The following is a 60,948-nucleotide window of genomic DNA, read 5'->3' on the forward strand; positions in this document are numbered from 1 at the left end:
TGAATCCAGCACATGTGATTTTACCCTGACAGAAATGTAATAAATTTGAAATTACTGAATTACTTAAAACCACTTAAATGACTCATTTAATAATATCTACACCATCCAAAATTGATGATTTTAAAGTAAGTTTATCTTTATATTTCAACACATACAACTCAAGCTAACCTGCATTTTCCTCTGTTTTTATATATATGTACTGTATATATATATACGTATATATATATATATATATATATTTTTTTTTTTACCTCAGCTGAGCTTAAAATAATTCAGTCACCATTTGTTTTTCATTGGGATTATAATCATTTCTTGTGAAAAGGACAATGCATGTATTATGGAAAAATAACTGCACTTACTGGTGCTTATTTGTTTAGAAAAGCTACGAGACGCATGCAAATCCTCACAACTAAATGTGTTTCTACGACGACAGGCTCCTCCTCCTGCCTGGAATCGTGTATGGTAAATTGAAAATGGATCATTTTGGTCTTAAAATAGACTTACATTAATGTCGTATAAATAATTGTGTTTCCTTGAAACATACTGTGGCCTCTTTGCTTGCAGCTAAAGACGTATTATGTTACGGATATGCGATGCTGAAAGAAGCGTGTCAGGAATATTTAAAGCACTTTGGAAAACTTTGACATTGTTCTCATAGCAAAGTGGCTGTGACCTTAACTTCTTTCCTCCAGGCCACGGTCGTATAAATGTGTCTTTATTCGAAGCATCTCCAGTTTTGTTTTTATTACTGAGAGACATAATTGTTTTAAAATGTCATTGAGTTATTTAAGAGCGTTTTAATCCTCCAATTCTGTTAGTTTCACTCAATGTGGAATCAAATCGTATTTATTCCATGACTGAAGCTGAAATGTAGACGAGTTGCAGATGAAGTATTAATTTAATTTAATCGTTCATGTCGTTGACTTTTTTTAAAAGACTGTAGATTCAGGCATCGTGAGGATTATATACAATCCAGCCATGTTCCACTTCAGTGAGTGGAAGCTCTGGTGAAAAATGTTTGATGGGTTTTGTTTTTGTAGACATTAAATCAGCGTAACCACTCAGACTCTGAGCCCAAAGGAATGAATTACCATGTTTGTCTGCAGAGGCCACTGATGCTCAGCACATGCTGTGTGCGCTAGTGTTTCAAGTTTTATGTTTTTACCCCAAAACTATACTGAAGAACTTTGGCCACGACTGTTTGCAGCAGATCTGATTAAAGCGACACAAACAGGATTTAGTTTCAGCCCCTTTTCTTTTATCACCACAAGATAAGGCTTTGTTTTGACATTTTGTGAATTACTGCGATCATTATGATAAAAGGGAATTAAATTTGGTGTGAATCTGGAAAATAATTGAGATTTTAGTGCTGGGGATGATGTACTGCATGTACTCTGAGAGAACTTTCTAGTTTATAAAATGCCTTTTAATGGCAGCCCTGGTAGTCTTCCATAGATTAAAGTAAGTATTTTTTATGATCATACAAATATTATGCCACTGAAGCTGGTATTAATCTAAAGAAAGTGACATCATGATGCTCTAATGACATCCCAACAAAGTATTTATCAATTTTAAGTTGATATTTTGCGTGGTTTCACTGATCATCAGACACTCATTCACCACACGCTCCATACTGTAGGAAATAAGTGGAAACAGAGGGTTCATACCGTCGTGCCGTTCACATCGTATGCATTGCTCGGATTCCTGTGGATGACGAGAAAGAAAACAAGCGGTTGCAAAGAGTTATGAGGGTATTCTTTATCTGTGTATGCTCAGGGTGTATATGAGGAGAGGTGTTTATAGTGCGACGTACATGCAGGGTTTGATTTATGACTCTTTCTGTGTCTGCCATATGTTTTCTCTTTGTTTTTACAACTTATATTCAGGTCCACTCTCTCTTTATGTATCATATCCAGGGTTCTTAGTCAGGACACTCAAACATAACACTTACCTTAAAAATCACAACTAAATTCAACTAAACCTACGTTTTAACCCTCAAAAAGACTTGCTTAAATATCCTCACAGGGTCATAATGTCCTTACCAAGATAGGTTAGAGTCAAACTTTTCAATAAACAAGTGCACAATAATGTAAATCTCTCAATCAGAATTCTTGCTGAATTTTGAGAATGAAGCTATAGTTTGATTGTAACCTTCCACAGAACTGGATTGATTTGAAAATGGCGCTCACACTGTCCTCAAATGACAGAGCTGCCATTTTAATCTGCTCAGCTGTCAGATTCCACATGAACATTGACGGATCAAGGATGTGCCGTCAATAAAGGGAGGTAAACAGTGCAATAGTCAGAGAGGGAGTGGCACACATCACACTTTTAAGACTCATCTCTGATAATGCTTCGGGCAAAACTGAACCATGTTGTGTGACAAAGAGAATTCTGAATGCGTCCATAGACGGATAAAAAAAAAACAACAATCGTGACAAAATGCCACAATAAAATACATAAATATACAAATAAACAATACAGAATGTCTGTGTTTAAAACTGCCGAGGGACATCATTTAATATCATGGACATATATTCTCATTGTATGTTTATACAGCAAAAATTAAAATGGCCACTCGATGGGACCAATATAAACAATAAAACAGCAGACAATGAATAAAACCTAGAACGTAAAATAAGGTGTGAGGGCGTAGTAGGCCTGAGTGGGTCACACCCTTCTCAAGAGTGGATGTAAATCCACATTCTTGCCACATTCTTGCCACATTCTTGCCACATTCATACATGCTGCCATTGCTGCAGCATGTATATGTACATGTACGCATATGTGTGTGTGTGTCTATGAGTTTCTCATTGGGGACCATCATGTTAATAATTCCTAATCCCCCAAGCCCAGTCCGTGTGACTCTACTTCCTCCTCAAAGAGGCAACACCCTTGATTTAACAAAACACCCATCGAGTCAAACAAGTCTGGTTTCTGTGCCGCTGGAGAGTGATGAATAGGAATTAAATCCTCACCAAACAGGGAAATTCCTATTTTATTAATACTGAGCATAGTTGGCCATAGTTGCCACATACAAACTCCCTTTGAGTGACAGTTTCCAGGAGTTCAAAGGGTCAAAGGAGGCTTGTCTTTTAGAAAACATGACTGAAATATGGTTTCTCGTTTCTCTCACCTGCGACACTGGGCACAGAGGGCGAGGAGAGCCACGCCGAGGATGAAGAAAGCGACGAGTGAGATGATGCCCACCTCCGGGGATGAAAACCAACCCAAAGTGTCAACCATACCTAGTGGAGCCATTGTCCTGGTTTCCTGGTAAACAGTGACAAAAGCTGCAACACACAACACAAACACACTATAAAAGAAACACTCACCAGCTACTAAAGTCAACTGTAAAGTCATAAATATGTCTCATAAATGGATAAAATGAACAAATACAGCTTCTTCCATGATGAAATTCAGCACATTCACACCCCACTGAGCCACGATGGAACACAATATTGCAAGAAATAGATGAAGAGGACGTAAAAACTCACGTAGTTAATGCTCCACTCAGCTGTAGCTCTGCTGCTAACTGCTGTCAGTCATTCCACTGCCTCTGCTTTATGTGGCTCTCACAGCAGGAAGGTGATTTAGGGAGGGACCGTTCACGCTGCTGTCCTCCTGTCTTTTGTGAAGGCAGAGCTGACACAAGCCCATAAACATCCCATTGTGCTTGTTTTTCATGACTGGAAACACATCCGCACCCGAGCGAGTGCCACAGCACCTGACGAGCCCGAGGGAATTCCAAATACTGAATGGTACAGTACCTTCAAGAGATGGAGCAGAGGCAAATGGAGGAGAGGAACAAGGAAGTGTTCACACAGTTTATTTAAGTCTAAGTCTAATATGTTTGTTTTTGATATTTATAGATTCATTTTGCATCATGAATATGTTTTTTTATGGTGAACTCTATCAAAACAAAGGCTTTTATTTTGAAATTCAGTGAAATACACACAGATTATTATTGCAATGTTATGATGGCATATTGTGATATTATTTTAATCTCATATTGCACACCTTGACTGAACAGCTGTTGTTGACAACTTTTTTGACATGACCGGATTAGATGCTCAGTGGCCCTTAGGTAATCCCTAACCTCCTAACCTTAACCAGTTCATGCTTAATCCTAACTATAACCTAACACCAATTCAAATCCTAAACTTACTCTGTTCCTCAGAAATGAAGTTCTGCCTCACATTCATGAAATTATAAATATGCAGTCATCCATGTCATGTGATATTGAATTCCTCCCATTTTACTTTATACTTTCCATAATCTCTCATTTCTTGGAATTAGCAATATTAATTTCTCTTTTTTAACAAAAAGCCTCCACACTCCCAACACCCAAAATTAATAACAATATCCTAAATGAACATCCTTTTTATCCTTTTTATGTGTATAGTATTAATAACAATAACAATCATAAAATCATAAAAAAAAAAGAAATACAAAAAACAGGTGAAAAAATACTGTATTTTTAAATGTTTAAAATATTATTTATTCAATTAAAATTATTTCCATTTAAACAAAAATATTTTCCTGGACTGGTGACATTTGCAATATTGCGGCAACATAGAGGTGTCAGTGAAAAAAGTAATAAGTAATAATACTTTAATAATCTCTTATTGTCATATACTATATATTAATATTTTTAAATGCTTACTTATGATGTATAAATCCGCCTGTATACAGTTTACTAAATACAATAACTACACACTACACTGCTATTTCTCTATAGACAGTCAAATGTTATTTATCTGTGCTGTAACTGTTGTAATGAATTGGAATTGCTTGTTTATCTGATAAACATGAGTGTTGTGCACATAAAGAATCAGTCGGTCATAAATAGTCTCTCCTGAGGTTCAGTTCAGAGAGTTGACAGCACAGTCATTGTTCTCGTGTGGACTGAGGATTTGGCTGCAGGTCAGATCAGTGTTTGGATTGTTGTGCTTCAGAGGTGCACTCCGAGTTCTGCACGTGGCCGTGTGGACGTTTCAGTGGATCACTTTGTCACAGACAGGTGGACAAGTCACGGGACATGATAATGAAATGATAAACATTTGCCTTGTTGACAGAGCTGAGCTCTCAGGTTAGGATGAATGGCTGCACACAACCATGTCTACACAGTATGTGCTGCTGTGTGTATGTAGGAGGGGAACATACCAGTGAGGCCGTGTGCACGCTCCTCACCACTCCTGAAGTCACTCATTCAGCACCCTGTAGATGATTCTAGCACCATTTCTATATTCATACTCTTTATAGTGGATATATTTCTATATTCTATATTGATTACGTTTACGGTCTTTGCTGCTGTGACACCACTATACAGTATAGGACTAATGAAGGACCACCTTATCTTATTTTATCTTATCTTATTTTATCTCATTTTTACTCTTTGGCTTTCGACGTTGGTTTTATCTTTTTTATAGTTTTATTGTATGACTTGTTTATTTGTGTTGGGGTTAACTTTCTACAGTGTTTTATTGTTTGGTCTATTAGGTCTTGTGTTTCTATATTGTATTTGTTTTATTTATCTCTGATGTACAGCACTTTGTTTCAGCTGTTGTTTTTAAAGTGCTTTATATGTATATAAAGTTAGATAAGATTGGATTGGATTATCTAACTGTTTCATCAGTTAACGTCAAATTCAAAGCTTGAACCAACAGTGTTTGGCAAGTAGTGTGAGGGATCACATGTTACACATCAGTATCACAGTACTAGTAATAACATACTCATATTAATATAATATAGTTAAATGTTTATTAAATATAATAAAAGTTGTTTGTTTGAGGATAGATAGATAAATAGATAGATAGATAGATAGATAGATAGATAGATAGATAGATAGATAGATAGATAGATAGATAGATAGATAGATAGATAGATAGATAGAGAAAAGTCTAACATTGTCAAATTCCCTTTTTCTATATTGAATGGATTAGATTAGAAAGAAAACAGAAACAGGTTTTGCCTGATGGAGAAAATGTGTTGACCAAGTATTTAGGGCTTAGAATAATATTGGCCCTGGGCTAAAATGTGAATGATGTTCAGTATGTATGCACAGCAGAAAACTATAAATAAAGTTTTAAATGTTCAGTTAAAAAGTTCAAAAGTTTTAAAAGTTCTTATATCAACTAATTAGATTCAGTTCCAAAAGAAATGTGTTGCTAATCGCTTTTTGATTGACCCCGTCTGAAGGTGGAAGATCCGCCTATGAAGCATTCTAATAAACACAATGTTATTTATTTATTTATTTATTTATTTCATACCGTAGCTGCAGTGAAACACACACACACACACACACACCTCTTTGTTGGCAGTGTTATCAACACCAAATAACGTCCACACCCATCACTTGTTGAACAGCTACAATGTGTCATAATTGTCTTCAGGAGCCCCGCAGAAGAGATAATGAGCGCATCAATAGGTCTCTGCAATTTCCATTTGTTCTCCTCCTGCAAACCGAGTTCTGACTGTTGCCCTTCGGCACAAAGCAAAAATGGAACAGGAAGCCTGCAGGGACGGAAATGATTTCACATATTGCTCCCATAATCGTGAAAGCACAATTTGGTTGGTAATAGGATTGAACCTGTGGAACATTTAGTGTCTGTCTGTTGGCAAATGAAAAAAAAAAAGGGGTGGTCATAATCCAAAATGCTTCCTAACTTAAGATAATAAACTGTTTATTATTTCAAACAAGTGACCATAAACAGATTTTTGTGTACATCGAGCAATTTCATGTGTTCATATCTTCAAGAGTCAAGACAGGAACAAACAAACACAGGGTTACAACGATACAAGCTCAGTTCATTTGGATAAACAAGCCAGGCCCAGGAGTTAATTTAACTTAATATATAATAAATCAATAAACATAGCATTGCTTCCATTAACCACATTCACCAAAAACATTTATTCTTTATTCTAGGAAAAAGCTTTGAATTTAAAGATGTTAAAACATGGTCATTATTGTGTTATTCAGGTTTTAATGATTTAAGTTACGTAGGTCTTCTGTCTCCAGTCTGAGCAGCGAGCTAAGCTAACAGACACATTCCATAATTCTCACTTAAGCGAGCACATTTTTACAAAAGGCCTCCCTTTAATTTCAAAAGGAGGCCTTTAAATCTCAGGGAAGCCTGAACTCTGACTCACACTGAGTGATACTGAGCCATCCTGAGTGTCATCCTCTGGGAATTTAATCATTACACGTTCAAATACGTCAAAAAAAAAAGGGTGTGACCGGCAGCTCAATGTGACTGAAAGAGCATCGCTGAACAAAGAACACTGAAACACCCTGACAACAGCCTAGTTTCCTCTGTGTGGACAAACAGGGTCAGCGAGATGGATCTGTGTTTAACACCAGTGTCTTAACACTCTTGATTTATTTTTACAGCGCGCTCGAAATCTCTTTCCAGTTTATTCCAGATTGTGTGGATGTAAGTAAACATATCATAGATTTCATGTTGACTCCTTATACACAGGAACATGAGATTGATCCGTTCTGTCCATTCAAACCTTCAAAATTATACATAATAAGATCTGAACTCGCTGAGGCACCAGTGAGTGAATCATCTAATCACCACATGTTGATTATTATGAGGTGAAGTCATGCAGTTGTCATTTGCTGCATTTGGCCACTGCAGGGCAGTGTTGTCTTCTGTCACACACACTCACACAGTCTGGTTCCCAGGACGTTACATTCATTTTCTGGAGACTTACTCTAACTGTAGTGGCCACTGTAGCTGTAGGCAGGTTTCATATGGGCTTGACTCGTAGGTACCGTTTCAGTTCCTCTATCACCAAAGAAAGGAAGAAAGAGTCATGCAAAGGGTTTGCACATTTATTTACATGGCGTTTACATTTCCATCCACATTACAGTGTATCCATTATTACTACTGGCTTAACCCTAACCTCATCCAAAACATACAAAATGGCATCCCTTTAAATGTAATCATTTATTATGGGGGCTTTTTGTCCCCATAATGTGACGTAGGTCCCCACATCATGAGTAATACTGGAACAGACACACACACACACACACACCCACTTGGAGGGCTGTAAGCATGTGCTCGATCCCCTGCTTCACAGTTATACTGGCCTCTTTGTTCACCAGCTGTAAATCCCACTGTTGGCTCGTCTGAACGCTGTAATCCAGAGCTGCTGTTTTCTCCTGACACCAGAGACTGTTACTGGAAAACTGCTCAGTTTCTCCATCCAAGGGAGTTGGACTGTCTGTACTTGGAGCAGCATAACTTCAAAAAGTAAAGGAAGAATTTTCAGGGGATGTATGTCATGGTCCATTTAAAATAATAATAATGATAATACTAATAATAATTGTTTTTGCTTTCAGCTTTTCCCTCTCTAGGGGTCGCCCCATTGGTCATCACCCTATTCCCATAGGTCATTGTTAGTAGGACACTCTAGATTGACCCCACCCACCGACTATTGGCTGCCTAGGTCATGGTCCATAGAAGGAATCATTTAATTTCAGTGGTGATTTGTTTTGTACATCATATCTGTAGATCATTTGAAAACGCATCATTTTTAAGACACTGTTCTTCATTATCTTCATGCACATTCTACACTGAATTTAAACGTTTAAATGTCACCACTTCTTCTTTTACTGTCACTTGTCTCTGTCTTGTTTGCCCTGCAGCTTCTTGTTCATGTGCCTCATTGTGACGAGTGCTGTCACGATGCAACACACAAACAGGCCGGGGAAGAGCGCACATGCCCACCACAGCTGCCCCTCTCCGAACACCTCCACCAACGTATCCCTCCGCCTGGCGTAGTCCCGGAAAAAAGCCTCCAGCTGGAAGACTGTGCAGAGAGACAGAAACACGTGGAAGATCTGGTGACCCTGACCCACAAAGTCACACCGGCCTGTGAAGAAGCGCTCAGGGATGGGACAAGAGAAGAAGAGGGCGGACAGCAGGAAGGAGGCAATCTGCAGGGCATGGAAGGGCTGAGAGGGCTCCTGTGTCCAGGAGACAGTAAACAGGCGGTGGACTACGGGGCTGATGGCGAGCACGTATGCCAGGGCCGTGGGGATTAACTGACAGATTTTACGCTGCGGTGGATATGGCCGTCTATACCTGAACTTAGCGTAACAGCAGCCAGCACATGAGAGCCACGCTAAGAATGCAGTCCCGGGGATAAACAACAGCCCAATGTAGCTGTCCCTCCACGATGCCTCTGATGTGTAGAAATAATGTACAAGTGAGCAGCCGTACTGGTACGAGGCCACGCCCACATAGTCCAGGAAGAAGAAGAAGTAGTGCGCGCGTTCAGAGTGAGACTGCAGGAGGTGAGCTGTCACACTCAAGGACAGGTAGGTGAACGAAGACACCAAGAAGAGGGTCAGCGGCAGAGACACTGCATCCAAGGTGTACCCCAGGGTGCCTTTGTTGGCCCACCAGCGGAGCAGCAGCACAGGACCCACAAGCAAATGAGTCCACACGTTCAAGGTTTCGTTGTGTCTCTGGAAGAGGCTGAGGAGGTAGCAGTGCCAATCCTGCTGGACGGGACGGTAGCCCGACAGGATGTAGGGCTCCCGGAACAAGCTGGGGACCTGGGAGGCCGTGACTGTGGGGCTGGGGGACGGCAGTGAGGGAGGGATGAGGTCTGACAGGCGGGGGAGGCGCTGGATGTTCAAGGTCGAGGTGCTGAAACGTTGCAGAATTTCACCAGGCATAGTGACGGGTGTTGGATGTGAGGCAAACACAAACAGGGGGACTGTGGGATTAAGAAGGAAAAGTTAAGACAAACTGAGCAGGACGATCAACACAAGAGGGTTGTTTTTGTGAGTCTGGACACAAACTGCAGCTACAATTCTCCTGTTGTTCTTAAATTTGTCCAGAATGTCAAACATGCACAGAATGTTGCTCCATCCTTACTTTCACTGACACACACACACACACACACACACAAAAGCATGTTTCTCTCTACAGTAATAACACATGTAGACTTGCTGCATTTCCTATCTCCATAGATTAAAGTCCAGTGTTTAACATTTAGTAGAAGGTTTATTTTTGGAGAATCAACTACGATCCATAAGTATGCTTGTTTAAGTGTATACCTGCTTTAAATTTAAAAATCCATTTGTTTTCATCGTAATTTAGACCAGAACCTTGCTTTATATCTAACGTTTGTGTCACTTTGTAAAAAGATCACACCCTGCACCAAAGCCCTCAGAGAAAATCAGAGATTTTACATCACAGCACACAGGGGCATTTGATCCACTGCTGCCCTCCAACATTCAGTTAAAACTGTTATTTTGTGACTTCAATGTTATGTCCTTTGTTCGGATTTATCTAAGTGACATAAACTTATCAAAACAAGGCAGCAGAGGCCAAACAGCTGCTGTGTCTCTGTGAGCTAAAAACGCACATTTTCTCCATGGAGTTTGGTGTGGAAGCACAGGAGGTTTACAAACTTCAGTTTAAAGTCTGTCTAAAGGTCAAAAACATATGCTCAGCAGGTGTGTTTATTATTAGGTGAGCCTTTCATTAAGAGGCTAAAAATCTGTTTTCCTAACTGGCTGTTTTGCGTCAGTGCTGACTATGAGTCAGGATGTCATGAAAACAATCTGCCCTTTAATCCTGAAAGTGTCCTTTAAATTTGAGAGGCCCTGCTACAATACCATCGCAATGTTTTATCATAAAGACACACACACACTATCTCTCACACACACACTCACACACACCAGGAGAGCATGCATTACAAAAGGCAGACATTCCTTTTAGTGGAAAAGCAGGTTACATCGCCTAACCTGTCTTTTCCTTTTCCATCAGAGACAAAGAGAAATGTTGTTCAACTGAGTGGTTTCGTGCCAAGTCTATGTCAAAAGAAAACTGACTAATTAGATACAGTCTTAAGACAAAACTACAAGAAATAGTATTCTTCCATATCGTCTAATAGTCTTCGCCTTTTCTTGTGTATGAGACAGTATCACACAAAGCATGCAGACAACATGTGTCCTTCATATTATTATACACAAAGTCACAAACATCCCGGATGATTGACACAGCACCTGTCAGCTGTGTGATTGAAGAATAAATTAAGTGACATCATCATCATCATCATCATCTCACCTGTTGGTTTCTATCAACAAACCTGTTGCTCCTCTGGAGTCGCTGGTCTCGTCAGCAGAAAGAAAACACTTTGTAGTGTTTTCAGTCTACAAACTCTCCTCCATTACAAAGTGCACATGATGACATTAAATATACAACACAGGCTATACTGAGGTAGAGAGCTTTTTCTGAGGCTGCACTGAGAAGAAATGATAAACACACACACACACACACACACACACACAGCTGACCCGGCAGCCTGGAGAGCTGGAGGTGTGGGCGGGGTTAACAGAAGAGAAACGCCCCTGAGAGCTGTCAAAATCAGAGACTCTCTCTCTGTTGACTTACAACACATACTATGTTTTGTGACAGGTACAGTCAGAGTGGAGTTTGTGTTAATAATTATGATATATACTGTTGAATGACATGATTTGCTGTAAATACGTCATTCACATTTTACTTTACACCAAAAATTGGGAATTAATTGTATTGCAGCAGCAAGTTGTTAGGCACTATGGAAGCCCATTATCACCACTTAAAAATACATGCATACCCACATTATTATGAGATACTAAGTCATTATTGTGAAATGCTAAGTCATTATTATGAGATACTAAGTCATTATTGTGAGATACTAAGTCATTATTATGAGATACTAAGTCATTATTACAAGATACTACGTCATTATTACGAGATACTAAGTCATTATTATGAGATACTAAGTCATTATTATGAGATACTAAGTCATTATTGTGAGATGCTAAGTCATTATTATGAGATACTACGTCATTATTATGAGATACTATGTCATTATTATGAGATACTAAGTCATTATTGTGAAATGCTATGTCATTATTAGGAGATACTAAGTCATTATTGTGAAATGCTATGTCATTATTAGGAGATACTGTCGTTATTATGAGATGCTAAGTCATTATTAAGAGATAATAAGTCATTATTATGAGATACTTAGTCATTATTAGGAGATACTAAGTCATTATTAAGAGATAATAAGTCATTATTATGAGTATATAGTAGTATCTCATTATTATGATATAGCATTTCATAATTATTTGATACTATCTTAAATATGATGACTATGTATCCCATAATAATGATTTAAAATGGGTATGGGTATGCATTCTTTGTTTGCCCCAGGTGGCAGAAACAGAACATACTCCACAGCTGTATAATAAATAAAACTGTATTCATTATTCAAATAGTGTCCTATAAAATATTCAAATATAAGAACTTGCTCCACAGCTAAGTGTTTTTAACATAAAGTAAAAAATATAAGAATGCAACATCCAATCAACAACTTCGCCTGTGTGTGTCTCCATCTGCTGTATCAAAGAATCATTAAAATCAATGTTTTAACGTTGTTTACTTGAATAAATAAAACACATTTACATAAACATACATTATGTGGCGTATGTGTGCTGTTCTTTTTCTTGTATGTGTGTGTCGCCCCCTCCTGGACAAATAGAAAATAAACAAAGCCTCCGCAGATAAATAAAAAAATGAAAAAAAGAAGCTCTTCCTCCTTTTTTCCTCTGTTCTTTCTTCCTGCGCCATTTTCGCGGGAGTTCTTAAAGGGGGCGTTGTCACGTGACGGCACCAAACACTCTATTGGACAGCTGCACGTTCACCCGCCGACTATGCAAATGAGGCGTGCCGAGCTGACCAATCACACGTGACGCTTCACTCGCGGCCGGCACGCAGTGGCGCGAAAACCCTTCAGTCGTGTGGTGAAGACAGCGACTCCGGAGTCTGTGCACTTTTAACTCGACTCTTCGACTTTTATTCAGACTTTTTCAAGTGTAAGTGACTTTCGGACAAAATGGCAACTGACGTGGTCGATGATCGTGAGATGAGGGAGGCTCAGAGGGATTATCTGGACTTCCTGGACGATGACGTGAGTCTGACTTTTCTCTACTTCAGCTCTGCACGCGGTCACAACAAAAGAAGTCGCTTTTATTTAACCACTTTGTTATTGTTCCCTGTTATTTGATGCTGGAGTTTGAACCTGATCGATTGATTGATTGAGTCTGCTTCTTTAGTCTAACCTCAAGGGTCCATTTTCTTTGAGATTGTTGTCATCACAAAAAGGTTTGGGTTTAAAATGTCTGAACACAACTTTCCCTGCCCAACATGCAGCAAGACCAGGGGATTTACCAGAGCAAAGTGCGCGACATGATCGGGGAGAATAAAGCTCGACTCACAGTCAACATCAACGACCTGAGGAGACGCAACGAGGCACGAGCTGCAAAGTAAGGATGCTTCTTATTAGTGTGTGTGAGTGCGTGTGCGCGCGTGCGTGCGTGCATAGGAACCATTTTAGAACTTGTGTTTGTGATTAAAATGAAGAATCTGAGGCACAAATGTGTTGATCTAGACTTTAAATAGTCTCATTAAAGTGACACTGTGACACTGTAGTATAGCTGCAGGGTGAGCTATTGTCTTTTATTGTTTTTAAGGTGATAATCTTTTCAGCCACAACATAAATATAACTGAGGTGATAAATAAACCAGGTTAAATCAAAACAACAGTCTTCCTTAAATATTTCATGTGTGTGTGTGTGTGTGTGTGTGTGTGTACACATGGTGACCCACTTTTTAAAGATGACAAACCACTGTGAGCCAAGTTGTAATATAAATTGTGACACAAGAGCAATTTTATACAATAAAAAGTTTTTGACAACTTTTCCTGTCATTTCTGTAACTGAACATAATTGTGAGCAGATAAACCAGAAATTTTCAGTCGATATGTTTCTTTAATGCATCACAACCAGGGCTTCAACAATAAATTGTTAGTACTTAAAACAAGCACTGGGACTTTTCAGCTTCTTTAAATATGGTTTATTGGTTTAATATGGTTTTGACATTTAAGCGACACAGATTAACTTTAATGAGCCATACTGAGAAAATGAAGTTGATTAATCGCTTATGAAAATAATCCTTAGTTAAGGCCTTAAACACAATGTTGTATACAAGTTATTCAAAACATACATCACAAATCTTAAGTAATAACTCTGGGAAGAAATAGTAAATTTGTCATCTATGGGTCCTTTTGGAAAGAATATGTTGTGTGTATGTGTTTGTGTGTTCTAGTATGTATATACAATATTTGTGCGTATATGACTATACGTAGGAATTCTTTTCATAAATGACTCTTTTACACATTAAAGTGACTCTACATTTCTTGTTAATTCTGTTATGAATTGTGTTATGAATGTACCACTGTGGTTTAGTTTACCATAGACTACAGAATGTAAAGATTATTTAACAGCTTACTGAGGTCTTTTTCATTTTGAGGTATTTTGACAGGTGTAAATAATCAAATGAACTTTAATATTATCATTATCACCTGTGCCTTTTCTGCTTAAACGTCTGAAAACATCTGCGATGCCATTATCATACATTTACTGCACATGTAAATTATCCTCTATGTGGTAACATCCATAATCAAGTCCATGACCTTGAATGTCCTTCATCTCTCTCTCTCAGACTGATGAGTAACGCGTTTGAGGAGCTGCTCGCGTTCCAGCGCGCACTGAAGGACGTGGTGGCCTCGGTGGACGCCACCTACGCAAAGCAGTACGAGGAGTTCTTCATCGCGCTGGAGGGCAGCTTCGGCTCCAAGCACGTCACCCCTCGAACCCTGACCGCCCGTCTGCTGGGCAGCATGGTGTGTGTGGAGGGCATCATCACCAAGTGTAAGTGGATCTGTTTTTTTCATGTGGTGATTCCCTCAGGAAGAACATGGAAATACTTATTTCTATACATTATTATATCTTCCCTTTTGTCGTGTTTCGGAAAGAGCTGAAGGTTTCACGATTACCATTTAGAAATCGGTTGATTATGATCTTTATGATTTATATATTACAGACACATTTTTGCTGTTAGGTGAATGTTAGTTGAGTCTTTACGAAGTTTTTACGATGTAAAATATTAATGTATATGTGGAAGTGTTTGTGCAATGCGTTTAAAAACGCTTTTTGAATATTTGACTGGTATATTAGTTAAATACTTGAATGAGAGCTAGTGAAATGTATCCAGGCTTCAGTGTGTGTTCAGCTAACGAGATGCATTCAAAGACCCTGTGAAATTTCGTAATTTTTGTGTGAACTTCGGTCTTGGGCTGCTTCAAGATGCATTCAAGAAACCTCTGAAATGTTATCCCTTCTGCAAAGTCACATGGAGTCCAACCCTTAAAGTTTACATTTTGTATCGAAATAGTCACCTTAACTTATCACATGTTCATGACCATCCCTCTCAACAATATATCACTATTAAATCTTTGTTATACGGGCATTCCTAAGACTGATTTCCTCCTTTGTTATCGTTCTTCAGGTTCTCTGGTGCGTCCCAAAGTGGTGCGCAGCGTCCACTACTGCCCGGCCACAAAGAAGACGATGGAGAGGAAGTACACAGACATGACCTCTCTGGATGCTTTCCCCTCCAGTGCCGTCTACCCCACCAAGGTAAGGATTTTCCATTTAAGAACCCCGTCCTGTGCTAAGTTACAAGAGCCGTACTCACTCTCATCCTCTCGCCTCCGACAGGACGAGGAGAACAACCCTCTGGAGACAGAGTTCGGTTTGTCCATCTACAAGGACCACCAGACCATCACGGTGCAGGAGATGCCAGAGAAGGCACCGGCTGGCCAGCTTCCTCGCTCTGTGGACATCATCCTGGACAACGACCTGGTGGACGTGGTCAAACCGGGAGACAGGGTGCAGGTTATTGGGACGTACCGCTGTTTACCTGGAAAGAAGGGAGGCTTCACGTCCGGCACGTTCCGGTGAGACTGGGAGCTTGTGTGTTAAACTGTCTGAGATGCTGAATTCATCCTCCTCCTCTGTTCCTGATGTTGTGCCTCTTTCCTCCTCAGCACCATCATGATCGCCTGCCACGTCAAGCAGATGAGCAAGGAGGTGTCCCCCAACTTCTCTGCTGGAGATGTGGCCAAAATCAGGAACTTCAGCCTGTCTCGCTCCATCGTGAGTCTGTGTAATCTGCCGCGTGTTTGCAGAAGTCAGTCGTTTTAAGTGCACGAGAAAATGAAAAGCTTTTTACCGTTTTTTTTTGCACAGGATGTGTTTGATCAGCTGGCTCACTCCCTGGCTCCCAGCATTCACGGACACCAGTACATCAAGAAGGCCATCCTCTGTATGCTGCTCGGCGGTGTGGAGAAGGTGCTGGAAAACGGCTCCCGCATCAGAGGAGACATCAACGTCCTGCTCATCGGTACCCGAGTGTTTCCTGCTCGTTTTATCAGTCTGCCACGGCGACGTGTGTTTTATCTGAGACTGATCACCTCATGTTTTTTTTGTTTTCCAGGTGATCCGTCAGTGGCCAAGTCCCAGTTGCTGCGTTATGTGCTTCACACGGCACCCAGAGCCATCCCCACCACTGGACGAGGCTCCTCTGGAGTGGGTCTGACCGCTGCTGTCACCACTGACCAGGAGACTGGTACGACACACGCAAATAAAAACTCTTATACTTTTGTATGAAAACCCTCACTTTTCTTGCTCTTAATGCAGCTGAAAATGATGGTACAGGCACACATTTGTACTGAAAACATGGCTGTCAACAAAAACAGATGGACTCACCTAATCAGCTTAAGAATGTTGTATCTTCATTTTGCTGTTTGACAATTTCCAAAAGGAAATTTGTAGCTTTGTTAAACACAAATCCCCCTGCACCAAAGTCCATAGAGAAAATCAGCGATTTTACATCAAGTCACACAGGAGCTGTTGATCCACTGCTGCCTCCATCACTAAGTTAACATGTCTCATCTTGTCAGAATCATAATCAGAAGAGCTTTATTGCCAAGTATGTGCACATACAAGTAATTTGTTCTGGTGTCATTGGTGCGTAACAAGCATACAACATTTAAAAAAAAAAGTTAAATGAAACAAGTATACGTGTATATATATACACAGTATATAAATGTTTTTTTTTTAAAGATGAAAAAGAGCACTACAGAAGAGCCGTAAATAGCAGTACAGCTGGGCAGTGATTTCTGTATTTGAAATAATTTATTTAGATTTACCAACATGAGGCAGAAGTAGAAGTTTCTGCAAGTTAAAAATGCTGGTTGTCTCCATGCGCTTTGGTGTGGGAGAGTGAGCAGTGTACACACATCTGTCCCAGTCCAAAAAAAGCTGTATAATGACTAGATAAAACAGCATATATATATATATATATATATAAATAAATAAATAAAACAAAACAGTGGAGAATATGCATAGATTTTATTGGTGCCCCCAATATATATATATATATATATATATATATATATATATATATATATATATATATATATATATATATATATATATATATATATATATATATATATAAAAATAAAAAAAACAAAACAGTGGAGGATATGCATAGATTTTATTAGGTGAACCTTTTTTAAAAAGTTTTTCCTTTTGTCCCAAACTATCAAAATCAACTGCAAAGATTACCGCGGGTAAACACGCGTCCTCTTTTCAGGCGAGCGTCGTCTGGAGGCGGGCGCCATGGTGCTGGCCGACCGCGGCGTGGTGTGCATCGACGAGTTCGACAAGATGTCCGACATGGACCGCACGGCCATCCACGAGGTGATGGAGCAGGGCCGCGTCACCATCGCCAAGGCAGGAATCCACGCCCGCCTCAACGCCCGCTGTTCTGTGCTGGCGGCCGCTAACCCAGTCTACGGCAGAGTGAGTGACCACACGACGCGACACGACACGTGTGCGGCCGACGCGTTTTTACTTCATCTTTTAAACTCTTCCGTCGTCATGTTTGCAGTACGACCAGTACAAGACACCCATGGAAAACATCGGCCTTCAAGACTCCCTGCTGTCACGTTTCGACCTGCTCTTCATCGTGTTGGATCAGATGGACGCCGAGCAGGACCGCGAGATCTCAGACCACGTGCTGAGGATGCATCGCTACCGTGACCCGCGTGAGCAGGAGGGAGCAGGTACTGTGAGCCGGGGCTTCATTAAATAAAAACAACTTGTTTTAATATTTAGATATCTAAAGATTTGTTGTTTTGCTGTCGTAGCCATGGCCTTTGGCGGCACCGTAGACGTCCTGGCTACAGAGGATCCAGACGCAGTAGTGGAGGAGGACGAGGAGCTGCAGATCTATGAGAAGCACAACAACCTGCTGCATGGAAGCAAGAGGAAGAAGTACGCACACACACACTCGTCTGCTTTGACGCGGACGCGGATAGAGGAGAAAAAGACCTGAAAAAAGAACGGTTTAAATGACTGTTTGTTGTTTTTTTTTTTTGGTTTCAGGGATAAGATCGTGAGTAAGGAGTTCATGAGGAAGTACATCCACATCGCCAAGTCTGTGACACCTGTGCTGACGGAGGAGGCGGCCAATCACATCGCAGAGGAATACGCGAGACTGAGGGGTCAGGAGCAGCTGGCTGCTGATATCGCCAGGGTGAGCAGCAACACACACACACACACACACACACACACACACACACACACACACACACACACACACACACACACACAGTCAAACTCAAATGACCTGGGGGCCAATGAGCATCTAGTCTGGTCTCACGGGGGCCGACATGGAGGAAAACAAGTGGATAAAACAACTATTTAGTAGCCGGTGGGCTATATAAGATATTCATTATGATGTTAGACAGAATTGCATTAAAAGTGCTTTTTTTGATATAAAATGATTCACAATAAAAACATTTATGATGCATAAAAACGTATAATTAAATTGAAAATTTAGCAAATAATGACGAGGATAATTGTGATTAAAAAAGCTTAAATATAGGTAATTTCATGTTGAGTGTAATACATTTAATAAAGCAATAATTACAACCGAATGTCTTATTCCTATTATATACATTTATATAAATACATTTAGTCTTATATTCTGTCTCTATTCCATCACCTTGCACAGTGGTGGGTGGGGCCACATGTCATCGATTGGACATGCTCGACATGTTTGACACGCGTGCTAACGACGTAATCTTACTTGCTTGTCTCCTCCTCAGACCTCACCAGTGACGGCCCGGACACTGGAGACAATGATCCGTCTGTCCACAGCTCACGCCAAGGCCCGCATGAGCAAAGCGGTGGAGCTGGAGGACTCGGAGGTGGCCGTGGAGCTGGTCCAGTTCGCCTACTTTAAAAAGGTGAGCGCCGCCGGGCACGTCTTTAATTTACTAATTGGCAGAGCGGGAGAAGAGTTCTGCAGTAACTGTGTTTAACTGAACCTTTATATTCCAGGTTCTGGAGAAGGAGAAGAAGCGCTCACGACCGAAACAGGACTCCGGTTCAGAGGAGGAGGACGAAGAGACGTCCACCCAGCGTCCACAGTCGCAGAGACCTCAGAGGAAGAGGTAAACTGAAAAGTGAAGCTTCACTCGGCTTAATTGTACGTCGTGGCAGTGCATGAGCTCTGCTGACTGTCCCTGCTGTTCACTGCTGTTTACCTTTTGATTGTATCGTCTGTGTCCTGCAGGGGGCGCCAAGGCTCTCAGGGCAGTGAGGCCTACAGCCCGTATGACTTCAGTGAAGAGCAGGAAGTTCCTGAGAGTAAGAATGACTTTTTTATCAACGGGCACTTTTTTCATTTTCTGCTTTTTTTTTTTTTTTTTTTTTTTTTTTTTTTTTTTTTTTAAATAATGAATTTGCATATGATCATGTGACATGCTTTATATGTAAATTTTGAAATGCTACAACGCCCTTGTTTACCCTACAAAGTCGTGGATTTCTATTACAGACTCCGAGACGAACACATTTGTTAACATAAAGCACATTTATTAGGTTTTTAACTCTTATGTAAATATTGTATCTAAAATTTTAGATACTTTAATTCTGAGTTAACAGTATGTTTGATACTTTTGTACTTTTGATCTCTTGTATTCAGATTGTATTTTGTTGTTTTGCTACTTTTGAGTGTTTAACCCATTTAATATTAGCATTTTTAATAATTAATATTAATTATTACTGAGAAATAGTCAACCTTTTAACTTTCTAAGAGCTTTACACTGTGTAAATAATAGTTTTTGTCATTATAGAGTTGCTTTCTTCCCGTATGAAACATTGATTTATTACGCTCTTTAGTTCAAGCAGGAACGCACAAAGCAGCCAAGCAGCCCCGAGAGGAGGAGCCCATGGACGCCACGTCACAGGCGGACGACTCTGAGCTCTCTGCAGAGAGGTACGTCATCTGATGACTTTAAAACTAAACAGTGACAAGAATGTTGTGGTACATTGTGTTTTAAAATGACTGTCTTTTCTGCTTTTGAGGCCATTCCATCTTTTTTTTATCATTCCAACCCTAATATCAATTCCCTGTGCAGACTGAAAGACTTCAAGTCGTCGCTGTTTGCCGTGTTCCAGTCCGCTCACGCTCAGTCCGTGAAGATGAAGACGCTGATGGACGACATCAACAAAGAGAGCAAGGTCGGCTTCACGGAGCCCGAGGTCCGCGCCGCTCTGACGCGCATGCAGGACGACAACCAGGTCATGGTGGCTGATGACATCATCTTCCTCATCTGAGGTGAGGCGGAGGAAGCGGCGACTGTTTCTGAAACGAATACACGGACTTTTAAAAGAAACAGTAATTTCTACAAAGAAATGTACATTGTTCATGATGATGGATTTGTGTCTACATGAGGTCCAGATTAATAATCTACCCAGTCTTATTCCTCTGTTCAGGTTGTGTTACTTTATAATGTCTTTATTTCATTTAAAGGTCATTTTCCTTCAGCGATGACACATGTTATACATTATTATGCCACAATAAGGACATTATTAAGTAGTTTAACCAACATTGCTGTCATCTGGGTTTGTATATAGTTAAAGGTGAGTTTTGAAATTGTTAATTAACTGTATGTGTTAACTGAAAAAAATAAATACAATATTCTTTGGAGCTGGCAATTGTAATGTGTTGGAGAACAGTACTCAGTGAACTGCTTTCACTGCTCATTCTTAACCATCCGTTATGTCATTTAAAGCTTATTTTAAGTTTTAATTTGCTCGTTGATAAACGTGTTCTGTGAACCGAAGCTCGTTTTTTAATTTATCCGGGAACTGATGTTGCCGGGAACGTTTGGTTTCCCCGTAAGAATCCGGTGATTTAAACCCCCCTGCATCAGTAACCGGCGTGTTTACGGGAAACATTTTATTTTAAAGCCGCAATAAATCCGGACGTCGCCGTGTGTGTGTGTGTGTGTGTGTGGGAAGCTCCCGCCACAGTTCCACATTTTGCACCACGTAGAACACTGGTGGATCACCCACATGTTACAGATGCACTCTCCTGAGTCTGAGTTGTGTTGACGTAACGTAACCGTGGCTCCGATCAAACCGGAGATGAGACCCGCGATCAGTCCAGTCATACACCAAAACCACCTGTGTCATCCAGCCTCAGACTCTTCACACCCACGTCTGACTCATATCGACTGTGTCGAAGATGACGGCTCGCACCTTCCTCACAGTTTAGTTCACTTACTTTGTTTTGTTTTTTTAATTGAGTGTTATTTTAAGAATAAAATAAAACTCAGTCTCAAAAGTCTAAAATACATTTGTTTTTAAATTTCTCTTTCATATTTACTTTACAGATACTACTAAAATGAGTTAGTTCTCATTCAGTCTAAGACTTTTTTAACGAGGGCCACATTTGATAATGTGAAGATTCCCAGGGGCCAATGGTCCCTTCACACCTTTTGTTAAACAGTAAAAGTGACATACAAATGCACTGTTTTAAAGCTATTTTATTTTTATTGTCAAATTATCATTTTTACATGGTAATTAAACCAAATCTAAGCCACAAAGGAGTGATAATTCTGCTGGGATGCAAACCCAGGTCTCTGGTTTGAAACCGATTTTCTGTCGCAGTCCATCTCCGGCCGTAAATAATACATTATAAAATAAAAATACAAAATCTGCCCGAGGGCCGTGATTGGCACACGTGTCGGACTTTGGACATTTGTGGTCTGAGGGCTCCGAGTGTGCAGTTGAATCTGTGTTGTGATTTTCCAACACAAGGACACACAAATTGAATTCTCTCACATACACACTGTCTAATACCACAGCCCATAATCAGAAAATATTGACATTTTCAGTATTATTCATAAGTCTCAGGTCATCACCTGCTTTGTTGTTTTAATGTCTGTCAAATTCTGTCATCATTGTCATGTGGATTGAAGTTGGTGTTATATGTTTATATAAGCTGTTAAAGAGTTTAATTTATATAACGTGTGTGTGTGAGACGCTCAGGCATGTGTGGAATAGATCTTTTTCACAGCAGGTATTAAACCACATGAAATAGGGCTCACAATATGGGTCCCAAACTGGTTTATCTGGGCCCATTCCCACTTGGTACCCTTTTCAGGGCGGGGTACTAAGGAAACCATGGACAAACCAGCATGGGACCCAAATATAATCCTTGTGGAACCCCCATGGTCACGCTGGCTGTGGTTAGATCACACTTAATACTTGACATTCACCTTTAGGAGCTTCCATCCATCCATTTTCTTACCGCTTTATCCTCTGCAGGAGGGTCACGGGGGGGGTGCTGTGCCAATCTCAATGGTGGGGTCACACCCTGTAGAAGCATTTTTTTTGTATACATATGTATATGTACATACACATATAACCACAAAAAGTGACAGTGAAATGCAGTTTTACTTCATATTCACAGTTACATGGGGAAATAACATCATACTTTAGAGGAAGGTGACGATGGCTCCACAGTCGAGCGGCGTCACCATCTGCTTTTTGATGAGTCACTGTTTAATTATCAACCATGAGCTGCAGCAGATGTTAACACCGCCACAGAGAAATACTCACAAAGCCTGAAATAGTTTGGGCAGATCATAAAATGATGAAGGGTTTCTGTCACCGAGGAGAGAACCTGATCAGATAAAACGAGGTTATACTTCACTATAGATGATCAGTGGCTGTGGCCGTAAACTCACACTGAACTGCTTTACTCTCACGTCTGCTTTGTTTCCTTCTTCTTTAATTTTAATTTATTTTTTTGCAATATGCAGATTTTAATTTTTAACCTTTGTGTTTTGATTGTGGTTGTGTTGAAAAAAAGTTAAAAAATCCTCAGAGTCATGCGCGTAATGAGAGAATGAATCAATAAATGATACTGAACTACTGGGAAATAAGGATGATGACGGTTATGTAACAGACTGTAAAGCTGATTTGGAGCTGAGGTGTGTTGTTGTTGGAGTGCTTCGCTGGGAATAGATGGAAAGACAGGATGTGCTAGAAAGAAAGAAAGAAAAGTTAATATCTGTGGTTTATAGAATACGTTAAATGCAGTGAAAAAGATCTTTTAAAAGCCTTTTAAAAACTTAATTATACTGCTACTGTTAAAATGTCACTAATAATTTATGATTTAAAACATTTTCAGATACTTTTTAAATGTAAATGACTTGATTTCATTCATGCATGATTTCCTAAAATGCACGGTTTATGCAAAAGTAATTTAAACTGATTCATAATTAACTTTGTAAGTGAAATAATCAGTATGCAGATACCTTCAATTTGGTTGAAGCCTTAAGATATTATTTGCACCGCTCCTCATGAACACATTTTCACACATTTTGATTGTGTGTGTGTGTGTGTGTGTGTGAGAGATATAAATGATTACTGTTTATTTAGTATTTTTGCAGAGATATTAGTGTCACTTTAGGGTTCAAGTCACTCTTCTTTGCTTTAGGCTGCATCCAGCTACAGCTGTGCTCCACTTTCTGAGCTCCTTACTCATATGATGCATGAGGAGACGAGATGTTATCACACGTTTGGTAGTTATGTTGATTCATTACCAGAACCTTCGTCAGCATTTCCTTGACCTACATTGTTTAGAGTGGGTTGGCCGTGTGAAGGCGCACAGTCTGATGTGTTTTATGTGATGGGTTGTGATTATCGGGCAGATCAGTTTTTGACGGGATAATGGTGTGAAATGATGTTTGTTATCACACCAATATACATATATGTCTCTTTGAAAGTGAGATGTGAGACTCATGACTTGCTTCTTGTACCTGGGCTGACAAAAAAAATCCAGCTGATGTTCCACTTTATCTTAATCTCTTATTTTTTGCCCTTAAAAGTAAGACACAGTGCAGTGTTTTCACAGCCACATCAAAAAGGGTCTATAGGTGAAGGATTATTGTCACACTGTTTGACAGGATGCAGCAGTAAAAGTGTTGCCTTCATCATCACACACAGGGGAACTACTATGTTTTCTATACGTTGTGTCACCTCTGAGTCAAGTAAAAAAAAATGCAAGCAAATGTCTATAAACGTACCAAAATGAAATGTTTCTTCACTTCATCAGGGGCGTTTCAAGAGACTTTGGGGGCCCTTGGCAGCAGCTAGTGGTATTGGGCCAAATTAGAAGGTTTTCATCTATGTGACAGTGTATCAATATGTTGTCTGTTGTATGCCTATTATTGAATAAGCCAGTCTGACTTTTTCCATTACAATGTCAACAAAGGATGCAGAGATGTGTCTGCACAAGTTACAGATGATACACAGAGGCTGTTGTCGCCTCACGATGCTGAAATGTAAACACTGTTTTCATTTTACGCCATGTTGAATCCCTCAGAGCTAACAACTAAAAAACTACAAGAACATCATGCAAATGTGTTTTCATTTAAACTAACATTACCTCATAAAGTCCAAGTTCCCTCTTTGGGAGCTGGCTTGTATTGTAGCAGAAGTTGTAAGTGGTGCTCCGTGCACATATCCCATCGCCTTGTTGCAATATCTTATATATATATATATATATATATAACTACTTATACAAACTATCCCGTTAACATGATCCTATGAAGTCTCAGAGTTGTGCACACAAAATGTACATTTAAATAGCGCAGAGAAAAAGTGATTCAGAGGCTAACATTTAAAGGTTTGATGTTCTTAATCTTTTTCCTACTGTACTTAATATTAAAATAGATGCTTCATAATCATATTTTGTTGTGATAATACAGTCAGTAGCTATTTAAAAGTGATCTTGGCCATATAAAAATATCACATAACCTCTTTAATACAATTCACTAATGTAACACCGTGCATCACATTAGGTTCGTTATGTCTTAAAGCTGTAGTGCGTAACTTTGTAAAATCAACAAATGACCCTTTACATTCTAACCACTGTCGAGTGAGTCGTCTTTCAACTGAAAGGTTGGAGGTACAAATCCTGGCTCCATTTTACCTGGTGCTACTTGTCCCCACCCGCCCCTGCACTGCAGGAGTGCACACACACACACACACACACACACACACACACACACACACACACACACACAAACGCTCCCTCAGTCAGGTCCGACTGTAACAATGTAACAATGTTATGCACTGCACCTTTAAATGAACCATATTATAGCTTGACCTGTTGACATTTTACGATTGCTTTAAAATCCAGGACAGTAAGAACGAGGATGGAGATTTTTTTTTTTTTACTGGACAAAAGAACTTAAACCAGACACGAACGCTTGTTTTTGCTCTTGTTCAAAGTTCAACCTGTGCATCTTAAAGGTGGTGACAGTCATAGCGGAAATGCACCACACATCCTGCCCCTCACACAGACATTATAAGGCAGCAACTAGGAGCGCATCGCAGTCAAAGCTGGGCTCCAACAGTGAAACAACACAACCATGCTGCTGGTGAGTTGCTTTACTTCACACTTAATTCACACTTTGGTTTCCAGAGTATCCAGACGTTTACAGATAAAATGATTTGTTTTTCTTAAATAAATAGCTCACCTTCCCCCTTCTTTGTCTCTTGTGTTTAGCTGCTGAGAGCTGTGTTGCTGCTGGGCCTGGTTGCACTGCTGCACGCCGACAGAAATGGCAAGATTGTCTCGGTAAAGTTGGGACAGGGAATCAGACGGAGAAGCAAGACTGTGAGACTGAAGCTGGACGCCTCAGTGCATCCTCAGACCTTCCACTCGCCCATCGCCAGCATGTCTGTGACACCGTGGACGTACAGGTGAGACCTCGCGCTGCAAAACTCTGAGGAAACTTCGTACGTTTTTTGACTTTTTTAACCCTTAGTGCTCCTGCAGGTGCACCCATGGTAAATTGCAGTGGGAATAATACACAACTCCAACTCCTGGGGGTGTGTGTTTATAGCTTTATATATTCAGGCTTTAAATGTAGGCATTTTTTGTCTTCTTATGTGTTGAGTTAAAGTTATGATTCATTTTATATTGCATTTTTAGTGGTGATATAAAGTAGCAATAATTGTGCAAATTTTAAACTCAGGTGTGTTTATATAGTTGGTGAAAATTAATGTTTAATCAGATTACCGATGAAAAAAGGATACGACACTCATTGCACATTCTCATAGCCTCTGTATGTGCTGCACGTTTTAACATTGCAGCCGAAATGCTCTGTGTTCTGAGGGTTAAGGTCTTGAATCTCAATGTTCTCCTTGCTCCCACGCTCCATGTCTCTGCAGAGACTCCTTGATGGAATCCAGGGTGCCACAGAGGATTTCTCACGCTCAGTGTCTGACGTCTGGCTGTCTGAGTCTGCATGGAGAGGGTGAAGATTCTGTCCTGCAGGCGAAACCCATCCAATACCAGACCCTGGTCCTTCACAGGTGAGCCACCGAGGTCCAAAACAGCTACTGTTGACGTTGTTTCAGATTTTGGTTTTAGTGCTACTTTCATTCTCGTGTGCAAGATTAAAAAAAAAATCACTGCAGCTGACCTCAGCTTCTGTATTAATCATTTGCATCAGTTTCATAAAGATGAACTTTGACTCATCTGGTATTTATCACTCATTAAAGCTTGCAAATCGTTTTTATTCTTGCTTGAAGTAACGAAACCAAAAAGTTTATCATCAAAACCACAGACACCGGTGGCAGCGTTCTCATATTAACCTTCGCTGCTGAAATCAAACTGAAACCAGAGGTGGTTTTCATTGCTTTAATCAGCCGTGCGTCGTTTTTATCGTCCCAATGCAGAGTCCCACGGAGGAGGCGAAATATGAGGAAGGGGAGCAAGGCAAAGAGAAAGTATGACTTCAGACTGGGGACGGAGGTGATCACAGTGGGCTGCACCTGTGTGAGGCCCAGCGTCTTATCACAGTAACACACCTGTAAATGTGCTTTTTCACCAAAGTTAGGACAAGAGAGCTGTAGATGGTCAGTGTTGTGATATTATATCAGTCATAAAAAAAAGTGTTTTTTGCAGTTATCACTGTTTCAAATGATTGATGTATTCGTGCTAACATGTTGCCGGTTTTCTGTGTTGAGCCAACTTCTGACCGAGTCATGTGACATTATGTCATGTGACGTAGCTCACGATTAAAGGTCAATTAAAAGTTTCAGTCATGTGACGTCAATGTCATCATCCACCGATGTACCTGTCACTGAACACGATACTTCATGAGAGGCCTGTTAGCGTGTTAGCATTCATAACACATAGACACAGCTGCATGTCTGCCCCCTACTGGTGAAAAATCGCTTAATACAGCAGGGAAAATGATAATATTTGTACAAGTACTTATTTTCTTGTGTGTGTGTGTGTATGTATGTATCTTTTTTATATTTTCATGACTTTGTCAATGCTTGGCAGTTGTTTCAAGTTACATTTTATGATGAGTTCATTTTTATTGTATTAGAAAAATAATAAAATGTCTTATTAAAGTGTTTATCAACCGTAACGAGCCATGTTTCCTCTTTAAGTTCCACTGGAAATGATGCTCTCTGTGTGTGTGTGTGTGTGTGTGTGTGTGTGTGTGTGTGTGTGTGTGTTGTGAGGACTGAAATCTGTTCGCACACTCACATTATGGGGACGTGTCGTCCTTGTGGGGACAAAAGACAAGTCCTCATAATGTAAATGATTATATTTTAATGTTCTATGGTTAGAATGAGGTTATGGTTGAAGTTAGGGTTTGAGTTAGGCCTGTAGTAGTTATGGTGAAGGTTAGAGTAAGACTACAGGAAATGAATGTAAGTCAATTTACTGTCACGGAAACAAGACTGTGTGTGTGTAGATGTATTTGTATCTTTGTGAGGACATTTTGTCTGCTCCCTACAATTTTAAAGGGCTTGGTTTTAGGGTTAAGGGCTAGGGAATGCAAGAATGCATGTGGTGTATAATGTGTTCTCACAAAGATATAAAAACAGGTGTGTGTGTGTGTGTGTGCAAATACATGCAGAATTTGTGAGAAAAGACAACAACAACAACAACAACAACAAGAGCAAAGCGTGGCTTCAGTCAAGCTGCTTTTACTGACCATGCCAAATAGATACAATCGATCCAGCCTCGTGGATATACAGCGACACACAGTTACAGCAAGTACAAACCCCTAATGTCACCACTCCCCCGTTACAGCGCAACAACACTCCACACACTTCAACCAAGTCAGTATGACTCAACAACTCAAGCAAAAATGGAATTTCGTCGTTTACTCTTTTGTGTTTTAAATTTCCCTTTTAAAATCTTTCAAAAGCGACAGTCGGAGCACGGCGACGCATGCCCAAGCAGACTGATACTACAGCTCAGCCGGGAAAACAACTCCTGCCACTTTGTCCTCCTTTCTCTTCTGTCTATGCAAATGTGCTTTGGAGTTGTGCTTAATGAAATAAGAGTGCAATCAGTGCGCTACAATCTAACAGACTCAAATGCAAGTCACTGATCTACATTTACGCTGACGTTTCACAAAGTCCAGAAATGGCAGAATTGGAGAGAAAAGCCTGGTGTTTATGGATATTCATGAGCACACACACACACACACACACTCACACAGAATGAACAAGTCCAGAAATGCTGCAGCAAAGAGTTAGTATGAGAAATGTGGAAACAAGGGAAATCAGTCTTTATTTTTATTTAGAAGTGTGCATGATTTCTGAGTTGTGTTACTCCTTTCTTGTATTTGGCTGATGATACGACTTTTTAACTACATGTGTGTCCAGTGCTACTCTAACACATCACTTAACAAGTTAGATTACAACTCCCTTCTTCTGTTTGCAGTCTCATTGTAAAGAAGTCCATTGTTATTGGGACTTTGGAATGGTATGGGGCCTTTATTGTCACTTATACAGAAGTACAGCGAAATTATAATGTATCTTATTGTTTATCTTTTTTTAGTCTATATTGTCTCTTTTTCTAAGCCCATGAAAAGCTGTTGATTTAGTTGCTTTGAAAGTAAACATGACTTAATCTTCAGAGTCGGCGCCAAATTGGTTTTATTCAGTTCTGAAAAAAAAAACGTCCTGTTTTTTGACTGAATGAAGCTGCATTTTAATGTTGTTTTATTCCCAACCAAACAAGCACAACAGCCCCTCTTTCAAAAAAGTGAAATGTTTGTTTTGATGCCCCCCCCCCCCCCCCCCCCCACACACCCACTTTTCTTTAGAAAACAAAAAGGCGCAAGAATTCTTTGTGAATGTCAACATCAAACGTCGGCTAAACTTTGTACAGCTTGTTAAGAATCATTACAGCATACATCAAATATGAAAATTCTCTCTCTCTTGGAGTTCTTTTTTCTTTCTTTCCTGCACTGTTTTCAATTCCTTTGTTTTCACTGTTTTTTTTTTTGTTTTTTTTTACCCCATAAGTCCCAGCTCTCTGTCGCTCCACTCCCGTGTTCCTCTCATCTACCGGCATGCTTCCTCCTTCATCTCCTTGTTCTTCCTCACTTCTTCAGCGTGTTTGTCCTGCCAGACGAACACAGAGACACAGAGACACAGAGACACTGCAGTGTTAGAGTCATTAGCATTTATGAATATGTTTGCATTTCAAAGCCTATTTGAGCATATTTCATACTCATAATAAAATGAGTATATCTCTGCAACCACAAGGCCTATTTTAATACTTTTTGGTGTCATAGTAAAGGAAAAAATGGTGGGATTTGTTGAGACCAGTGTAAGTATTACTGGTTAAGAGTAAATGAAGATAGAACACCAAAAAAATGTAAATAATTCAGCTTCGCCTGAAAAAAATCCCAAAATAAAGATGAATATCTCTCTGGAATAGTGGAGAATAAGCTCTAAACTCACAAAAATCAAAGTACAGCCTGTGAACATAACCTCTGCAAAATGTGACTTTGATCAAGTGAAGCAGAACCAAATTAGAGTGATTTTAGGGCCAAAATTCCAGACAAGGACTCATTTGTCACATTTTGGAAACATCTGTGCAATTTGGATTTAAACCATGTATTTAACTACCTTCTTCACTTTAATATATCTATTAATGTTCAATAAAACTTTGAAAGCATTGTTTTAAAGTTCCTGCAGACTTTAAAATGTTTTCCATTCAAAAAACAAACACCAGCTGGCTGGATTGAGACTTGTCTCTCTTCTCAGACCCGTATCTCAGCGAGGGAACGGCCCACACGAATGAACGACATCTCATTGGCTTCCTTAAAGCCAATAGAAGGACGCTGTCGTCTCCGAATTTTGATTGACAGCTTCGTTCGCCAATGAGAGGCAACCGAGCGTGCAGATGTGTCGCAGCTAGCTGCTGCCTTAGGATAGGGTAATGCTTCTAAAAACGTGATGACGTCACCTAGAGACGCCAGGGAGCGCTTGATTTTATCACAGGGAGTCATTCATTTAGGTGTTATTTGAGTTGTGTTTGTCACATTTTAAACAGGTTTTTACAGCTTTGTTAGACCAGATTTTTCTGAAAATGTTGATACCAAGTTTAATTTTTTTTTCAAAAATCACTTTTTCTTGATCCTTAACGAAAACTAAGTTGCGTAAACGCTGTCAGAGTCCCCCTATAGGGGGACCTTTGGGGACAAGAGGTTCTGTGGTGTCAGCAGAACAAGGGAACAACACTAAAAACAGTTCTCCACCTCGTGTAATATTCATGATTACAGAAAGATTGTGCACAGTGGTAAAATACCACTCCATAAATAAATGTCAAATTTGTTATAATGCAGCAGTAAATATAGCGTTTACATGCGTCTGACCATGTCAAGCGCACAGTTTTACAGTATTTATCATTCACCTCACTAATACTTCATATACTTACTGTAAATTCACTGTGTATAAAATTATAGGTAGGCTATATAATCTGCTAATGTGCAGTTTAAAATGGTCAACCTTACTTATTTTATCAATTTAACTAGTTTCCATAGAATAACTGAGTCTAAAACCAGAGTTAAATTCCTTGTATTTGCACTTGTATAATATAAATTCTGATTTAGTGACGTGAGAAAATTCTCTTTGGAGAGCGTACCTTCTCCTGCAGCCTCTCCAGCATGGCAGCCAGCAGGGCCTCCCTGTTCTCTTTATTAGCCTCCATCTTCTGCTCCAGCTTCTCCTTTGCGTTCTTGATGAAGTTGTTGTTTTCCTCGAAGGCCTTCTGGATCACCTCGCGCTCGTGCTCCCTCTTCTCCGCCAGATGCTTCAGCAGCTCAGCCTCCTGGATCTACAGAGACAGACAAGTGACAGAAGAGGAATTTTACAGACTTTAACTACTAATGATTGAAAAACAGGCTTGGAGGTTGTAGGTATGACAGTGGGCAGGAGGAGAGAGAAACCTTTGTATCTGCAGCTTCTAACAAATAAGATATAAAGAATAAAAGAGAATCATGTTGTATACATTATGCAATACTCAAAGAGGCCACTAGATGATGCACTATACAGTCTGTTTTGCACAACCATAGATTGTGTAGAAAAGGATGTAGTTCATAAATCTGGAAGCCAAAGTGAAACCTGTATTCTCTTGAATAGCCATCAGGGGGAGACTCTTATTAGATTTATGAAGTCAGTAAATATTAAAAACTATTTTCATGTCTAACTTTAATATAGCATGGTGTTTATTTTGTAAATTATAGTTATATTGAGTGTCAAATAGATAATCTGTAGTCAATACAGCTTTCAGAATTTTGCTAAAGCAGACCGAGGTCAATCTTTTTAAAGTTTCACTTCCAGCAGATGCACACTCTTAAGTTCATGGACCCAGTATGCTCTCTCCTCTATTGTAGTGTTAAGTGCACTCAAGTATTTCTTGTTTTTCAAGTTAACTGAGACATGAGACACTGACTGTTTCTACCCCAAACACAAGTTTTTTTCTGCTCCTTGTAATTTAGTTGCTTGATTGCGTTGCACTAAAAGTCAATAAGTTAGGCTGCATCAAAATTCACCTCCAAGTTATTCACATTTTCATGAAGGCAAAGGCCTTTAGTCTGGTTCCTGAAGATATTTCCATTATTGACTGACTGGATCTTAAACTGGACAAAACTGGTTCTTGCAGAACCAACACATTTCCCATTTTCATACCTCGGGATTGAGATTGAGAAGTGTGTTTACAGTTACAGCAACCAGGCTCTGATTGGACAATACCAGCTGTCAATCTCACTGGTTTCCAATCAAATGTGCCAGGTTTTATCATCTATTCTCCTCTCAATGGGAACAAATTTGAACTTACTTCATTAAAGAAGAACAGAAACCTGTGATTGAGACCGTGAACTCCTGTTTACTGACGTTACAGTGGGAAGACAGTTAGAGATACTGGCTCATGTTTCCATAGACTTTCATTTAAACTCAGTTCTTTTTACAAACAGCGGAATCGCCCCCTGGTGGCTTCACGTTTCACACTGAAGGACTATGTCTATTTTTATATACAGTCGATAACACAGGCACAATGTCATGCCTCATAGAATGTGTTTCAAAGACTGAAACAGTGGTGACGTGGTGATGGATTGTTCGAGCTGATATGAGAAGAACAGATCTTCAGTTTGGTACGTGGTCTAAACTCTGGCTCAGCTACATCTGATCTCTCCTCACCTTTGCCCTCTCCACTCCTTCGCTTCACTCCACCTTCCTCTTTGCTTGATGAATGCGAGCCATTGTGTGCGTGTCGTCGCATGATTAGCTCTGTACTTTCATGTCCCTCTTTTCATCTCTCCATCCTCCCTCTCTGCTTGTGTTTCCTCCCTTCATTTCCATCCACTCTAATGCTACCTCCTGCTTTCCTTTCATCTATTCCCACTCTTTTCCTCCTCGGCTGATAAATCATGCTGCATACAAAGAGCGTTGGCAGACAATTGACAATTCCTCATCAAGCTACGAATAGCTCGGGTTACAGTTTAGGGTCAGAACATTTGGGTCTGTGTCACGATGCACATTTTTTTGGGAAAATCCACCCCCACATCGTCCACTTCTCTCCCTCACCTTTCGCCTCTCCTCGGCGGCTTCCAGTTTCTTTTGGATTTCCTCCAGGGACGGGTCACGGCGCTGCGGCATGCAGGTGTTGAGCTCTGGCACGCCGTCAAAGGACGGGGGCTTGAGAATGACTTCGAAGGCCTGGCCTGATGCCCGCTTATTCAGTTCAATCACCTCCACATCCTTCATGACGCACCAGCCCAGGTCCACTGCATCTGTGGGGTCGGAATCAGGCCATTTTTACAAGGGTCTACTACTATTTACAAGAATCTGTGGTTGGGAGAAATGTCAAATATGCTCGGACAGTAGAGGTCGACTGGTTTTTATCTATTGACTGATAATAATGCTGATTTTTAGAGATCAGGGCTTATGACGTATAATTAATGCAGATGTTTTTGGCTCATGCATTTATTTTCTTTTTTCTCCATCTGATCAGATATAACTGTTCAATGATAACAAATAACACAATCAAATTGAACATGGTCTGTGTATACAATCTATATTGTAGGTCTTCACTGCAGTGCAATTAGATACTGAATGAATAATTGTACAAAGTTAATATAAAATACAAGAAACAGGTCATCAAAAAACTAAAGAAATATCCTTTTGGATGAGAAATGTAGTTTTAATGACTTTGTCAAGTTTCTGAGAACAGAAATGCACAATTAATAATCCACCAATGTCGATTATTAAAAAAGGCAAATATTGGCCTGGCCTATTGATCTGTATACCTCTGTTAGAGAGACAAACTGTGGCCTCATGTCATACCTTTCTGTGCCTATGTGTGTATACTTACTTTTAATTTGCTTTATTTTACCATAGCATTTATTTAGTTTTATACTGAATATCTTCTGGACTGCTTTTTTTTTTTTTTATTATTCTGACAAACATGTTAAATAATAATAAATAGGAACAACATTTTATGTAGATTTACCTTCTGCCTTATATGTCGGCTTATCGATGGTCCGAGGGTTCAGGCAGGAGCAGAACAGAGACACCAGGGGGAGCTCTTTGACCTTCTCTTTGTAGGCTGAGGACACACACACACACACACACACACACACACACAGGACATTGTGTTGACTCAAACCAAGTGATGAACAAGCATTTTCAGGAGTGATGATGTCATTCTCCTCAATGTCAGACAGTCACAAGTCATTGTCATGGCAACACAGTAGTAATAATGATGATGATAATGATGTGGACCGTGATCCAGATCATAAAGGTGTTCTGGTTTTCATGTGTATTATCTCTTCAGTATTATTATCAGTGGACTGTGCAGAGTGAAGGAGAGGGGAGGTGTGCAGTGCAGAGCAGGAGTTTGTGCTGTGGCTGCATTTACCTGCCAGAGTCATCTTCTCACTGCGTCTGTTTGTCTCCAGGGATGCTCACTGTCCTTCTCACTCTGTCACACACACACACAGAGGGGAACCATTGAATGAAACAGCTTTGACAGGAGTGGCAACACAGAGAGAGAGAGTCAGTGAGACAGAAAACTGCAGCACACTTGTGTAAGCTCCTCCCATTAAGGTCTATTTCAGCCAATGAGAGATCAGCGCTTTATCAACTACTACTGCAAGTCTGTGCTACAATAGAGGGATCGTCTTCTAAAGAATACAGTTGTGTCACTATGAATGCTGGGAAAACTGAGGGAATCCATCACAATTTTACAAATTCAAAAATTTCACAGGATTTCCATAAATCTGCTCCACAAAATTTTAATTATTGAAGTGTTCTATCTGCTATTACAATGCCAATATAAGAAAATGTCATTTACTTGTGCTAATTGTGTGGAAAACAACATGGAAACTTTTATTGTCATTGCATTTGCTGCGTGTGTCTCTGCGTCTACAAAAAAAAGACTCGAACAAACAATAACAAACAAAGTTGAATAACGCGCGGTATCTTCCGAGACGCTTTCTTTCTTTTACGATCAAGCATTTTAGCTCAACATCACCATACATTTGCATATTCATTAATATTAGCCACTGTAGCTATGAACATTCACATGTTTTAATGTGCAAATTAAAAATGTGCATAAAATAGCTGCTTGGGGACTCACTTTCCTCACTGTATGAGCACTTTTAGTGCACATTATATTATCTATATATATATATATATAGCTATGAGGCTGTCGTGTCAAACATTCTGCACAGCGATGCCCAGAAATCCAAACAACACTCAGCAAAACACATTTTTGTGTGGAATGTGACTTTAAACCTATTTTGTTCTGGTGTTTCTGCGCGGCCATCTGCGCTGCAGTGAATCACAGCTGTGACACAAGTGGGAGGAGCAGCTGTAAATCTCTGAGAAGATGCAAGCGACAAGGAGGAGAAGATGTAAAAAAAAACACTAAACAACCACAAAACAAAGCAGGGCATCATCAGCAGCAGCAGCAGTCTGTCCCAACACCTGCTGAAAAATACTCCTCAAATCTTTAAACAGAGCTGCAATATGTTGCAAAGATGACTCTGTGACACACAAATCCACATCCTGTTAATCACAATATAACGATCACAACATAATAATCATAGAACTGTGCTGTGTAAAACTCCAGCTTTGTTGTTTTTATGTCAGATTCTGTGATCTTTGGCGTTTTGCACCGGAATGTTTTGAATTGAATGTGAATGTGTGTGTGTGTGTGTGTGTGTAGGACAACATGGCTTTAATCAACCGCATCTCCATCATTTTTGAGACATCTGTTATGAGGAGACAGAAATACACGATTCCAGTAAATGAGTTCAAGATGTCGATCGAAAAAAAAAAAAAAATATATATATATTTTCAGAGATATTGGAATGTTGGTGTTGTTCCTGGGCTGTAACACCAAACATGGCCACAAGGGGGCTGAGTGGGGACGCTCTCATTAGGTATTTCAAGAGTAGCTTTAAAACTTTAAGAGGGTTTTCATAAAAACAGTTCCCAGGAGCCCTGTCACAGCTCGCGGGGCCCAGACGATGAATTGATTTTGTACCCGGCCTTTCTTTCTCTGTCATTTGTGTTTGGCACCAAATAGGTTTGATTTGTATAGTGCCAAATCACAACATAAATAATCTCAAGGCATTTAAAGACACATTTTACTGAATTATAGAAAGAAAGAGAAACCCAACAGTTCACTCAAAGAGCAAACACTTGTTTTATGACAGGAGTTAATGAAAAATACGATACTAAGTTACTGTGTCTTACACATGAATACCTGCTGTCAGCAAAATGGATCACCCTGCAAGTGCTGACCTTTTCACAGCCCGGTGCTCACCTTTATTACGTTTGCTTTAATTCTAGGATTCTGTAACATATGCGGCCTCATTATGCACCAGAGTCAGACTCCCTGTGTTCAAGAAAAACAGCAGAGGGAGAGTTAAACTTTCTAAAAGCTAATCTGCACCACAGTGTGGGACAGAGAGTTTCCTGATGTGGGAATAATTGAATCAGGCAGCTGTGATGGGACGTGTCTACCTGCTCCCAGTCACTCACCTCCCCATTCATCCCTCCTTTATTATGTAAATCAAGTCATCTGAGAGAGAGAGCAGACGAGACTAAAGGTGATTTTGCTTTGTTATTGCATGATAATATTCCAGCATGATGGAAATCAAATGATCTGAGAGAGAGAGACAACACCTCTCATTTAGGTTCTTTAAGCCTTTACTTTACATGTGTCCTGGTGTGGGAGGATTTGACAGATCACAGTACAGAGACAGAGAGAGAGAAGACGCTCCTATTGGCTGCTGTACTCCTACAAACAATCTCCATACAAGATCACTGCAGCAACCAGCCACAACTTCCTATGCTGCAAAAACAACTAAAACAATGCTATAAAATGCATCACAGCCGGAGACTGTGGCCTTGATATACGTGAAGAACCAGCACCATGACAGTTTTTGCAATTGGAAATTCCCAATATGTTGTCCATTTTCTTCTAAACTGGAACTTAATTAACTAAATTGGCATCAAGTTCTATTAAAAAGGACCTAAAACTTTGGTGACTGAGACATTAACTCTTCAGAAAAAGGTCTACTGATGGTAAAATAATGTGTAATAATAGTGGTTTATTGCTGTTAATCAAGTGAGAAGTCAACGCTTCTATCCATCCATCGGACAAACGCTGACCTTAGGCAGACAGACGTGAGCATGGGCACACACACACACACACACACACACACACACACACAGCTGACTCTCCTCTGCTGAAACCACCCAGGTTGCAGATCGATGCGCTGCATCCTGCAGGAGTGCGAGTGCTCAGCGCTTCATTTCTTGTTTGTCACTGATGAAAAGCTTGTAAAGGCCTCATTACTCCGTCTGCAGATGGTTATGTCATCCACGGATATCAAGCTATTTCATGATATCGGTGGAATGAATGGAATTTGTGGCGATCTTGGTCCCTCAGGTGTGCAGAGGCTAATATTTCTCCCAAACCTGAGGTAAAACTTCAGTGTCTTAAAGCATCCAGCAGCTTGTTAGCGTAGCATCAGCTTGTAAAACACCTGAAGGTCTTTCATTTAAACCGTATTTCCACATATTTATGATCTGTCGTAAAAACCAAAATGTAAGTTATGACTTGATATGTCAGAGCTAATATTTGAACCTGTAAAAAAAGCACACAACTGCTGGGGCTGTTGCCAGGCAACCAAATGAGACGTCAAGAATTTACGAGTTACGGGCAAAAAATGGGAAATCACTTCTTCTTCTTCTTTACTACATTCTGCACAGAATATACCTCTCATTGTTCATTCATGCTCACGGCAGGAACTCTGCTTTCTGCACACGATGACATTTTTCACATTTTATCCACAAAATTAAAACTGTGTCCTATAAGGTTTATACTGGGGCTGACAATATGGGTCCCAGGCTTGTTTGTCTGTGGTTTCCATGGTGGCCCCACCCATGTTTGCCCACATGGGCTTCCCCATGTTACTGAAACCATGGGAGACCTGAGTACCCAGGCAGCCTGGAAGAGGGTACTGAGTGGGCAAACATGGGTGGGGCCACTATGGAAAATATAGGCGAACCCCATTGTCAGCCCGGATATCAGCCTTATGGGGTCCACATGGACAAAGCACTTAAGATAAACCAGCAGAAGAGGTGAATGAGTGAGGCACAATCTTACTTTGGTTCATACTTTCATTACAGATTCTTAATGATCAGGAAAAGTTACAAATTAAACGGCGTGTCTACTTTAGCTTTACTTTGATCAGAGTCAGCAGCCATTTTGCTCCAAGCAGATTTTACATTTCCTAAAAGTGTTTGGATTATTTGAGGTTCAGCACGAAGATATGACACTGTCAATGTACTAAATAAACCTTCAGTTTTTCTTTGACAGTGTTTAACGCACTACTCAGAGCTTATACTACTTTATTCTTGCATTGAAAACACTGATTAGTAACCTTAAATTTACATAAACACACAAACATTGTATTTTTGAGACATTTCTGATTTCTGATCTAAGTGGTGACAAAAGTTTGTACACATTCACTCCATTTACCTTTCTTTCATATACCTGAACTTAAGTATACACTGTTAATGACATTTCTTTCTCCTGCGATGCCCCTCTCTGACTGTCATGCTCCCTGTTCCACACGCACACACGCCTTTTGTCCACACAAACACGTCAAACTGCCCGATTTCCCTCTTCCACTCTCACTTAGGAACGTGCAGTGGACCAGGTTGTGCAGACACAAAGCTGTGTGTGAACATGTGGCGGATCAATAATAAATGACAGCGGTTTGTGGGTACACAGAGTCCAAATCTGCTCTCCCTGTCCCACCTTCTCCTGCATGCCGGCTGTCGGCAGGCACCACTGCATCATCACTGTCCTCATCCTCGCCCCATCACACCCCACTGACACTCGAGCAAAGGCACACGCACACACACACACACACACACAAGCAGGTAGCATGCAGCTATGCAATAACACTTAACCTAAGTGACACCAGGTCTGTGAGTGCAGCAGTGTGTGTGGACTTACCCCCCTCTGTCCCTGTCTTCTCTGCTGCTGCTGCTGCTGCTGCTGCTGCTGATAATGACAGAGATGGTGGTGATGGTGGGCCGGTGGCTATGGTTACCCTCTGTCTGGCTGCACTGATACAGGCGCCGGGCAACAGCATCAGCAACAGCATCAACGCTGCCTCCATGACATCACCATGGAGACGTCTTATTGGTCGGAGACAATGCCAGCACAGGGGGCTCGCAGCCAATGAGAGCGGGGAGTGAGGATGGGGGGGAGGGTTGTCGGCTCTTTGTGTTGGACTGCAGGTTTGGGTGGGAGAGAATCTCTGTTTCATTAAATGCTGCAGGAGGGTGTGATTGTGTGTGTGTACAGTATGCATGAGGTAGAATTGTTGTGTGTGTGTGTGTGTGTGTGTGTTTGCATGTCAGCAGGGGGGCTCGGTGAGGAAGCTCACAGGAAACTAAATAATTTAGATTCAAACAGTAAAAAAAAGGCAGGAACCTTTTCTAATGGAAGCACATGCAGTTCATCATCAAGCAGCTATTTATTACTGCTACAAACTGCACCGAGTGCCTTTAACTTACACTGAAACTATTACAACTGTCACTATAATCATTCATTAACTATAAAAACTCTTTGCAGTTCTTACTCTAACATATTTCAGTCCCACTCTGCATTTGTTCAACACCATATTTACCACCAGTTTAGATTAGTTTTTTTCATCTATAATCCACAACTGACTGAGTTCATATTATTATGATTAATCGTTCAATTATGAATAATTTAGATTTGTAGAATTAACAAGGCAAGCACATCCTGTTTCTCCAATAGTCTTTTATTTCCTGCCATTGTAGATTGAACATCTCTGAGTTTTCAAAGTACAAATACCAATGAGTCCCACCTGTGCATTAACTGTCATTGTGTCTGGGTTTCATACACATGCATACTGTATATTTTATTGGTAAATAGATGCATTGATATATTTGAAAGTCCAAGCCATGATGAATTTTTTTGCCTGACTTTTTTTTTTTTTTCTCGTGCCGGATTTTCTTTTTTTTTTGCGAATACTGAACCAGTGGCTTTAGACACAGTGATGTCACACTCCGCTCCTGCAGAACGCTGCACCAGCTCAAAGATGAATTTGTGATGCTCTGCTGTTCATAAGACAAATACAATGTTTAGTGTAGTTTAGTTTATGACATTTCTTATTTATTAAAATCAGGGACAATCTACGACATAAACTGACTTCAGTAAGAGAACATGCTTTGTACCACACACTGCACAGAGAATAAAGGACTGTTTAAGATATTAAAGTATAAAGAGAATATCAGAATTTAAGATACATGTATCTAAACTTATAGACAAAAACAGATACAAAGTATCAAATAAATGCTGACAAGAATGATTCATTTACATATTTTCATCACATTTTCTGCTTGATGAAGGGAAACCTTTCAGATTCATTCCAGTCACTGATGGCCTTAAAGGAGTAGTCCATGTTTGGTTTTAATCTGCCAAATTACACAACTCCCAGACGTCACTTATGAACTTCATGTCATTTATCAGAGGGAAGGGAATATGAAATGAGAAAAAAAGACTGTAAAAATAAATAAATAAATGAACCAAAAACCGGAGAGGGAGAGCGACACATCTGATGTCACCGCCCTTTGATCCTGTATTCAGCTCACACGACCGACACGGTGTCACCATGTCGTCCACTGGCACAGGACATGAAAGAGCGAGAGGAGGGAGAGAGAGAGAGAGAGATGCATGAGGTCACACTAGGGTGTGTCCTGTTGTTGCTGACTCTCCCCTCTCCCCTCTCCCCTCCTCTCCTCTCCTCTCCTCTCCTCTCCTTTATGGTAAACCCACGTGTGACACTAGACATCGCACACATACTGGAAATGAGATCACCAGTGTTTGAGAAAAAAAAGGAACATGAAAGGAGTAAGGAGGAGGAGGAGGAGGAGGAGGTGATGATAAAGAGAAGGGAGGCAGAAATACGATCAAACACTTTTATTTCAGTGATTCTAGTAGGACAATGATAAGAGGGAGGACCAGAGCAGAGGAAACACAAGCAGGGAACACCAACATGAAACATTCAAGCATATTGAGAATACACAAGGGAACAAAAACAAAGCTCCAAGGATGGAGGATGGAGAATCACATGCTTTTTTTAGAAGAATATAGAGAGCTGAGACTTCTCTGCACAGCCACTACATTTACATTTAAGGAAAACAGATGCCGTTTATCTGATGCCCTGGTCAGACTGTGCCTCTTATAATAGCTTTTAACCTTTACAACAGACTCAATCTTTCTCTTGAAGTACTCACAGACTCACAGACACACTCACCAGGCAGACACACACCCGCTCTGGCTGCACGGAGAGCCCTCGTGGCCTCCTGTAAAAACACAAACAACAGCAGCAGCAGCAGCAGCAGCAGCAGCAGCAGCAGCAGCACGAGCACTCCTGATCAAGAGTCTGACATCATCTCTCGATGTCTCAGGATGAGATCATCCCATCTAACTACTGCTCTTACTCATCCACAGCGTGTGTGTGTGTGTGTGTGTGTGTGCGTCCAGAAGTTTTGTGAATATATGAAGTGAGCGTGTGCACGTGTGGCTGAGCTCGTGCACATGACCACTGCAGTAGCACAATTTAATTATAGGTAAAATACTCCAGAGTGATCTAATAGAAGCTGAAGGGCTTTTACTATTATTGATTTGTGACAGGCAGGGCTGTGGTGTTAAAGGCATAGTTTGGATTATTGCATATAGTATAGTACAGTTTAGTATTTTGCATGTTCCAAATGCCAAAAAAAGAGTTAGAAATGAACTGCCAATCATGTCAAATGAAGGTGTTTTTCTAATCATGTGACTTCCCATTTAGGTCACTTCCTCTTTGGAGTCACTTCCTGGATAAAGGCCTGTGAAGCATGCTTTGATGGTCGTAATCCATATGCATCCATGATGAAGCAGCGATGTCGTAAGTCGATTGTTTGATGTCACTCATTAACAAATGAAATACTTTTAAATGGTGTTAGTTGTTTAAAGCTGCAGCACATACTGTTTTGTTCTGTTGTTTGACTGCTGAATAACTTTTCCCACTTAAACATTTAGTTTACAGTCTCACTAAAAGCTATATATATATATATATACATATATATGTGTATATTTATATATATATATGTGTGTGTATGTATATATATATGTATGTGTGTATGTATATATATATATATATATATATATATGTATGTATGTATGTATGTATGTATGTGGGTATATATATATATATATACGTGTATGTATATATGTATGTATGTATGTATATATATATATATATATACGTGTATGTATATATGTATATGTATGTGTATATAATGAAAATGAAAATGACAATGACATTTGGTTTATTATGTTGTCACACAGCTCTTTTCTTCGGCTGAGTGCTGTGAGCAGTGTTATGCTGAGTTATACCTTTAAAGGCCTGTGTCTGAATGCATAGTAAATCACAAAAATGGACGGTTTACATTATACAGTTTAAATTGTATCCATTTGTTTTCTTTGAAGGGGCCATAACACATTCTCTGTGTTGTCCTTATGCTCAAATATGATTTTATATCAAAACATTTTGAGATGCAAAACAGGATATTTTAGTCAGACAAATATGACAAACATCGAGAAGCTTGGATTGGAATGGAGATGAATTTTCCGTCTCTCTCTTGAAACAGTGTGATGATGTTGTTTTCTGTAGGCAACACTCACATTATACTGTGTGGCACAGTAGTGTCCCACCTCTGTGGCTCTTGCTGAGCTTTCTTCCATTTTCCTTTCTTTAAAAAATGTATTTATTTATTATTTATTAAAGTTATTGCTTTACCAGAGATCTAAGTACAGGGGGTGTTGTTATGTGTACTGAATCTTTTATCCTCCACATGAGGTTTCACGGGGGGCTGGAACCAATCCCACCTAACATGGGGCGGAAGGCGGGGTTCACCCTGGACAGGGGAGAACATGCAAACTCCATGCAGAAAGACCCTTCTTCCAACTGAGTCACAAACCTGGATCTTCTTGCTGAAAAGGCAAGAGTGCTAACCACTACACCAACCGGGTGGCCTCTATAAATCCTATTTATTTAATTTGACTTGAAGTGCCTCGTACGTCAATGTCAACAAAGACTAACTACACCTTTTTAAGGCGAAACACAGCAGTGCCACACCAGCTTTTACCTGATGTGTGCTCCTTTTCTCCTGAACTACAGATGGGTTTGGAAGGTGAACATGGTGGTATAGTGGGTAGCACTGTTGCCTCACAGCAAGAAGGTCCTGGGTTTGTACCCTGCTCTGTTCCAAGTCTTGTCTGTGTTGAGTTTGTGTGGGTTATGAAAACAAGGCATGGACAATGAATCTTCTGGGCTCTGCTCGGTGATGCTCACTATATGAGGCTTCCTAGTTGAGAGGTTTAAAATGCAAAGGATGAATTTCCCCTCAGGGATTAATACATTTACTTAACTTAACTTAAAACGGTGTGTAGCTCAGCTGAAGCTGGGATAAGTGGTTTAATAAGCCTGTTTAAATGAATCCTCATGATAACTTTAACACAGATTCATCATCATCTAAAAGATTCATGGACATGTTTAATTATGTACTCGTGTTGGTATGACTGACAGAAACAACGTGAGATGGTGTTGGCCTCATGCACTGCACGGGCATCACGTCTCAGGGGACTGCCCGTCTGCTTCAGTCTGTTACCATGGGAACAAGAGAACTGACAGACAAGTAGGTAGAAAGAAGTGAACGACACGCAGAGAAAGTCTATTGCAATTGACTTTTTCTAATGGAATATTTGGTACAGGCAGCTGTAGCAGCTGTAGCAGCTGTAGCAGCTGAAATCCCCTGCAGCGTCTCATGTTCTGCAGAGTTTATGCCTGGGCAGCTATATGGTTATTATGGGATGCTTGTAGCTCTTGTTTAGATTAGCTTCCCTGGTCCACTTGTAGTATATGTCTGCCTTGAATTAAGAAGTCCCACACAGTATATGCAATAATACTAAATATTATAAGTAATAAGACATAAGTAATACTCTGCCTCAATACAGGATGTATTTAGATATTGGAGTTAGCGTGCACAGCTTTAGTCAAATTTTGGCGTAGGATTTACTCTTTTTCAGGCATGAAATGTGTTTTATGAATAAAATATTGTGCTTTTGTCTCTTTTTGTTGTTGTAAAATGCATCACTTGCATCTTAACATACTTTACTGTCCTGTATTATTATTCAGTTTGGCCTTTTTTTTGTAAAATAAGACTTGTGACAGTTCCTGTTTTATTTTGTAGTTTACTGTGTGTCTTGTTTTACTTCCTGTCGCTGCTTAACTTCCTTTGCAGTTAGATGTGATTCACCTGTGTCCAATGAGTTCCACCTGTGTTCATGTGTTTATGTGTTTTTGTTTGATTTTTATTGGATTCCGTTTCTTCCCCTGGATTTTGTATTCCTGTGTCATTCATAAAAGTAAGTTTTTGTCTTTGTTATTGACGACTATTCTTTGCATCATTGGCCTGCTCTGTTTCTGCCAAACGTAAAGCTGCAGTATGTAACCTATGTGTCATTTGTTGTTGTGATTTAGAGTTCAGGGGCAGAAATGATTTAACTTAGTTTTTTGGTTAGTTTTTTTTAGACAAAAGGAAGTTTTCCTTTACCTTGTTAACCAGTTACGTTACATTTATCTTCCACCTTCCAGCACGTCACCACCTGACATCAGGTGACCGTTCTGAGGAAGGTGGATGATACACGCAGAAACTGGTTAACGAGATAAAGGAAAACTTCCTTTTGTCTAGAAAAACGAACCAAAGTTCTAACTAAGTTCAGTCAGTAGACATGATGAACTTTCACAACATATCTATATATAGATGTAACATTATTTGTTACTTTACGATCTCAATGCCGTTTTCTTTTTAGATTTCAAAGTTTAATACAACAGTTTTCACAGAAACATTTGTACGGTTATACAAAGGGAAACCTCTTGATAATTCATTGATGACAGAGGAGCCGCATGTGATTTATCAGTGGTGCCATCTTCTGGCCAATCTCAGTCCTGTTATTTGGTATAAAACTGTGACTCTGATTACACAAAGGCTTTCATGTTGAGATCAGTGTCTTTTAACCTGGCATGCAGCGCTGCTCAGGTGTCAGATATCTGCACTCACTGTCTCTGGCTTTAGTTTTCACTCGTGTACCATCAGCCACTCCCCCAAAAAAAGAATCTCCCGGGTGCAGGAGAGTGTTGAGGTCAGAGGTACAGCATCTTTTCTGTATTACATGTGCATTTGCTTTGATGGTTTTATTGGATTTTTTTTTTATTATCTCTCAATGTTTTGCAGATGCTAAAGGCGTGTGTGCGTGTGCGTGTGCGTGTGTGTGTGTGTGCGTGTGCGTGCACGTGTATACAGAGAGCCGTGTCCCAGTGCGGCGGGGGTCAGACGTGTAAGACGAGAGCTTTCCAGCGATGACAGTGTAATGGTTACGACTCTCCTGTGTGATGGACGTGATGTACAGGTCAGTGAGAATGAGACATTCCTTTAAAGACATTGTTGACTTCATAGTTTCCTGTGAACATGACAAACACTCGCCTGTCACTCTCACCGGGCGCCTCGTGGCATCTCTGTGTAAGCAGCTGTTATCATGTGAGGAGGCAAAGTTTATAAAAGAGACGATTTTATGGTGTTCAGAAAATGAAGGTCTGTCTGTCTGTCTGTCTGTCTTCTGCAGGACGGTTAATGCAGATGTGTGTCCACATTAGTGGAGACAGAGACGCACACACGTCAATAGAGTCACTCCAACCACCATGAACGTCTCCTGCCTCCACCTGTGTTTCCTTCAGTATCGTCAAGTCATTTTATGGGTTTGGTGCTTTGTCACCATCTGCTGCCTAGAAAATAGATGACTCTCTTTTTTTTTTTTCTTCTCCTCTCATTAATTCAGCAGTGGCTTATTATGATCTGAACTTCCCCTCAGCAGTTACAGCATCCACCGCACAAATGCTCCCTGATGGAGTCATTATTACCCGCAGTGACACAGTCATTTTCTGAAAGACTTCATGTGACTCAGCAAAAAAAGTGATGCAGGAATGTGTTGTAAAACAATATTATTTCCCATGAGAGAACCATTATGATTATAATGACTATAATAAATATAGTGTTCTTTTTAGTTCCTTGACACATATGGAAGTAAATAAATGTGAAACTGAAGTGAATATTTTGGAATAATGTGTGAATGTAGCTGCAGCTGCAATGATTATGTTTAAAAACGGAATGGAACATTAAAACTGCTCCACATTATCTTAAATATTGTGGTCAATTTATCTGAAGATGAGTTAAAAAAAAAAAAAAGATGCAATGCAAACACAGGTTGTTAAATTAAATAATTAAATCTCCAACTGGCCCAGAAGTCGTATCCAGGGCAACTGTTTTCACTTTAGAACTGAGGTGAATGTCGTGTCAGAGACACATGACCTACTTTCCCCCTGCACTTCACTTACCCATCACATGCACGTGGACACCATACGGGATCACGCTCTCTTCTATATATTCACAAATAAATCAAATTATAATCGTCATCCTCCGCAGAAACACAGCTTCACAGATCTCTTTAGATCAATCGTGCGATGTATTGAATAAGAGCGCCACATTAAAACTCCGTTTTTGTCTGAACTATTTTTCCACAGTCATAAACACTCGGCGAAAGCCAGACCTTCTCTTTCCATCTGTGGATTGTATATAAACCAGTGTGAGCTGCAAGTGTCGAGACGAGGACATGAAATCCTTCACAGGCTTCACAGGCTTCACAGGCAACACTCTGCACTGGTGTCTGGAGCAAAGACATCACAGCTGGAGCAGCTCAAACCCAGATGTCCGGTTGGTGATGAGTTTTTCCTCTGCAACACCTCCACTCGCTGTAATATCCCACAGGCGTATGTTTGAGAGCTTCTCTACGCTGAGTCTGGCTCCTAAGTTTAGTTTAAATGCTTCGTATTTGCAGCACTGTAACCTCAGGTTTCCCTATAGTTTCCATCATCTGTTCATTTGTAGTGAACACACAGGAGCCGTGGACAGCACTTATCTGTACCCAGGGAGCAACGGGGGATTGGGTGGACCCTGACCTTTGACCTGTCCCTGGATTTGAACTAATGGCCATCCGGTTACAAGCCCAATTCCTTTCCCATAGGCCATGGCTGCCATTAGTGAGTTATATTTAGTTTTTTTCCGTATTTTGTTTAACATCTGTCCTTATGATCTCCATTTTATGAAATATCTCCGTCCAAGCGAGAAATCACAAACTAAAACAATCAAACCAGTAGGTGGCGATGAAATCCTAATTAATGATTTGTCAAACACAAGAGAAGACCGTGCTGAACTAGTGTGTGCCATTGTTGTGGTTTCGTGGCAGATGGTCGTTACACAAAGAAATAGTGGTCGTGTGAAGTTTCAACATCAACACAAAGACACATAGATAATATGTGTTTAGAGCAAAAACCTGAGCTGTAAACACGGTTTAAACCAGAATTCACTCACTTTACAATGAGCAACATTTAGCTGAATATCCCTCACATGAACCTTCCCTTCCAAGTGTGTTGGTGAACCTATGAAGCCTTCAGTTAGAATCCAAACTCAAAAGATGTTTAAGTTTGTCCGTCGTGGGCTACTGTAAAAACATGATGCTTGAAAACAACAGCCTCCATGGCTCTTGATATAAAAAAAAAATAAAATTCATACAACCGTGTGATTGCACAATGAGACAATTAAGTATAATTATTCAATCTTCTGTTATACTGCAGGTTAATAAGTGAGGCTGTTCATTTAGTAGTTAGTAAGAGATTAACCCTCAAGTGTGTGTGTGTGCGTGTAATGAGGGATTTGAGGGGTGTGGTATATTTTTAAAGATGCACAGTGGGCAGATTGTGAAAGGCTAAAGGACGTCCACCACCCCACTGAGACGCTTTTATGTGTGTTCTTTGCTTTTCCATCAAAAGCCAAGTGACCTGTGAACAGCAGGAGAGCGAGAGAGAGAGAGAGAGAGCAAAAAGACAAAGAACAGAATAGTTAGAGAGAGAGAAACTAAGGTGATTTAAAGCTGCAGTGGTTTTGGTGCTTTTCTTTTTTTTGTTCAAGCTCTAGTATGTATAGAGCAGCGCAGGGGTGAGACGGTGATGGGTGAGGCATTTATCCGACTCACCAGTGGCGTTTTTTTTGAGCAGTGGAATTAATTTCCGTTTACGTTTTCAGTCAAACTCCAAACCTTGTTTGCAGTCGTCTCGCTTTACTAGCACAATGTTGCTTTAGCCTCCCTCTGTCTTGACATAAAACAAATCACTTCCTGTGTGCAGCGCAGCTACACACCATCTAAACACTGCCGTACTGAGAAACACAGAGAGCTGTGTGGAGCTTAACATTGTGTGAACTCCTTTGACAATGGTTTGAACCGTCCAGCTGACATTTGGTGATATTTCAAAGTCACACACACACACACACACACACACACTGCCCTGACTTGTTTCCCTCCCACCTGTTTGATAAATGACTTCAGTCCTTTACTGTAACAAAGGCATATTTTAAGCCAGCACCCACAATTAGAAACAGAACCAGGTGGTGACCCACTGAATAAACAAAGAGCGCAGGTCACACTGGGGACGACCTTTGACCCACTCCGGCAAATGGGTTTAATCTCCAGGGGAAGCACAGGGTCTTCCTTTTTTCAGACTGAGCATGTGTTTTTGGGGAGAAACTACTGTCATGGCTCATTTGCCGAAATGTACCCCCCCATTTATGACTACTGTTGACCTCCTGCCACATGGCTGTGAGGGCAGAATAGTGTTAAACCTCAGCCGTGAACTCTGAGACCAACAATGTGAAGACAAGGCCGTCGCCACATAATTAGGTGATTATGTGTGTTTGCACTCTGCGCTGATGAATCCTTTTTACACAGAGGATCAAATTGTGTAATGTCAAAATATTATTAGCAAGCTGAAAATGTCCCCTCAGCTCCGGGGAGCATTTAAGTGTCACGGGTTTCACGGCCTGCAGCTTAACTGTTCAGTCTAACTGCTCCCATTAGTCATCTCCAGCTGTTTTCCAGCAAAAACATTAGTTTTTATCATCTAATGAGTAAAACAGAAATAAAAAAGATGACTATAGGGTTTATGATGATAAGACGGCCAGACAATTAACTTCATAAAACTTAATGTCACTATTTGTCTACTATATTAGGAAAACTATCATTTGCCACTCTAATTGCTTTTATCATTGTGAACTCACGTCTTCAGTAGTTTAGCTGAATGAGCTGAACTTCTAATTTATGTTAAGATTGTTCTAAATAACCCTTTGTCTTATTAATAAAGAACCTTATTAGGACATTTTCCTGTCATAAACACTAACCCTGTCTGGACAAGTAGTCCTCATGGAGACCAAAACCTGGTCGTAATGAGGCAGAACCTCATGTCTGAGGAACTGGTTAAGTTTAGGGTTAAGATTTGAATTAAGTTAGGGTAAAGTTAGGGTTGGGCATTAACTGGTTATGGTTAAAATGAGGGATTACACTTTGTTTGGGCTGTCCAAATGAATGGAGGTCAATGCAGTGTCTAAGAAGAATAGTAGATATAGTATAGGACTAGAAAACTGTGTTTGTACTTGAGTTTTCCATCACAAAGTTTTTAAAATGAGTTAGTTTTAATTAGTTTTTAGTTTGCTAGTTTTTTATTAGTTTTTATTTTTGTAAAGGCTTAGTTTTAGATTAGGCTTTTGTAATATGTATTTGCCAGGTGCAAGATTCAAAAAGTATTGTGTGTCAAATACAACCTTTCAAAATTGAACAAAAAAGGCAAAAGATGAAAACTAAGCACATTTTTCCTACAGTTTTTAGTTTTATAAACACACAATTCAGTTTCAGTTATTGTTTTTATTTATTTAAAAAAAAAATTTTTTTAAGTTAAAATGTTTTTTTCCAATTTGTTTTTATTATTTCGTCACTTTTCGTATTTCGAGAACAAGCTGGAGACTCATGCGTCACACAGTAGTTGTTGAGTGAGTCACTTCTGCCAAGCATCAATGCATTGAAATGTGTTTTCTTAAATCTCTTATTCTACAGCAGTAGAGTGAGAGGTTTACAAACTGTTTAGTCATAAAAGGCTGATGAATGAATAATACAGTGGGTCACTACTTAATACAGCCACACTGCAGAAAAACTAAACTATCACTTTAATGTGTATATTTTCAAAATATTGACACTGCTTTGGATGAAAATGAAAAAGGGAGTATGTATGCGTGAAACACTACACTTACATTTTAAATATGAGGAAATATGAAGCAGCTCTTGTCAGATGCACATTGCATCCAATTAAGCCAATAATCTCCACTAAACTGTTCCACTGTAACCAAGAGCTTTGTTTCTGTGTCTGTGGAGACACACCGTGATGTGTTTGACATCATGACTGATGGAGGGAACTGAAGCATAACAGCGGGGCTAGTAAAGTGAGCTGGCAGCGAACTTTAGGTCAATTACCCCCATATTTCTGAAACACGAGTGAGCTTCTGAGACACGGAAACAAAATGTCCAAAAAAAGTGAAATGTCCCGAGAACATGGATCTACAGTCCAGTAAAAGCACCCCCAGCATCTGGGTTCCCCTCTTAATTTCCTGCACAACTTTAGAAACTCGTCCAACATGTCAGTCACAGGCCTGTGTTTTGTTTCTTCATATAATCATTTTTCCATCAATTAATCAAATTCTGTAAAATTCCAGCCAGAGTCGACGTGCAGTGTTTCAGTACGGTGGAGCCATGTGATTTGAATTAGCTGTGCTCCTGTAGCTGGTGGCTAAATGGAACACGTCAACATATAATGTCAGGGACCAGAAACATCAGACGTTGGAGTCCATGCGAGTCTCACCACCTCCTTTTTGGCTCTTGAATGATAAATAAATAAATGAAGCAACTGAAGAATATGCAGTTTTATATCACTGTAATAGGATTTGGACGTGCGTTAGTTTAAGCCATTGATTGAACCACAGATGTGTGCTTGTGGAAAAGTGAATTGCCCCCTTTGATCCCGTCAGCTGACCGCCACTCTCCAATAAACCAAGACCAGACATTTGCCACGCCTTTGATCACCTTACACGTTGCAGGACTGCTTCCCATTTATCACCACTTTAAAGGGTGACGCTCGGAGATGAGATGATCCGCTGCATTCCTGAAGCATTCCTTCATGGAAGGAGCTCCTGCAAAATCACTTGTTTGTGTTACAAACAAGTGTTCGGCTTTGGAAAACACAAGGAAAGAGGAGGTGGGGGGGGGGGGGGGATATGGCTGTAGCGCATGCATGCTGGAACAGGACACGTGCTCTGTGCAGTTGTCAGGATAACATTTTGTGTGAGACATGAGCAGAAAGAAGTGATTTATAGTGATTTATAGCCTCATCGGTTGGCTACGTCCGACGATTATGTTTATGCCTTGTCTGTCTGCGAGCAGCAAAACTCAAAAAGTGAATATGGACGGATTTTTCTGTGGATGTAGGTTCATCCAAGGAGGAAATGATTAGGTTTGGGTGGATCCAGACATGGAAACTGAGCGAGCCCTTGGCAAAGTTCTGTGCTCTCTGAGTGCGCTCTCAAGTTTCAGTATGAAATGTATGTAAAGTTGAAGATGCCATTCTGATACAGGAATCAAATTATTGTTAATAATTCTTCCCTCCTACTATTATTATTATTTTTTCACTTTTTAGTTTCATCTCCAGCTTCTTACCTGTCCTGTTTCGTCTGTGTGTGTGTGTGCTGATGGCTGAGTAACATCCTCTCCCTTATTCCACACAAATGACCTTCATCGAGTGAGGATGACTAAAGTCTGGGTGCTACATTTCCACACCCATGTCTCTGCAGACGTTGGCTTGGATCTGTGTGACATAAATGTCATCATCGTCCACCCATGTCTGCGGTGGAGCATGTTAAACCTTGAACAATGAATCCAAATTTTCTACAGACTGAAGAGAACATCTTTGTTTCTCACAGATCTGCACAAATATCACGTTTTTCAAATGAAAATGAGAATAATGATGGAAACATTACCATTCCCTCTGATAACACCAATCATATCCAATCACAGTTCCTGTTGATCCACCTATAGTTCAGTGGTTCCCAAACTTTTTCTGTTGGGCCCCCCTTTGGAGGAAGAAATTTCCCGGGTGCCCCGTGACATTTTTGCTTTAGCGATACAAATAACCTCAATATTTCTTTGTGAGAAAGCAATTTTCAAATAAAAATATGAAATGTGCGATTATAACTATAATAGCGTAATTTTTTAAACAATAAATACATTTGGATAACAAAGAATACTTTACAAATATCAATCATTTGCTGTGCAATTCATTTTTTTGTTTTAACAATACAAATGCTGTCCCCTGCCAATGTTTTGAGACACAACACACAGAGAGGTCTTTGGTGGCGTTTTCTGGTCTTGGGTTTTGGTCGTCGTCGTGAATCATTGTTCCGTTCGGCTGACGTTGGCTTGTTGTTAGTTGCACAGTTTTCTTTTTGCCCCTCAGAAACTTCTCTATTATCCAAACCTTCTCACCAGTGTAGGTTTTGTTGTGGTACATCACTTAAATGAGTCCAGCTTACAGCGAGACCAAAAGTTCCGCCTGCTAAACTTTAGTTAGGACTTAAAAAAAAAACAGAACTCGCGCCCCCCCTGGAGAGTCTCCACGCCCCCCAGGACTTCATGTTTGTAAGTACACCTCCATATCTCACATATAAGTGAGATAGGACCATGCTATGGCCTCTTTAACAGACATTCAATCTCTTGCACAATTCTGTTCACTAATCAAATTCTAATTCTTATTTCCCTCTGCCTGCAGCCTTCCCTGGTCCTGACCTCTGTCCTGTCCTGTTTTCCATCGAGCACACCCTGGATCGACTTCACTGCTGCTTCCGTTCATCTCCTGTCCAGCCCAGAACTCACTCTGGGTCACTGCTGCTCCTCCCGGGTATCTGGACTCATGCTGGCCTGCTTCCCTCTCCACAGCCTTGCCTATAACTTATTGTTCCGCTGCTCCTGCCTCAGGCTTTGCTCCTGCGTCCGCTCCCTAAAACCAGAACCAGATAAGTTGATGAATTAGTTGTGCACTTTGGTTCTCGCTCCCATAAAAAGAGGGGTTGTTATAGAAAGTAGAAAGAAATCCTTACGTGTGTTGTATGTAAGAAAGTTAGAATATTAAGTAAGAAAATGATATGTTCTCAGAGATTGTGAAAACATGTTAAATTGAAAATACTGGCTTTAATGATAGTGGTGATGAACCAGAGCAGTACCTGTTCAAATGTGAGTTTTAGGAGGTGGAAGTGGCTCTTTTGGCGATAAAGCTCTTGAATTTCTAGCGATATCTCTTGTCTTCTTTTATCCAAACACCGCCAAAGTTGATACTGCACACATTGGTGTCCTTAATAAGTTTTAAACCTGTCAAGGGACCCAAAACAGTCAGATAGTCAGATGCTTCATGCATGTATAGATACATTTTCACTGATGGTGACGCCGTATTCACAATTGAACTAAATCTGTTGATGTTTTGGTGTCTTTGTTTGTACTTGCCAACAGGCTTAGTCTGCAAACACACCAGGCTACAGCTATGAGTCGGAAAGGCTGAACATTACCAGTTATAGCCAAAACTAAAGAGCCTCACTACCTCTCTCAAAAACATCTCCACTGCAGTCAAGATAGTGTGTTTTGATGGTTGAAAGAGAGGCTGTTAAAGTCAGATATGACAGTGTGGATCCTTTTCTCTTTAAAAGGGAAGCAAAACAGAAAACTTCAGCCCCGGTTAGCTAATACACTCTCTCTCTCTCTCTCTAACATACACAATGTTGGTGGATATTTAATGTATATAATGTTTTTACAACCCAATATTTTCACTTTCTGTCATTGAGTGTTCATTCTCTGTTGCTGCTCACAGCAGACACACTTTCAGCTTCAGTCTCTGAGATGTAAATATTAATAGAAAAGGTACATAGCACATCACAGACAGCGGTGAGATTATATAAGTGTAAGTGCATGACAGCAGAGTACGCCAGGTATAAGTGCAGCTCCTTGTTTCTGTGTTATGGAAACATGCGGAACCAAATACTTATGTTTATAACTGTGACTGCTTTTAACTGCTCACATGTACCTAAACCTTACATATATCCCCTGTAAGTTTATTTCTTTATCAGATAGATGTGTAATTATTATACAATCTTTATAGTGACAACACCACAGTATACATTTTCATTTAACCCGACATGAGAATGAAAAGGTTGATGATAATTTGATATCAATGAGATTCACACTTTCTTTTATTGTAAATTTGCTAAGCACTCACACTGTGTTTGGGTGGAAACAAATAATAGATCCCCAAAAATGTATCGATGATTTAATAAAGTGGACAATATTCAACATGAGCAGTAAATTATACTTTCAGAAAAGTATGACCCAACTCTGGCTTTCTCAGTACAAACCCCTGGTGTGTGTCTCTTCACAGCTCAGATCTTACATTTACTGGTCCCGGCTGGTGTTTCCTCAGCGGCATCATTTAAAAGCAGGAAGGATGGAGGCCTTCTTCCACTTTTGGGACCTTCTTTTCTCTCTGTTCCTGGCGTCTTTGTACTCCTGCTCTAAATCACGGCAGTGGAACCTGCAGGGGGCAGAGGGGAACATAAAGTATGCAGCTCTGACATGCATGAAAGACTGTGACAGTGCTCAGCAGAGCAGCAGGGCTGTTTAGGAGCTGAGGAAGGACAGATGCAAATGAAAAAAATACCCTGAACTAATGTCCGCCCCCTCTGAGACGCACACGTGCAGGGAGCCTGTTTACTCGTCTTCCTTTTAAATAATCCCCTGACTATATATCTAGAGTTTCACCAAAGATATATGGCACTTTAAGGTCAGAAAGGTAAAATGTAATTATTTCAAATTTGAATGTTTTTTTTTTTAATCAGACCAGTGTGGATAGTGATTGTTTTCAAAAGCCAAACTCCAATTCAAACATACAGCAAATGTTCTAGAAAGGGTTTTAAAAGAACATTATTATAGATAATGAATCTGAAATAATCAGAATATTTGTGAGAAGCCTCCTCATCTGTTTCCCCATGGAGCACGAGCAAAACAGTGAAAGTTATAAGAAAATGCTCTTTGCCACAGGTCTGGTTTGAATTACCCCACCACCACTACCTCTTCCTTGAATTCCTTGAGTGTTATCATGACTGCCTCACTGCTTTTTGTTTTTAAAGGTTGATGAGTGCATTTTCACTTGCTGCTTCCATTCAGCAGACACTTAAAAGTCTCAGCGAAGACCAGGCAATCAGTTAGGAGAGGAGCTGTGTGTGTGTGTGTATTCTTGTATGGGTCTCTTTGTGAGGACCAACAACTTATACAGTAGGAATTAGGACATTTTGGGAAAGTGAGGAGATTTTGGCTGGTCCTCACATTCTGGCTCCCCTTTAAATGTGACTTGATTTTTGGGTGAGGTTTAGGTATTTAGTTGTGATGGTTAAGGGTTAGGGTAAAGGGCCAGGGAATGCATTATGTCTATGAGTGTCCTCACTACAAATGTTGCGCAAACGTGTGTGTGTGTGTGTGTGTGTGTGTAACACCACTGACTTGTGGAATATGGTTCTTGTCTAAACCAAACACCGCTACAGCCCAGATGATTTGAAGTCTCCAAAGAATAAACATTTGAATTATCCCTAAGCTGTTCATAAGCACACATCTCCAGTAGTGTTAATATTTTTTTTGTTTGATGTGAAATATCTTGACAACAGCGTTATTGGATGGATTTCTATTATACTTGGTCCAGATGCTAAAGCTCTCCTTGGTCCTCGAAGGGTCAAACATTTTAATCTCTTTAAATGTTTTGGTCTGTGACCCAAAAATAGCATCTCTTATAAAACTATGAAATTATAATTAATCTGGCTCACAAAGGCTGCTTCCAGACACTTGATGTCAGGACTGTGTCTGAAGAATGTGGAGAGGCAGGGGCTCTGTGTGTGTGTGAGTGTCTGACCAAAGTTGCTCTGGACACTCAGAGATTTTCCTGCCAACTCTAATCTTGTCTAATCTCCAGATAATGTCTGAGTGAGCTCATGTGAAAATACAGCAGCAGAAACTACTGATAATCTACAGTAAGTGAAAGGGTGACTGTCCTGTTTCTTGCAGGCTCAAGGCAGACAATTGTCTGGACCCAGACATTATCTGTAATACACGTCTGAAAAGTCCCGTATTTTGGCAACTATTTGTTAATTTGAGACTTTTTTGCCTTAATGCAACACAATTCAGGGAAAAATAAGGTTTGTATTATAGTCGAGCCTGGATCATTTCATCCTGAGTGCTGAAACGTTGACTCTGATCACAGTGTTTGTCCACCATAAGGGATAATGCATAAAATATCAGACTATTTGGACCACAGTCTGAATGTGAAACACATGTACCAAATTATAACGAAGCTGATACATGTGGGGCAGGAAATTCCCTCAAGTGCGTTTACAGTATAAGATACGGAAGCTATATCACTCACAGATGGATTCATTTTCATGTGATTTCTAACATGTGTTTTTGCATCAGTTCACTTATAGTTCACTACTGCAATTTACATGTCATCAAGTCTGACCTCATTCCGACGCCTGGTGTCTTTATATAGACCCTATACTGCAGAGGTCTCAAACTCATGGCCCGCGGGCCACATGCGGTCCTCCAAAAAGTTATTAATGGCATTATTTATGTATGTTTTTTTGAGTGATAGATATATAATAGAATTTTGTTATTGTGAACACAGACACTTTTATTTTGAAACTCTGTAAAATATCTATTTTTATGGCCATATCATGATGGAATATTGTGATATAATCGTAAATTTGCCCAAATTGCCCACCCCTACTGAATAATTGCTTTCTAAAAAATGTTGGACTTTTTTACTTGACTGGCCCCCTACTGGTCAAATAAATGCTTAGTGGCCCCAAGGTCATTTAAGTTGCTACCGTATACACTATTTTATTATATTTATTATACGGCTGCATGAAACTGCCGTGACTTTGTTTTATACGTGACAGTTTGATTCTTGTGTCTCTTCCTGTGACGGCACTCTGACCAATCAGTGGCCGGCAGTCTGGCAAGATTATGCATAGTATCGCCTCAGCTCGCTTGGAACCTCGCCTGAGCAGGTACTAAAAAAAAGTACCAGGTACTATCACTAATGGAAAAGCAGAATAACTGTGCCATGCTGTGCTGAGGCAAGTAGAGTCACCTTAGTGGAAAAGCGTTAGTGGAAAAGACCTTAAAATGCACTTTAAAGGTCCAGTATGTAACATTTAGGTGCGTTATCAACATAAATTGAATTCAAAATTCAATATTATTCATTTATCACCTAGAAATGAAGAACTTTAGTGTTATTCATTGAAGTAAGACTATAATATTACATTACATTACATGTCATTTAGCAGACGCTTTTATCCAAAGCGACTTACAATAAGTGCATTTCAACATTTGGGTACAAACAAAAGCTAGAAGTAAGAATTCAGAGAATTCAGTTTGTTGCTATTATGCTACTTCACCCATAGATGCCACTGCATCCTACACATTGATCATGTAAATATGTATGTATGGAAGCTTGTTATGGATGAAGCTTCTGTTCTTACACCCTGAAAACGCGACGTATGGGGGGGATTGAGGGTCTGCACCACACGGTGACCATAACTATAAAGTGACTGCTGCCAAAGAAACAGGAATGAGACTATTTTTCAAACTGTCACCGTGGCAGCTCAGAGGAAGTGTGCAGTGATTATATTGCACTACAGGGAGTAACCTTCAAGCTCTGTCTTTTTTCTTTACTGTGGTGAATAGAGTGTGAAATGTGTTGGCATCTCTGTGTGTATATGTTTGACATGTGCGTTAAAGTGTGCGCTACATTGTCTGTCAGGTCTGAATAATCTGTGTGTGTGTGTGTGCAGAACATTAACTTCTGTCTCCTTCCATTTGTTCTTAGGCCTAAACCTACATGACAGGCCCTCACTGTTGCTGCTGACCTCTGCAGCTCACAGGCCTCCAGCTCGTAATTCCTGACCAGCAGGACTCCTCTGGCTCAGCCGCAGCTACTGATGCTGTAGAAGCTGTGCTGGAGGTGCTGCTTCTCTGTCACTCATTTTAACTTGCATTATGTGACACTGGGAACTATTGTGTGTCTGTGAGACCAACAGGAGCCAGCAGAGAAAACGTCTGAGTGAGTTCCCTCTATACTTTCAAATGACAGGTGACAGGAGGTGACACTGCACAATTTTAAGTCTCAGAAACACATGAGAAGTGACACTGGGGAGTGATGCATGGAACCACAGGTGTAGTTGAGCTGGATTGATTGGTGGATGTTTGCTGAAACAATGCTGTCTGCAATCTCAGTTGTTTTTTTAATTTCTGTTCATACTAATCCTGTTTCGGTTCCTTCGTCATTACTCCATCCTGGTCTCTGATTGGCTGCTGTGTCTGTGGTTGTCACAGACTCAGATCAAATTTCCCACAGGCTGTAAATTGGACTCAAGTCCAAAACTTGTCAGTGGAGGAATTATCTTACTGAAAATCCTGTAGCGGATGTAAACATAGAACTCACTCATCAGAGTTTAATAGCCTTTTTTTTTTTTATTTAGGTGACCTTAAGCATTCCTATATTTCAAGTTAGCATCCAGAAAAAACTTTTTATGCAAACAAATCCTTATGTTTTACACTTAGGAGATTGATATCAGTAAAATACAGTATTTGTTCTGACCACTGGGATATTGCATATCATATACATATTGCATATTGTATGGTTCCTGAGCCTCTGTTTTGTTAACTGGTCATGACTTCATGAAGTCACAGTTCATTTGAAACTTTGAAAGTCTTCCAGGACTCTGAACTGCACTGTTTGTCCTTTTCATCATCATCTGCAAATATGCACGCCATCATGATTGCATTTACAATATTTTTACTGGCTCTCAGTTTTGCATTTTGCTCTTTTCGAGCTGCAGTGCTTAACTGTTTTGTTGTTGTTGTTGTTGTTGTTGTTGTTGTTGTTGTTGTTGTTGTTGTTGTTGATGATGATGTGATTGAACTGCCTCTGTTCAGTCTGCATAAACAGGAAATGAAGAAACATTATTTTAATGCTGCTTCCTTCATCTGAAAACAGGCTCCGTCGAGCATTACTATCAGCCCTGACTGAGGGATCGTTTATGTGTATACAGTGGCAGCGCGGGTGGGCGGGGCCAATGTGTGAGGTGCGCCTCTTCCTTTTAAGTAATTTAGTTTTAGAGCCCCATATTTTTAGGCAGTGCACCTGAATACACGCAATGACAATAAAAGCATCTTATCTTATCTTATCAGCATTTATCTCATCAAACTGCTGAACCACTGGGTTTTTATAGCAGTAAAATGTGCGTTCACTGTGAGAAAGTCCCACCACAGACAAAGTTGTGTGGAGCAGTGTGTGAATCAACGTTTTATATTTAGAATGAGACACTACAGTGTACACTACAGAAGTGTTTTGCAATAAGAATACACTTATATTCAATATAAATGTGGTTATAAGACAAAGAAACACATTTAAGTCATTCTTTTATCCTGTGAACTGTGTTTTTTTGCAGAGGTTTGAACATACAGTTGTTCTCAGCGATCCTCTCTCTCTCTCTGTAACCATTAACTGACACCGCCTCATCTGTGTCTCTCTGGCTGTGATCCCAGTCAAACTGTACATAGCACAGCAGAGTCCACATGGCTCCTCTCCTGTGAGCGTCCCTCCCCGACAATAACACAGTGACGTACGGTGCTAAACATCACAGTCGGTTTGTAAGTGAGCCTCTTCAGGGTTCTGACACAGTCAGACGCTGCACAGAGGTGGGACTGGCCACAGCTGTAACATCACAGGCTCGTTATAAAGACAAAATGTAGACACAACACAAAGTGACCCACGGAGAGAAAATAAAACCTTGACGTGTCCCCTGTGCTCTTGCACTTTCTGCAAAGGTGTCCTCTTCAAATAAATAAAGCAGCACATCAGCAGAAGTGCTTATGAGTTAGTGACAGTTAGTGACTCTCCTGTGGACGGAGATACAAACACAACAGCAAGCTGCCAAAAATAAGGAGGAGGGAACAGCAGCAAAGACATTTAGCTGTTTGGATATTTAAATATTTGGATATACTGGTAATATCACTCATAGTGACTATCAGAGAAGGTCTATGTTTTGATTATTAAGCTTCATGTTAGCACTCACACAGGCTTCTTAAGGCCTGGGTCACACTTTCAGTGTCTGCTCTGGTCTGTGTGACGTAAACGTCAACAAATGCTATAAATGCTAACTAGAGCTGAAACAATTAATCGATGAATCGATTACTAAATTAATCGACAACTATTTGGATAATCGATTCATCGGTTCGGAGCTTTTTTCATGATTAAAACAAGATTTTCGATAGTTGAAGCTTATTAAATGTGAATATCTTAGTTTTCTGATATTTTATGGACCCAACGATTAATCGAGAAAATAATCGACAGATTAATCGATTTATGAAAATAATCGTTGGTTGCAGCTTTAATGCTAACTATGCTGGCTCTATATAGTACACCACCTTCCAGTCAAGCAATAGGGATTGAGTACCTCGCTAAGGGCTATCCCAGCCCGTCACTTGATGGGAATTTGAACCTGTAACCCTCCAGTTAGTTACAAGCCAAATTCCCTTCCGCACAACAACAAAAAATAAGAAATCATTTATTTATTTTATGGTTT

General features: G+C 40.2%; 4 protein-coding genes across 4 annotated transcripts; 2 read left to right on the top strand and 2 right to left on the bottom strand.

Moving 5' to 3' along the window:
* Positions 1 to 7,826: 7,826 nt before the first annotated feature.
* paqr8 (progestin and adipoQ receptor family member VIII) lies at positions 7,827 to 9,706 on the bottom strand. Its single transcript, XM_058612584.1, has one exon. It carries the CDS (start codon positions 9,692 to 9,694, stop codon positions 8,627 to 8,629), a length of 1,068 nt encoding a protein of 355 aa, XP_058468567.1. The 5' UTR covers positions 9,695 to 9,706; the 3' UTR covers positions 7,827 to 8,626.
* A 3,070-nt stretch (positions 9,707 to 12,776) lies between these two features.
* On the top strand, positions 12,777 to 20,983 carry mcm3 (minichromosome maintenance complex component 3). Its single transcript, XM_058614393.1, has 17 exons — positions 12,777 to 12,987; positions 13,230 to 13,342; positions 14,579 to 14,787; positions 15,425 to 15,555; positions 15,637 to 15,875; positions 15,966 to 16,074; positions 16,168 to 16,321; positions 16,415 to 16,546; positions 17,579 to 17,787; positions 17,876 to 18,050; positions 18,135 to 18,261; positions 18,373 to 18,523; positions 19,098 to 19,238; positions 19,333 to 19,445; positions 19,568 to 19,641; positions 20,173 to 20,269; positions 20,412 to 20,983. The coding sequence occupies exons 1-17, from the start codon at positions 12,913 to 12,915 to the stop codon at positions 20,608 to 20,610; spliced, it is 2,448 nt and encodes an 815-aa protein (XP_058470376.1). The 5' UTR covers positions 12,777 to 12,912; the 3' UTR covers positions 20,611 to 20,983.
* Positions 20,984 to 25,064: 4,081 nt separating this feature from the next.
* il17a/f3 (interleukin 17a/f3) lies at positions 25,065 to 27,581 on the top strand. Its single transcript, XM_058613954.1, has 4 exons — positions 25,065 to 25,733; positions 25,862 to 26,058; positions 26,530 to 26,673; positions 27,040 to 27,581. The coding sequence occupies exons 1-4, from the start codon at positions 25,725 to 25,727 to the stop codon at positions 27,164 to 27,166; spliced, it is 477 nt and encodes a 158-aa protein (XP_058469937.1). The 5' UTR covers positions 25,065 to 25,724; the 3' UTR covers positions 27,167 to 27,581.
* A 711-nt stretch (positions 27,582 to 28,292) lies between these two features.
* On the bottom strand, positions 28,293 to 39,297 carry stmn4 (stathmin-like 4). The gene is made up of 6 exons (XM_058614404.1): positions 39,164 to 39,297; positions 34,541 to 34,603; positions 34,133 to 34,228; positions 33,208 to 33,413; positions 31,268 to 31,459; positions 28,293 to 29,739 (listed from the first exon to the last, which is right to left on the bottom strand). The coding sequence occupies exons 2-6, from the start codon at positions 34,551 to 34,553 to the stop codon at positions 29,680 to 29,682; spliced, it is 567 nt and encodes a 188-aa protein (XP_058470387.1). The 5' UTR covers positions 34,554 to 34,603; positions 39,164 to 39,297; the 3' UTR covers positions 28,293 to 29,679.
* Positions 39,298 to 60,948: the final 21,651 nt, after the last annotated feature.

Source organism: Solea solea, chromosome 17, assembly GCF_958295425.1.
Source record: "Solea solea chromosome 17, fSolSol10.1, whole genome shotgun sequence".
NCBI lineage: Eukaryota > Metazoa > Chordata > Actinopteri > Pleuronectiformes > Soleidae > Solea > Solea solea.

Excerpts from the sequence above, each read along its gene's own strand:
- stmn4 (XM_058614404.1), bottom strand. Across the intron at positions 31,460-33,207 it reads CCGCCGAGGAGAGGCGAAAG|ATCCAGGAGGCTGAGCTGCT; the intron begins GTGAGGGAGAGA and ends CTGTCTCTGTAG. Across the intron at positions 29,740-31,267 it reads TGGAGAGGCTGCAGGAGAAG|GACAAACACGCTGAAGAAGT; the intron begins GTACGCTCTCCA and ends TTCGTCTGGCAG.
- il17a/f3 (XM_058613954.1), top strand. Across the intron at positions 26,059-26,529 it reads GTGACACCGTGGACGTACAG|AGACTCCTTGATGGAATCCA; the intron begins GTGAGACCTCGC and ends ATGTCTCTGCAG. Across the intron at positions 26,674-27,039 it reads CAGACCCTGGTCCTTCACAG|AGTCCCACGGAGGAGGCGAA; the intron begins GTGAGCCACCGA and ends GTCCCAATGCAG.
- mcm3 (XM_058614393.1), top strand. The coding sequence starts at position 12,913 with ATGGCAACTGACGTGGTCGATGATCGTGAGATGAGGGAGGCTCAGAGG. Across the intron at positions 13,343-14,578 it reads AACGAGGCACGAGCTGCAAA|ACTGATGAGTAACGCGTTTG; the intron begins GTAAGGATGCTT and ends TCTCTCTCTCAG. Across the intron at positions 18,262-18,372 it reads CATGGAAGCAAGAGGAAGAA|GGATAAGATCGTGAGTAAGG; the intron begins GTACGCACACAC and ends TTTTGGTTTCAG.
- paqr8 (XM_058612584.1), bottom strand. The coding sequence starts at position 9,694 with ATGCCTGGTGAAATTCTGCAACGTTTCAGCACCTCGACCTTGAACATC.